Source organism: Ceratosolen solmsi, unplaced genomic scaffold (assembly GCF_000503995.2).
Source record: "Ceratosolen solmsi marchali unplaced genomic scaffold, CerSol_1.0 scaffold76, whole genome shotgun sequence".
NCBI lineage: Eukaryota > Metazoa > Arthropoda > Insecta > Hymenoptera > Agaonidae > Ceratosolen > Ceratosolen solmsi.
The window spans coordinates 2,446-66,999 of NW_011948465.1; the positions used below are offsets into that span (position 1 = coordinate 2,446).

General features: G+C 28.0%; 1 protein-coding gene across 1 annotated transcript; it reads right to left on the minus strand.

Moving 5' to 3' along the window:
• Positions 1 to 3,825: 3,825 nt before the first annotated feature.
• Positions 3,826 to 56,820, minus strand: LOC105366952 (laccase-5). Its single transcript, XM_011505565.1, has 10 exons — positions 56,590 to 56,820; positions 42,954 to 43,323; positions 41,965 to 42,249; positions 39,334 to 39,607; positions 36,830 to 37,034; positions 29,381 to 29,565; positions 20,701 to 20,896; positions 11,954 to 12,166; positions 8,433 to 8,663; positions 3,826 to 4,071 (listed from the first exon to the last, which is right to left on the minus strand). The coding sequence occupies exons 1-10, from the start codon at positions 56,696 to 56,698 to the stop codon at positions 3,902 to 3,904; spliced, it is 2,238 nt and encodes a 745-aa protein (XP_011503867.1). The 5' UTR covers positions 56,699 to 56,820; the 3' UTR covers positions 3,826 to 3,901.
• Between the last annotated feature and the right edge of the window lie 7,734 nt (positions 56,821 to 64,554).

Genomic DNA, 64,554 nt, shown 5'->3' on the forward strand with positions numbered 1-64,554 from the left:
CCAAGGCATGACAAATTCCCATTCCGAAAAAAAAATTTTTTGTGGAATTACACAATCATACGAAACGAATTATTGTCTCTGAACTAGCCCAAATATTTGATCCATTAGGTTTTGTTTCGCCTGTCATAATCAAGGCTAAAATATTCATGCTGGAGCTGTGCCTACACAAGTTCCAATGGAACCAGACGCTGCTACTGCAGCTTTCTGCACAATGGCTAATCATCAGAAAGGATCTCGCCAAATTAACCGAGATCTGAATACCACGTTGGCTAAATATAGGAATGACTTCATCTATAGAGCTACATGGTTTTCCTGACGCATCCCAAATAGCCATTTCAGTAGTCATATACATCTCCGTCCACTACTCAGATCGTATAACGACACCTTAAACGGATCAGTATTCCAACATTGGCTAGCTGCAGCACTGCTCTTATCAAAACTTATGTATTACGTCCTAGCCAAACTAAAGACGGACGTTGGAGCTACATATCTGTGGACAGACTCATGGATGAAACTTATGTAGATAAAATCCCATCCATCAAGATCAATTGATCCTTCGAATCGGATCAATGCATCAGATCAGTGCAATTTTAGAGCAAAGAACTTTATAGAATTTCCTAACTGTAATAATAATGAAACTGTAATTAATTTATAATTACAAATTTTAATAATATGTAATTATGTAAGAATTGGGCTTTTAATATCCTAAATCACTATGTTACGGATTACAACAGTTTTAAACGGAATACAAAGTGGGAGAGGTATGAACGCGCGAAGCATTGTTTGGTAAACATTGGCCAACGGACTCAACGAATGCTTCTAACCGAAAAACTCGAACATACAACTATAATTCCGAGAAATAATAACAAATGAACCCGACAAAGCTATGCCCTATTGACGTCACGACAAATAGCGGCATAGTAACAGCCACCGATGTGTATGATGTACGAGAATGGGAAAGGAGCTGCACGTGTCACGATTGCCCTGCTAGTACCAATCATGCACTCTTCACAGCGGGCTCGCTAGCCAACCTTGCCATCGCCATTGAGAGGCCATGGCAAGCATCAAGCAACCTGAGGAACTAATAGCGATGCCACAACTATACTGGCACCCACGCCTCCGTAAGCAACGCAGACGCTTATTCCTTACTACTTCTTCTAGTTAACAAGCCCCCATCACGACAGGACCGCCACTACTGTACACTCACGGTTTATGCCCGCATGTAAGTGACGCCGACGCTCGTTCTTACCTTTACCTCTACACCGCGGGTACGCTCGTATTGAGCACACGAACGTGCACCAATATCACCACTACCTTTGAGCTCACGGACACAAGCTGTGACGTCACACGGACGTTCTCCTACCACTTCGTACACTACTACTCACCCTTCGCCGACTGCCAAGACGGTACTAACTTGCTACCTCTACTACCACGAGTTCCCCACTACAATTACTCAACCCAAATGAAGAAAGGGAATCACGCTCCAGGCTATCAAGAATACGCGTACAGACTTATCGCCACCAACATTAATGAAGAAACACTCATCTATTCATTCTATCATACACTCATTCCAATATTCATAGATTATTAACTATTCATTATTTATTATATTCAATAAAAGGAAAGACTACTAACATTAAAGGCAGTATTGAATAATTGCATTGCTCCTTCCACTTGCCAGCAAGCCTCCACCCACCACCATAAGGAGGTTTTTAGTCTGATCCCAGACACACTATTTCATAAAAATATTACATATATAATTAAGCTTTTAATATAAATTGTTATTAGTGTATTTTTCCTAAATAATGTTTAAGATTATATGAAGAAAGTGATACAAATTAAGCAAATATCTAACAAACTATATTTTATTTTAAATAAATAATATATTTATTTATAATTCTTTTATTGTTTGAAAAGTTAGAAAATGGTCGATATCTGTATGTTTAGATTTCGAGTTATCCGGTGACCGAAGGACCAGGATTGTTGGATTAGACTATGACCATCAATTCACTGGTGGGAGAAAGTGAGGATAAGTCCTTCTATTCAGTAATTAACAGATCTATTTTTCATGCTGTTTGTTGGGTTTATTTTCAATTGCACTATAATGATTCTCAGATGATAATGAAAGTTGTTGTAATCCTTGTAGTTCTTTGGTGATTTCCACTTGGTGGTAGCATGCACTACATGTCGAATATGTCATTACCTCTTGACGTAGTGCGATTGGTGGTAGGTAGACCACACAAAAGTGAGAGGTCGTAAATCTCTCTATTTCTTATTGTAGTGCAACTTGATGGTTTTGTGTGGAGTGTAAGAGTGTGTGGGTGCACTGCAAAACAAGGTTGCGCAATGGTGCGGAAACAGTTTCTATGGTGATCGTGTTAGTGATTACTTATGAATGCCTTGTATGTTTTTGGACTTACTCGTCGAAGTGGGAGACTGAGAGTGTGCTTTATCCAGAAGCGTGAGATTCCCTGAATTTGTAGGAGTGGAGGGTGTTGCGATGCTCCTTCAGCATTTTCTCCTTGCAGGTGTGGTTGTTGAATGCTTGTACAATTGATACCGTATACTCTCTGTCGTAGTTCAAATAATAATAGCTCGTTGAATAGGCTCACAAAACGGATCGCATGTTCACTCCGTGGCGACTTTGCTAATAGAGAGCACCTGTTTCTGATGGTGATTCTGTTAAGACAGACAGTGGTCGGTGTTATGGCGTACTCGAACTGCTAATGTTTCGATAACTTTAATTTAAGCAGGATTCAATTCTAATAGAAAAGTGTAAACTCTGGCTTGTCTCAATGATGTGGTTGATCCTTGATGATGACGATGTCCTGGTTTCTGCTAATAGTATAAGGATTAGCAGAAATATGCTTACACGCCTACGTAGGACATCTGGCCTCAAATGTATACAATGAAAGTGGCTTCTGCTAATGTTGCCAAGATTAGCCGTAATATGCTCACAGTCCTGTACAGAACGTGTGGCCTTGGCGTGTATACAATAAAGTGACTTCTTCTAATGTTGCCAGAATTAGCAGTAATAAACTCATAGACCTATGTAGAACGCATGCACATATCTTGAGACTATGCTTGTTGTGACAGTGTAGTTTATCGTCATGCAGTTAGCACCCTTGACTGCTTGTACGTGTGGCTGAATAACCTAATGACTTATAACTGTTGACCGTTTTAAACCAAAGTGTCAGAATATTCGAGAATTCTCGGACTCAAATATTTATAGAAATTCGAGACTTAGAGGGATTAACAATTCCTAGGACCAACGGTCTTGGAAAGCGCTCTAATCCTAACCAGTATATATAAGATACAAATGTGAGGTTCTTTCAAACTAATCAATAAATTCACAATTTTAGTTGTATAAAAAATATTTATTTCTTTGACAAATACTTATTTTTAGTTTATATTTATGTTATTCAGTTTATTATACAATTGTTTATGTACTTATTTTCAATAAAAAAGGTGTATTTAATAAATTCTTGATTAGAACATTATCCTTTACAAAAATCGAAAAATTATCAGACTGCTTTTGTCAGTAGTCACAAAAATGAATATATACTACATAAAATTATTTACCAATTTTAAAATCTTATTTACAAATGTTCACATCTACAAAACTTGTTGGTTCATGACTCGTTTAACTATTTCAGTTTACAATATGTTTTTAGAATGGCAGTCGAGTAATGGTGAATAGTTATCGAAATATCTGATTAAAAAACAAATATTAGGAGAACTATAATCACCTTCAATAACAAATATTTTAAAGAAACGCTTTAAGCACAAATTATAGATTTGTATTTTACAAGATTGTTATATACATTTTGAATCGTGCAGTCTCTTTATATATGATATAATGAAAACGTAATTCTTTAAATAAACGAATAAATAAGTATATTCAATGAAATGTGTCGCTTGACATTGGTGAAGTTATTGGTGGTAGATGATCACCACATGTCGGAAAATTTGATGGAATTGGTGGCAAATCAGCATGTGTTCCAACGTGTAAAATAAGGTTCATACCAATGACAATATGGAATAAGAAATGACAATGAAATAGCCAGTAACCTAATGAAAAAATTATATTCATGAAAATTAAAAGTGATATAAACGTTCATACATTATTAATTATTGCAGCGATCATATAGTATATATTATTAAAAAATATGGAACAAAAATTTCTGAATAATATCCTTTTTTTCATTTTGTTATATTAATAGATATATATATATATATATATATATATATATATGTGTGTGTGTGTGTGTGTTAAAATAAAAATGCTTTTATTACAAATACTGTTCGAAAATGGTATTATTTCCTGGCTCGAAATGCCAATGTTTCAATAGTATTAATAATTTGCCGTCCACCCAAGCATTTGCTTGGGTGGAAGTCGAGTGGAAGGGTTGCAGAAATATGTAGTATGTGCAAACTTCGTTAACATATGGTTTATTAATAGTTACATTATTAACATTAGTACATTAACATTATTAATAATAAGCACCATTCACTTCTCACAGAAGAGTGTAGGCTCTGTCTTGTCTCAATAGTATAGTTGCTACTTAATGGTGGCGATATCGTGGTCTTTGCTAATGTTGTAAGGATTAGCAGAAATATGTTCACACTTCAGTATAGGACGTGTGGCCTCAAAGTGTATGTATGTTCACACTCCTATATAGTTCGTATGGCCTCAAAGTATATATGCTCACATTCCTGTATAGGACGTGTGGTATCAAAGTGCAATTCGCGTATACTCCTATATAGAACGTGTGGCCTTGAAAGTGTAAAGAAATAACTTGAGACTATGCTTGTTGTAGCCGTATAGTTTCTCATAATGCAGTCATCATCCTTGACTTCTTGTAAGTTGTAGCACACTTGATAATTTAAACGTGTATTCCTTGGGATGGCTTCATTATGCAAATGTAACTGAGCAACTGGTGTATGGCAGAAAGCACTGGCTGAATAGTGTAGTTGAATGACTATTAAGTGTTTGACTGAATAATTCACAATATGCGACTGGACGTAGCCTACTGCCCTTAAATATTCGCGCCGCTTTGCTGGCAACAAAGCATCGTTGTTGCTATACTGGAATATTACATGAGGCGCAGAACGAAAACTCTAGAAGTTTCGAAAGCTCTAAGATAAAACAAGGCTTAAGAAATTTTTGGAGAATTCCAAACCACTTTACTACGGGAAGACCATATAAACATTGTAAGGCATTTGAAACCAAACGATAACAAGTATTAGAAAATTGTCGTCCCGAGTATTTACAGAAACATGCCGAGAGCCAACTATCATGGAATTGCTTCAATCCCGAAAAAATGCTAATTTTTATATATGAATTCTTCATTCTAGAATATATTTTATTTAAATTTATACTCGAATATATTAGGCAATTGTATTATACCAAGAATATTATTAAATTAAAATTGTATTAAACATTTAAATTATTTTAAACATGTACTTTTATTTATTGTGACAATAAATTGTAGGTTATTGTAAATTTTAATTTTTATATATTTAATTATTTATTCCGTTTTATATCTATTGTTCGGGATTGAACTACCCAACAATATAAAATTTATTGTTCATTATAATATGATTCCATTACATTACATTTATGTTTATAATGCATAATATTTGAATTATTCTATACGAAAATTCTCGATGAAATTTACGCCTCGTGCTATATCCGCATAGCAACAAAGGAAGATTCTCGAATCTACTAAAGCTTGCTTTCTGAAAATTCACCAGAGTCTCCAAGAATTACAACGCTAAATATATGCAATCATATATAAGGAGCAACAGACGACGAAGACAATTAGTCTTGTTGAGTAAGTAAGTCAAAGTGAAATTAGTGCAAGTCATAACAGTGAAAAGTTCTGCACGTCTACAGGAATCCGTGCAAGGTATACTCATTTATTTACATTATTTATTATCTATTGCTGGCCAGCTATCGGTGCATATTCCGCAACATGACTATAGTCAGACCACATTAAGGGTGACGACATAGACTGGCATCTCCAGCTGTATCACATGCTATTATTCTTGCGGGTCAACACCAACACTCTTGTGCAACTTGATTCTTGTCAGACCGCTGAAGAGGGAGCCTGTTCGAGAATGCGAGAACATTTTTCCTTTTTTGTCAGTGCAATAAAGCATCTGGCAAATAACATTATAAAATTTATATTTGGATGTCAAAACTTCGCTTGCTAAAAATTATCAAGCACTAGTGTCATAAAACATCTGGAAAAACAATACCGTAAACACGAGAAAACCTATAGTTTAGACATCTGCATTTTCGTTCCGCTCTGTAACTACTTCAAGCATTACTGCAAGCGGACCTTCCTACCCTTCCCGCTGTCTACAAGTTGCAATGCTGTCACCAGATGTGTCAGCGATGCCCCCCCTTTCCACTGCCGACATGCTGTCGCATGCGGCAGCAGCAATGAGGCATCTGCTCATCATGAAGACCCAGAGACGACTAGGCCCTTAATTAACTCCGAAGCCAAAAAAGGCGCTGCCCTCACACCATAAGGGAGGAGTCTCTGATTGGACAGAAAATAAGGGAAGGGGTTCAAGTAAAATTCATGGTCAGCAAATGTATTTATGGGGCGCAATTTTCAATACTTATTCACCCTTGATACTTAACTCTCTTAATACTTATCACTCGTGATATTTAACTGCCTTGATATTTACTCTTGATAGTTTCTTTAGTAGTATTTTCGTGATATTACTCCTTTTTTGAAGTGTCTATCCCTTATTTGATATCTCTCTTTTAGTAATACTCTCTCAATATATTAAACCTTTGAGATATTTCATACTCAGTTAAGTGTAGTGAAAGTCTATTTAGTGCTATATCGGGAACGACTTACACTTTTTCGGATTGTCCATAAACACTGTTGCTGGAAGTAGTTACTGCTCCGGAAGAACTACGACATAAACCCGTATGTCCACTAACGCAGTTACTTGTTCCAAGGGAGCTACGACAATCCGCCTATCAGAGTCCGAAGACGAGTCAACGATTAGTCTTTGTAAGTAGTATCTACTACAATAATTACATATATATTGAGATTCAGAGTATTACATCGACAAGCACTAAGGACGAGGAAGCTCCTCTTAAAACGACAGTGCGGAATAAATTCCAGTACGCGTCGTCAAGTTCGCGCTCGCAAAAGGGGCGTCCCTTTTTTGCAACCCTCACCTTAGTTCAAGTTCGGAAACTTATGAAATTAAGCAACACACAACGCAAATGTCGACGAATCCAGTTCGCGCCACTCTGCGGTATCTTTCAATCATAAAGCTGCATTCATAACCTCCACCACACACGTGCTCGTTCTAAAGGCGCTAGTGTCGATGAACGAAACTTCGCGCCATCCGCCATTCGTATTCAACAATCAAGCTGCATAGATTATTGTACAGTTGTCTCCGCAACACATCACTTAAATCCAAGAATTTAGTTCTACAAGTAATAATAGTAATACTAGTCAACCTTGTCATTAATAAATAACAGAATAAATAGCATACTTCAGCCATATATTTATTGTATTATTTTAATATCCCTTCCACTTGTGACCTTTCATTGCTACCACACAACACCCCTGGTCTCTGAGTTGTCAACGGCATCAATTTGTATCCTTCGAACCGGCCTTGGTAAAACAAGCCGGAATGGCGAATACATTTTGTACAAATACAATAATGGAACAATAATAATTATTCTCCTTTAATATGGCTTTCACCTAGATATTAATTTCCTTGTAAATATTATTTGAGAGCAAAGAATTGTTATTTGATTATCTATGTTCCATTGACCTTTATGTTACCTTTCGATTCCATCACTATCAACTAATTGTTCTTGGTTTATTTTCTTCGTTAGCAACAATATTATCATTGTACATTATTGTTGTTTTAACGTTATTTGGAATTACTATTATTACTTTAATTGCTATATTACATACTTCTTTATTACACAGCTTTGTTTCACGTGGATAAAATGTAGAATATACAAAATATGTATATATAAAAATACTGTGGCATTATTAATCTAATTTCTTATAAGCACAATTGAAGAAAACTCACTGAGATGTATCTTAGTAAAGAAAATGAAAAATCAACGGAGAAAATAAGTTTGAGCTATGACTATGATAGTTAAAGCTAAAAGTTCGGTGTCCGTATAAAAATTTAAAGTTATGAAATAAAGTTAAATAATTAAAGTTGTGTATAAAAATAATAGTTATTAAGAAATAATATAGACCATTAAATTCTATAGAAACGTATGTATTTATTTAATAAAGGATTATATACGAATTTTTATGTAACTACAATTTTATTATTCATAAATGTATAGAATTCTTTAATACTTTTAATTAGTACTATATATTAACAATATAACAACCAATTCATAATTAATTATAATATATTGAACATACCCGGATTATCTGCTCTGAAACGAAAAACGACGTATCCATTATTTGGAACAGCAATTGTATCTTTAGACGGTGGAAGATTAAACTCTCGGTGAAGTAAGCCCCGTCTATCAAGGTCGAGAGCATGCTTTAAATTAATTTTTTTTACATTTTTATCTGGAGAGCGACCAATGCCAATTACTTTAAAAGCATATCCATGCAAGTGAAAAGGGTGAGATAAATTTGGTTGTTGCACTATAAGAAAAAAATTATGTTATATTTGTATAAGCAATTATAAATTTAAAATAATTTTAACGTTATTACAGAAATAATAAATTCCTTCTTTAATAAATTTAAGATACTTTATTATACATGTTTCATCATATTGAAGCACAAACCACTTTATATCCATAAACTTTATTCAAACAATGTTTTACCAAAAAATCCTTATACATTAAAAATCAATTTCTATATTGTATCATTTTTCTTTGTCAAATAGTAAATTTTTATTCATTAAGGATTATTAAAATACATGTTTAACTAATAAATATAATATATATTTTGGAACATACTCTAATTCCTTTCATTAATCGGTATAGTTATTATAACAAAATTTCAGTTATATGTAAATTAATGTATTTCTTTTATGTTTTATTGATAAATATTATTTCTTACAAAATACTTATTTAAAAAATTATTATGTTCACCCAAATAAAGTTATTCTCATTTGTTAAACAAACCAATTTCTAAATAAAAAGTTTTTTCTATGCAAAAAATGTATACTTTTCAATAAATAGTCGACATTTTTATTTTTAATATATATCTCTATAAATAACTCTATATAGATTGTTTTTTTATTAAAGAACTTTAATGGACTGGCATGCAATTTTGTAAACTTGATGCATAAATCATATCATGCGTTGTATTTAATTTTATAAACTTGTATATTTTTAAAAAAAGCTCAACAATTTTCTCCATATCAATGCTTAATTAATGAACTATAATCATTAGTTTAAATTATTGTATGCTCATTTATTTTTAAAAATTACGATATATAATTATTAATTTTAAGTATCTTAAAAATAATAAAAAATTATACTTTTATACATGCTTTTTAGTCTACTTTGTTACATAGTAAAATTCAAATAATACTTATTTTTGTAATTTATTCCTTTTATATATTTTTAAAAATTTCCTAAAATTTATCCTTTGTCTACTTATTATTTATATTCAATACCACTATATATAAATATATTTTATTATTCTTTCTAAAAACGACACAATCTAAAACTACTAACTATTAGACACATTCAAGACCCATTTGTAATAATATAATTAACAATTAGTGCCAGTGTATTTCAATAAAGGATTTTATTATCAATTGTAATTTGGAGTATCATCTTAATTTCAAATAAATCATCACATTATCATAATTATAATTTACTTAAATTAGCAATTACTTATATATTAGAGAATTAATAATTTAATCAAAAATATATTATAGAGCAGATGTTATATAAAAATTTACTAATCATAGTAAATAAGGGAAATAGTAAAAAAGCTAAAACATCGATAATTGTGAAATAATAAAATTAATATTTGTGTGTTTAGAATTAATTCCACTAATCCGGCTCGAAGAACCAAATGTGTAGAATTAACTAAGAAAACCACTAGATGTTGTGTGGGAGAATCTGTGGGCAAGTGGAGGGATTAATGCACTGATTCAATAATTAATACATATAATTCTTATTGTTGTTTATTCCATTTACTTTTCAATTTACTTCCAATTTAGGCATTATTAAGCTTGACGAGGTTATAAATGAACCTCTATGCTTCTCAATAATGATATGTCATTGTGGTATACTTCTATTGGAGAACCAGAGGGCGGTGAAATTCCTAATCCACTGGATGTAACAGGTGAGATAATGATTTACTATGAAAAGAGATAGGTTATAAAACTATTGTTACTTTTTGAATACTGTCACTTGAGAGGTTATGACTGTTAACACTACAATTCTTGTCTGTTTCGTGGTCCTGGCACGTGAGGCAGCTGCCTCTAATAATAAGCCGTGTGAGTGAACACGAGCTTAAGATAGAGGTTAGAGGAAATGCGCTCCACTGAATGGCGCGAATTGCTGGTCTTGCGTAGTGAGCATGCGCGGGAAACTTCTGGACACTAACGGTTTGTTGGTTTTTTTCTTGTTTCTCTTCACAGGCGTGAAAGTGAAGCTTCCTTGCACGAACTGCTTGCACTTGAACTTTCCTTGTCTCTCTTTACTGAGATGGCGGGTATCTCATTCCTTGGGCTTTATTTGTTTGGCGAGATTATGTACCTATGGTCGTGAATCACAGAAATGAAAGCTATTTCTACAAGATTCAGCTGTAGTTGACTTTTTCCCTGTTCCTCCTTCTCGGGAATAGTCGTGACTTTTCGTTAGAATAAGTATCGATTCATTTCAACTGTCCTTCTTAAATAATTAACTGATCCGGTTCAATAGAGACCCCTTCTTCTTTCTTGTGTCCAATCAGAGCGCGACTTTGGCAGCATGATTTATCATAATAATATTCTTGTAATGCAATCAGCACTCTTGACTGCTTAACTATGGCGCACTTAAATGGTTATAATTGATTGTGGCTTCACTGTTGGCTTAGTAGTTTATTGTTACTATGTACAGTAATGGTTGATTGAGAAACTTACAGTGAGCCTACAAGCGTGTTGAATACACGTACGAAACTGAAGACTTAGTCGTTCCGTAGCAGCTCTGTTGAGATATATCGACTATTCCATGGTGGTGCTGCTAAGGCAAACCGTGATCTGTGCCATGGTGTCTTCACTGAGAAAATTTCACTAAGAGAGCGAGCTTGACACGTGCACCTCTTAAATATGCGCACGGAAGATTACTTAGCTGGCAACAATTCATAGGTATTTTTAAATATTCATAAGTTTTTAAAAAATGCTCCAATCCCAAACAATATATATATTTCTGCTGAATCTGTAATAAAGATTACACATCTTGATGGCAATCTATTATATTAAAACAAATTTACCAAAACACAGCTTTCCTTTAGTAACAATAAAACATAATAAAAATAATAGAAACAGAACATATTTGTATTCATTTCTTAATTCAAATTGAATATCTCTCTTTTTTATTTTGTTCTGTCGTTACTACACATCTCTGATTTTTGGTAAATTTGCTTCTAATTTAATGTGTTTCCATTGTGCTGCGTAATCTTCATTCCATATTCCAAAATTACTTGTATCATTTAGTATAAATTACGAGCTATATTATTTAATCTTTTACTACAATATACTTGTCTGCTTTGATTTAGTCTCATTAATGAAACCCAAAACTTAATATAAAGTAAAAACGCACTGCCAGGAGTTATTTGAGTAAAATACTATGTGTTTTACTACTTAAATATATACTGTTGTATTATTATTACTTACACCAATATTCATATGTATTAGATAAATCGTAAAATTAATTAAATAGTAAAAAAAATAGATGTACAACAAAATATATCAAATAATTTTTATTTACCTTCATCAACAAGGACTACTTCGACAATCGCATTGTGTGGAATATCAACTTTATGTGTACACATACAATTGACGCCACAATCAGCAGGCCTATTATCACCATTACAAAATTGTTCGGGTGGAATATCATCAATCTGCGATAATGGCGGTGATGGTGGAAATGTAAATGAAATTTCATCAACAAGTGATATTACATGATCTCCAGTGGGTGCCACTAAATAAAAAATTTTTAATAAAGTTAATATAGAATCTAATTACAAACATTTAAATCATAACTAAAATATTAAAAATATTATTGATTTTTTTTCATGACGAAGAATTAATTTAAACTTTATATATTATAAATCTATTTAAAAACTATTGTTCCTATTTATATAAAAACTATATGCACGTAAATATCATTAACTAATATAATATTCAATATTTTGATTAGAAATTTATTAATTGATAATATTTAAACTAAATAAAGATTTATAAAAAATTATAATTTCTTTTTTTTTAATTTAAATCTATTTAGAAATAATATCTTATCTTTTTCACGTTATTATTATTTATGAATGTAATAACCTTATTAAATAACTAACCAAAACGCATATGAAAAATGAATCAACTACTAAATGAATTATCCAAAATCTTGCTGCGCATAATTTATATCAAAATTTCAAATGAAAATCTCAAAAATATCCATAAATAATACTACAGACAAAATATTTAATAGAGAAAACTAAAAAAGAGACGTCTTAATGCAGTTTAAAAATTTTATAAGGCTAAAATAAAAAATAAGAAAATCAATATTTAAATGTTAAGTAATTTCTTCTCTTACATTTACATCAATAAGGTTTGAAAAATCATTATTACTGATATATTAATACATAATTTTTATGTGTCGTAATTTCTATTTATTCGACAGTTCTTTTGTATTTGCCGCCCGCCCTAGCGGATGCTTGGGAAGGACTTAAGTGGAAAGGCTGTAGAGATATACAGTGTGTGCATACTTCGTTAAATATGGTTTATTATGATTTATTTACAATTACATTATTGATGTGTTGGGTTTACTTCTTATAAGAGAGGGTGTCGATACTATGTTCACTCACAGCGATGCAGTTGTACTGACCTGATGCTGTGATGAATAGTTCACTATCACGAGAGGCTCCGTGATGATGATAATGATACTGTTGCTGATCTTGTAAGGATTAGCAATGGATTATGCATACTCTGTGGCAAGGAGTGTGTCGACACTTTATTCCTTGTAGTTTAATATTTTCTTGAAAGAGAGGAGATGGTTCAACAGTTTCACTGCCTCTTAACGTTAAGTAATATGAACAGGAGAATGATGCCTCTTCCTTCTATGATAACCTCGCTAAGACAGAGCGCTTTCTCGAAGCGTGCTTGCTTTAAATATCCACGCAACAGCCTAGTTAGTGCTGATAACAATGGATGCGATTGTGATACTAGAAAGATGTCTAACGGCACTTGGACTTTTTCCAGATGTCTAACGACATTTGAATTTTTCCCAGATTCTAACGCTTAGGAAATTCTCGACGCCTAAATACTCGAGAGATTCTCGGAATCTCGAAGACTATAATACACTTTAATTATCTAAAATTCATTTTCTCAACTTTCTAAATTAGTCCATGCTATTGAAAATTCGACCCAATTTCGCAAATATCTATTACATATTAAATATTATTGAATCTACATTACATTAAAAACATTTTCAGAATATTTGTATTACGTGAGTATGTAAAAATAATATTTACTCTTATAACATAATAATATATTATTTATTTAGCATAATTTCTGTATTATCAATCTTAAATTTATAATAAGATATATTTTATTTATTATTATGTGAAGTATTCTATATAATAAAGCTTAACAAAAGCTTGAATATATAGCATAAAACAATTTTGCGTATTCAATGAAAAAATTGAAAATGAAAAGTTCGAGAGTGAAAAGAAAATCTCTTGAATTATATTCATTAGGAAATTTTAACAGCTATTATGAAAAGGGAATTATCAAACGGACATAAAAGTCTAAGAAAGTCTCGTCAAGTTGCTGAAGCCTAAAAAAGATCAGTATATCTGGAACATCTCGTCAACAGTCACTTCATTGCCTTACGTACTACAGACGTAGTAATTGTTTGAATGTAATGAACGACCCTTGCGACTTACCATCAAACTCGGCTAGCTTGTTTACTAGACTATATTTTGAGGTTTAAATTATTTGAAAACAATTGAATGAAAAATATTTCTTAGAATCCCTCACAACCCGAAAATCGGCACGTGCGACCTCCAGCAATCTGCGCCGCACGTGTGCCTTCTATGCCACCAACAAGCATGCATTGTTGTCAAGTACGACAAATGTTGCTGCTTGCATAGGCCAAGCGAAGATGCTTAACCAAAATTCACCTCCACCTCGATGAGTCCCGGAGAGGGGCAAATCTACCACTTTACGCATTGACGCCAGCGATACTTCTTCGATATTCTCATTGTTTAAGCCTAATTTCTTATGAAGTGGGAAAAGGGCGTGCACATTCATCATGCCGCCGAAAAGCGGCACGCCCTGATTGGAAAACTAATACCAGAAGCTCCTTGAGCGGGGACTCATGGCAAGAGGCTTAAAGATGGGAACAAGGCAGCGAAAAGTCGCTGTCCGCAGAAAGAATTTAAGAAAACGGCTCGCGTGGCAGTCAAGGGCTAACGAAAGAAAAATCAAGTAACAGAGGACAATTATTTATGGAAGCCAAGTCTGACGATCACTCAACGCAGTAATACCTGTTAATAAACTAGAGACAAGTATACTACGAAGACCCACTGACTAGCCCAAGACTACTGCGTCCCTGTGAGTATAAAAATCACCCTGTACGTATTTGCATTGCCGCGTGCCCTGATGACCAACTCACCCTTGGACCTGAACACAGCTAAGATATCGTTGTGAGTACACAAATCCGCGTTATCTACATAATTTTGCCAGCCGACGGCAAAACCGGCACAACACAACCAGTAAAATTATCTCACACTCTCTGACAAGAAGTGTGCAGCAATTATTTACCAGTGTAATTTTCAATTCAACTTCAATTAAACGATTTCAAGAGCATCTTGTGTACTGACACCTCCTATATAAGAAACAGTTAATGAAATCGTAATTTCACATTAAACTCAAGAAGATTCTACAACACCTATATGTAAATATTGTATTAAATTATATAATAAATGTATAATTAACTCTCACGACTTTTGTACACCCCTTCCACCTAACTCCTTCCCGAGCGTCTGCTAGGGCGGGCGGCAAATTAAGCTATTGAAGCATTGGCAGTTCGAGCCAAGAATTACATCACTACATTTTCGAATATAATTCAATGTCTGTTTTACTGGATTTATATTTATTTATTCAATATATCGTTAGGCATGCTGTGTTCTGGCCTAGAAGTAATTGCTCATAGGCTTAGGTTTGTTTGACCGTTTTTATTACAATTAATTGACCTCTTTTTTTATTAAGGTCTTGACAATGGAGTTTTCTTTGTCGAGTAAGTTTTCATCCTCAGCTGGGCAAACGTTTCTGACTGCCATGTATCTAATTTCAGTATCAACATAATCATTTATTATTTCTGTTTAGATTGTATATAGGACCCGTTGTTATAGATGGTTTCTGTGTTCAATATTCCTTTTAGATCATGAGTCTGAATTGTCAGTTTTCTGAATCTGTATTAAATGTCCTCAACACTTTCTTTATGAAACTTGTTAATAATGAGCTTAAATTGCCCTTAAACTTATGCATTTTTGTTTTGTTTGTAGTTATGATTACATTTAAAGAATTTAATGAAGTAGTTATAAGACTGTTAATTTTGTTCTTATTTCATTTAAAATATCATCCGGTGGGATGCCTGTGTACCTGATTTTTTCGGTCTTATATAGTCATTTACTTCTGATGATATATTGCTCTCAAGTTATAGTTTCAGTTGGTTTATCAAATTCAGATTTATCCCTTATTGAAATATTATATGAATGTTTATCCGATAATCTTCATTCTGAGGATAATGTGATTCGTCTATTATATTCATCCTTTGCAATAACTTAAAATATTGTTTGTAATTTCAGATTCTTCGGGAGATATAGGTATTCAGATATTTTCGGGGAGTTTATCATTTCTATTATTAACACTTCAGGAGAAACATTTGTTATGACATCGACTATTGATATATTCGGTGGAACTTGTTTAGTATGTGCATTACCTTCACACTTTATGTAATTTTTTACTAATTGTCTGCATCGATGATGATAGCTATGCGTGAAGCTCAGCCCTTAAATATTATCGTGGTAGTTTTTAGGCGCCGGTAGCGATCCGGTGACTGTTGCTATGCCGATATTTGTCCTGACGTCAATAGGGCATAGCCTCGAAGGTTCATTGGTATTAATTTTCGGAATTATAATCGTATATTCAAGTTTTCAGCGTAGAAATATTTCTCGAGTCATTGGCTAGTGTTTATAAACAACTGTTCGCGCGCTCATATCTCTCCCACACTAGTATTCCGCTTTTCAACCGTTTCAATCCGTAACACCAATTATAAAATTAAGAAACCAGTTTTAATTGATTAATAAATTTATTTATATTTATCGCTATCAATAACTACACTATAACTACCATTTAAAACTTTTTTATTTAAAACTACCATTTAAAACTTCAAGTCTGGTATTTGCATATAATCTCATGATTTTTACAAACAATGGAAAAAAAGCATTAAGTATAATGTTAACTGAATAACAGTTACATATTGGGAATATAGCAATAACTAGAGTAGTAATAAAGCCTCTTTTGCATTATCGATTCTATCGTATCATTGAAACGACAATAATGTAGAATCCAAGACTGGAGAGTAAGAGAGGGAACGAAATATATAGGAAATAATCCGATTAAGATTCTACTAGTATTCCGTAATAAACAAAGCATCTTAGCTAGACCAGTTAATAACTTAATAGGTTAGTAAAAATCTAAATATTCGTTATTCATCGAAAAAGTTACATCTACAACATACCGCAACTACCTAATATAATAATTAATATTAATAATTAATAACTAATAATTAATAACTAATAATATAACTAATGACTTAATAACTACTTAATAAGCTAATAAATAGCATAATTCAACTTATATTAAACCTAAGAAAAATAAATTCTTAACTCACTATTATAAATAGTACAAGATTTTCGTATACATTTCTGTTCAAAAAATTAATTCCACTAATCCGACTCGTCAGCCAATGCACTGTTTCAATAAGTAATAGATTTAATTTTTACTGCTGTTTATTCCATTTATTTCACATTATTTCCAAGTTTGGATAATTAACCGTGATGAGATTACAAATGACCTTTATATTTCTTAATAATCATGTGGCGTTGAAATATACTTTTATTGGAGAATTGGAAGATGATCAATTCCTTATTCTCTGCATGCAACTGGTGATATTATGATTTACTGTGAAAAGAAATGGGTTATAATCTATTGAATATTATCACTTTGGAGGTTATGATCGTTGTAGTGCTCTGACCGAACACTACAATCTTGTCATGTTTCAACTCAACACGTCTTGCAGTTGCCTCTGAATAATGAGCTGTGTAAGTGCCTAAAATAGAGGTCGTGCGGAGCTGTGCGCCACCAGTGTGGCGTCAACAATTGATCGTTGCGGAAATGTACGCTACCAATGTGGCGCGAATCGCTGATCGTTGGAGGAAATGAAAAGCGACTGTGTGACGTCAACAGCTGGTCTTGCTTTTAGTGCATGCATGGGAAGCTTCTGTAGTCGGACTATCAGCTGTCCGTTTTCAGAATAAGCCGAGAGATGAAGAATCAGCACTAGCGGTAAGGACTTACTTGCAGTGTAGTGTGATGCTCTCAGTCCCTCTTCATTGGTTTGATGTGAAGTTCCCTTCCACGAATTGCAGCTCTTAAGTTCTTTCTTGTCTCCAGCTGAGATTGCAAGAATTTCAAAATCTATGCTATCTAAAGCTTGATGAGATCAATGTTGACTGTATATTGAATCACAGTAATAGAAAGACAGTTACAGTTCTTAACTTGTTTCTTGTCTCCAGCTGAAATTACAAGAATCTCAGAACCTATGCTATCTAAAGCTTGATGAGATCACTTTAACTGTATATTGATTCACAGTCGTAGAAAGAACTTTTACTTGACTCAGCTGAACGACTTTGTCTCTGGTCCTCCTCCGTGAGAGTAAGTCATGACTTATCCTTTCAATCAGGAGAAGAATAAGAATAGGACATTACATTGCCCTTTTTAGTTCACTGACCCAGTTCCACTTGGGACCCCTTCTCCTTTCAGTAATCCAATCAGAGGGTCACCTTGGGCAGCACGATAGATTATGCACGCCTTCATTTCCACTTCCTTCTAGGCTCATTCCCGAATATGCTATTCGGGAAAGTGTCGGAAAGTGGGGAGCTTTTACTATTGGTCGCCTCTTCTTGGTCGCCTCTCCCTTCTCTGAGACTTGGCTAGATGAAGGGTCCTCTTGGTGGTGGTCGATCTTCCAATGCGATCGACTAGATGCGGCGTAGTTAAGAACAATGCAAGCATTATCTTAAAAGACCGAATGCGCACGTGCGGGGTTTTGGGTTGCAGTGAAATTTAGGAAATGTTTGTACTCGATAGTTTGCGTATATTCGATACTCTTTCAGAATCTGTTTTCTCGGCAGTAAACAACAAATTAGTTTAATTGCTCCGGAAAAGCATGGGCACTTTTTTAGATAAGCAAGAATAAATAAGCTAACTATTCACTGGAGTTTTCCAGATGCATTGACCGTCTCGAGTGTCCAGCGACCGTGAGAAATCGTGGCAAGAAACTTTTCTCGCAATCTCGAATAATTTCAATTATTTATATAATTACATAATAATTGTAAAATCGACGCATTGAAACAATTGCAATACCATTAAGTGTTCAACTAAATAATATAAAAAATTGATGTATTTATAAATCTTACATGTTAAAAATATTACAATAACTTCGTTAAAACTATTTCTAAGTTATGATCATTTATAATTATAGTATACATAAAATATTTATACATTAAACTTTCATATTTCTATTAATCTTTTTTATAATTACTATATAAATGTTTTTTATTTAATTAATATTCTAAGTAAACCACTTGAATAGATTTTCTGAAAAAATTATTTTAAATTCACCTTTTATATCGATGTAAAAAAATAAAAAAATATTAATTATATAAAAATGCATATATAATTGAAAACTTTTAATAAAAATCTAGAACAAACATAGTAAAAAGTCTTAACTTTTAATTGAGTACAAATTATTGATTGATCATATGAACAATTCATAAAAGTGAAATTTCATAAAAAAAGGTTGTAAATCTTTTTTAAATATATGCACTATTTATCTTCATTTTTATAATATGAACTTTTCAATTTACATATAAATTATTATATAAATAATGTGGAAGTGCCTATAGAATAAATATAGTCTACTAACGCATTAAGAAAATATTTATGCAAGTATATAATTTAAAAATTGACTAAAAAAAATAAAAAAATATTAAATAAGAAAGCCAACACATTTTGAAAACATTCTATACGGTGTAAAATATATATTGTTCGCAGACATAATTTTTTTATTTATTTATTTATTTAATGAGGAATTCGAATATTAATCGAATATTAATTAGTTGAATAATTCGTTTACAAAAATAATATATTAAAAACATTCTATAAAATATGAAATGTTTAGTATCCTAATATTTAGATACAACGTCAGGAACTTAAAGTACATATAAATAAATTTCTGTTGTTCGAATTAGAAGCTTTGTAAAATATATTTGATTTTAAACAAAAATTTTCACTGTTATCTTATCTTTAACTTATTTCTTTTAATCTTTCATAAAACAAATATTTTACTGATCTTAAAAACAAATTTAGTTAGAATTTATAAATTAAAAATGTAAGTAAAGTAGATTCTACTGTTCGAGATTGCGAGAACTTCATGTGAGTATTAGAGATTTGGGAAAATGCAAGTCGTTAGACATTTAGAAATAGTCGTTACGCCCAAAAATTAAAATCTAACGATACACAATCGCATACACTGTTGTCTAATCTAACCATACTGTCGTTTGGATAATTAAAGCAAGGGAGCTTGAATCAGGCGTCCCTCTTAGTGGAGACGCCATGAGATAGACTACTCTCTCTAATTCAAGACGCAAAAGCTAGAGGCGCTCCAAGTAGAGACACCAAAGCCAGAGGCGCTCTGATTGGTGACGACCACAAAGAACACGTGCTCTCTTAAGGGAGACGCCGCAGAAGATGGACTGTCTTAACAGAAGCCATGAAAGAGGTGCTCTCTTACAAAGGACGCCGGGAGCACACTTTTCTCCGACCAGTAAACTGATCCACTCAGTCTAATTCTAAACATCTACCCTTTCATATTTTTCGTTAATTTTTTTTTTTTATTATTCAAATACCAAAATTTAAAATACAATATTAAGTATCTTATTATCAGAAGAACTTTAATAAATTATATGTATATATTGTATTTAAGAATATGAAGAATATTTTATATTGAAAGTAAGAACAAATTTGTGAATTTACTTTACAAATTAAATAAATTAACTATGTGATGTGAACTAGATGTAATAATTAATTTCTTATATTTAAATAATTAAAAATATTATTTTTAATGCTTTAAAAATAAATTTTTTATAATTTATTTAATTCAAATCTCACCAAGATATCGATTGTATGTATTTGGTTGAAAGACTTCTTCTGGACGATAAAATAAAAATCGGAAGGGAAGAAATATTTTTACATCTGGACGTTCTTGAAGTAAACCTTCATCTATTGAACGTGCATTTTTCAGTTGACTAACACAAACAGCATCATTGCGAGGTTGATTACAAATAGCATCAAGTGGATTGAGGACCTTATTAAAAAAATAGCAATATATAAATTAAAATATAATATATAAATGTTATACGATAATACTTATAATGAAATATAAAATTTTGCAAAATAAATTTTAAAACAATATTTATATAAAAATAATTATTTCTTTGATTTGTATTATCAATTATTTTTCTATTAATGTTTATACTTAGTCAATTTGAAAAATCAAGAAAAATACAATAATTATTGTTTAACAAAGCACAGTTTTTATATGGTCAAATAATGACACTAAGAAAAAGAAAAAGAACACATTTTTTAAATAGAAGAAAAAATGAGACTTTCATTTGAGGGAATCAATAGGCAGTCATCTGAAATAAAACAGCTAATCTGTAACTTAAATCAAATTAAATAAATCTGTACAAAGTGTATCCGCTAATCCAGCACATTTTACCCAGACTGGTTCGAAGGATACAAAATTGTTTATGCTGTTGACAACTCAGAGACCACGAGATGTTATGTGGTAGCGATGTTCGGTCAAGTGAAAAGGATAGTGTAATAAATCTAGTTGTTACTCTGTTTAATTCGTTAATTTCCAGATACAGTCCATGTGTATGGGCACGTGCTTTCATCAGTGGCGGACTCGAACTTCGAAATAGGTTAGGTCGGCAAGGTATGGCGTAAATGCCGCGAAAACTTATCGACACGCTCTACGTGCATATGGGACACGTGCTTCTTCTTAAGTTCAAACAGTAGAATTAATTATTAGTGCACAGAACATTAGCCCTTGTCGCTTAATGTACTGTAGTAGGAGTATCTGCGCTCTCTTCAGCGGTCTGACAATAATCAAGTTGCAGAGGCCTGACCAATAATCCCAATGTACTGTATTAGCGAGGCCTACATGGCAGTATCGGCACTTTCTGACTGTCTGATAATAATCAAGTTGCAAATTCCTGACGATAGTGCCACTATAGTGTACTATAGCGGGAGTTACCAGATAGTATCGGCGCCCTCTTCAGCGATCTGATAAGAATCAAGTTGCAAAGGCCCGACGGATAATGTCGGCGCAGAGCCATAAAATAATATAATACAAATAGATTGCTGGAGATGCCAATTTACGTCGTCGCTCTCAAAGCGGTCTGACTATAGTCACGTTGCGGAGGGCGCACGGATAGCTGGCCAGTAATAGAGAATAAATAATGTAAATAATTGTATATACCTTGCATGGATTCCTATAGACGTGTAGAACTTTTCACTGTTATGACTTGCACTGATTCACTTGACTTGCTCAACAAGACTAAATTTCTTCGTCGTCTCTTGCACCTTATATATTATTGCGTACATTCAGCGTTGTAATCATTGGAAGCTCTAGTAAATTCTCGGAAGGCAAGCTTTAGTAGATTCAAGAATCTTCTTTTATTGCAATGCGGATATAGCACGAAGCTTAAATTTCATCGAAAATTTTCGTATCGAATAATTCAAATATTACGATTTAATAATAAATATAAATGTAATCTAATCACAATGGTCAATGTTCGATTTTAAAGGCTTAGTTTATGGCTCGAACTACCAATTCAATAGTTCAGTGAATTAGTCTCACGTCAGGATAACTTTAAAGGGAATAATAAGTGAAAAGGCTGAAAAATATTATGTATTTTAGTAAAACAATGTTTATTATTTGTTAATAATTATAATAATATTGCAATGTTGTGGAGAGAGAAGATTATTCTATTGCAGTAATGAGGGTGTGTCCTTGTATTCTTTATTATCGTAGAATCTGTGGATATGACTATATATCTTGAAGTTGAGGTTATGCTGATGTTTTAAAAATCAGCAGGTGTGATCAATCATGCTCATGAGGTAGCATGAGAAGATGGTGTTTTAATCAAGTATGTTTGATATACGGAATACTATACTTGATATGGTGTAAGATGTCTAATGGAACTTGTTGAGTAATCAATTATGCTTTAATTATTTATGGGGGCAGTAAAAAGACTAGTCACACACAAGAGTAATTAATGATAAGTCTTCGTGCTCTTGAAGGACTTAATGAAATGTATTTGTAGTCGATTATTCAATATATTGTTGTCTGGTCTTGACAATGTGCTTGACGAATTGCGTCGCTTGAGTCGACTCTTATGGACCTGTACGGGTTCGAAGCGTTGGTTCGAGAGAGAGACTGTACGTTTGCCCGATCTATTCTTGCGGGCCTGTACGGGGTCGAAGCGTCGATTCGAGAGAGAAGCCGTAAGTTTGCCCGACTATTCTTGCGCGTGATGTGACTAGCTTATTAATTAATATAAAAAAGTACCTTGTGAGCTGCAGACAAGGTGTGTAAATTACTGCGTAATTGATGTCCCATTTGATTACTATTCCAATTGGCTTCACTGTAAATCACTACTAAATCTGCAGATTTCCTTTTAATAATGCACACGTATATTATTTACTACGCTGCCGAATTTATGGCCACGTATCATCGTCACAGTATATACTAAAACACTGAGCGGCAATTACAGTTAAGTGAGTGCAAAGTAGGATTACAATGAGCGTATGAGCCTTTTGAATACGCGCGCGAACCGAAGGCTTGATCTTTCCGTGACGGCTCTTTTGAAAATACCGACCGTTCCATGGCGGTCCTGTTGCGGGCAGATCGAGACCCGTGTGTCATGGCTTCTACTGGTAGATGGTTAGATCGTTTCATTATGGTCGGTCACTGCGGTCGGATCACGGCAAGATGTTAGCCGCAAGTGCAGTTGAGCGAGGGTGGTTAGCAAGCGGGCCGATCAGCGAGAGAGCCGTTCAGCGAGAGCGACGTTCAGAAAGAGCAATGTTCAGCAAGAGAAGGAGGCGCGCCGCGTGCTTTCCTTATATATCCACGCGGTGGCTCACTTAGCTGGCAACAAAGCATCGTCGTTGTTGCACTGAATTCTTACACGAAGCGTAAAAAGAAAAATCTAGAACTTTCGAGAATTCGACGAAACAAAAAGTAGGGCGTAATACAGATAGAAAACTTCGTTATTAGATCCTCGATATTAAATTTCATGTCGTAAAACTTGCTCGGACTTGCCGAGTTTTGTTTATAAACATTCGCCCAAGTGCGCGTCCCGGTCCGAGCGCACATGCCGTGCGTCGTACAGCGCATATGACCCACTTTTTCTTAAATTCGTGGAAACTGCATCAATATCGAACAGTCAATATGTGTATTGTTTTATTATTATAATTTTACATTTATAATTTAAATATTTATAATTTATAATTTAATTATTATTATATGTTTACTTATGTAATAATAGAAAATGCTACTTTTATTTGTAATACTTTTATAATATAGTAATTTTATTTTTACCATTATGAATAAATAAAATTTATGTACTATACAGCACATAAAAAATCTTATCAAAAAATATATGAAATAAATAAAAATGAAATGTAAGTTTGAATTATAAATTTAAAAAATGCTAGTCTACAAAAAAATAAAATTTCAAACAAATTTTTAAAATATTATATTATATTATATTCAAAACATCCATATAATTTAAAGTACTCAAGAAAGATGTTCAATAATAAAATAAAAATATTAATCAAAGAAATGGAATCTATCAAAATAAACTAATACTGTACTATAATTTTTTAACGTTATATTGTATAATAACAATAATTAAACCTATGAGAAATATAATAATGTATCACGTATGCCAGATAATAGAATAGATTTATTATCTCTGTACAAGTTTATTAATATATCGCTATACATATTGCTACATACTTCTTACACACACTCTGGACTATTAAGTTTATTTTAATTTCTTCTTAAGAGTATTTTAATTTATTAGGATTATATATGATTTTTGTTTTAACCATGCTCCTGTTGTAGCGTAAAGCAATTTTTTTTCATCTGCTCGTATTAATTACACAGTATAATGAAATTTATCATCGTCGATTATGTTTCACAAACGCCATCCCGATAAAATTAATGAACCCTTTCCATTTCCACTCAAACACCGAAAAAGTTTCCTAAATATCTTCGCCACTTCTAGACCGAATATGTAGATATTATATATCTTATAAAAATCTAAAATTATATTATAGAATTTAATTGCAAATCAGAATTAATCAAAAATATATCTTAAATATTATTTCATATATTGTCTCTGACAGATATTAAAAATTTGACAAAATATCTCTAGAGAAATATTATAATTTAAAATCTATCATAATTGCTACTTTGAGGTTTCTTTTTGAATCTTGTCCAATTAAAGTGAACGTGCAAAAAAATTGAAAGCTTTTTGACATATTTACTATTTGTCATACTTAATATCCTTGTATCAATAAATATCAGAAATTTTTAACATGCATTCATTTATAGATTTGGAAAATATATCATTCATCTACAAACCTCCTTAATTACTTATTCAAATAATTTACTAATATATTGTAAACCTAATTTTCTTTTCATTTGTATAATCTTAAATCTTATTGTCTATAAAATAGAATAAAATAAGTGAAAAATAACATCAGATGCATAAAATAATTTCTTAATAATATTAACTTTATTTCTATAACATTTTCTATTAAAGGATACTGTTTAAAAGTGTCTGATTTTCTGGCTCAAACTGCCAATGTTCGATAACTTATTATAATTTACCGCCCTATAATTTACCCTAGTAGATACTTGGGAAGGAGTTTAGTGCAAAGGCTTTACATTTATACAGTGAGCGCTTTTTCGTTTAATATGATTTATTAAAGTTTATTTATAATAACGTTATTGTTGTATTGAAATTATGTGATAGAAGAGTATATACTATGGTTAATCACAATTATTCAGTTGCTTAAAATGATTCTGTAGTGAATAGTTTACCTGCCCAAGATGTTCCTAGAGGATGTTGATTTTGTAAGAAACAGCAACAAATTATGCATACTCTTATTAGTGAGTATGGTTGTACTATATTAATAATTGCATCATGCTAATTTTGTGTGGATTAGCAATTATTTATGGCTTAGACTTGGTTTACTCACAGAGAAACAGTAGCCTTGACCTGTTCTGTGTTGAACCTTCCACCATGCCGATGTATTGAATATGTAGATGAATTGTTTTACCATCCCGAATACTCTGTGTGCATGATTAATTACACCATTTCGGATGAATTAGCTGTGGTTGTAGTCTGGCACTTTCTTGATTTGAAGGGGGTAGTACCAATTCCTTTATCTTGCACACAGGAGAATAGACACGTCTTCCTTCCTCGGTATCCTTACCTTGTGTAAGTACCTTAAGAGCGTATGGCTAATAGCTTGCTAGCTGGAAACAATGCATAGCTGTTGCTATGCAGAAAATATTGCAGGGCGTTCGAGTCTAACGCTTTAGAAGTTTCGAGAATTCCGGGAAACTAAAGCTTTAGAAGATAGGAGAATTCCAACCGACGTTGCTATGCGGAGACCAGATAAACATTATAGGACGCTCGAAGATAAAAGTCCTAGACAAGGGAGAGATGACCAATAGTAAAAGCTCCCCCCTTTCCGACACTTTCCCGATTAGCATATTCAAGACTAAATCCAGAAGGAAGTGAGAATGAAGGCGTGCATGATCCATCATACTGCCAAAAGTCAAACTCTGATTGAATACAGGAAATAAGAAGGGGTCCCAAGTGGAACCGGGTCAGTGAACTATTTACGAAGGACAATGCAATGTACCACCGCTTATTCTCTTCACAGATAAGTCACGACTTATTCTCACGAAAAGTCACAAGGAGGAGGAATAGAAAACAGTTGAATCTTGTATCACCACTTTCTACTTCTGTGGTTTAATACCCAGTTACACTTAGTCTCGTCAAGCACATATTACTCAAGGCTGAGATTTTCGTCCTATCAGTAAGAGGAGACAAAAGGAAAGTTCATAAGTAAGCAGTTAGCGCATGGAACTTCACCTTCACGCCCGTGAGAGAAAACAAGGGATAATACTACTGGCTCAAGTAAGTCGGCATTAGTATTAATTCCTCGCTTCACGAGCCATTCAGATACAGGACCTACAAGCATTTAGTGTCCAGAAGTTTCCCGCGCATGCCCACGTCACAAGACCAACAACTCGCCTCATTCAGTAGCGCGCATTATTCTAACCTCCATCTCAGATACATGTTCACTCACACAGCCTATCATTAGAGACAACAGCAACACGTGTCAAAAGCACCAAACTAACAAGAGTTATAGTGTTCATTCAGAGCACAACAGTGATCATAACCTCTCAAGTGGTAATACACTGAATTATTATCATCACCATTGAAATAAAATTGAAATTAAACGGAATAAACAGCAGAAAGAATTATATGTGTTAATTATTTGAATCAGTGCATTAACTCTTCCACTTGTCCACGCATTCTCCCACACAACATCTAGTGGTTTCTTAGTTAATTCTACACGTTTGTTTGACGAGCCGGATTAGTGGAATTAATTTTTATACATAGTGAACTATATTCTTTCTCTCGTATGCACTTTGTTCGGATTTCGAGTCACCTAGTGGTCGAGAAACCAAAATGATTGGATTAGACTATACTCACGATTTTACTGGTGGCAAAGTGTGAATAAATGATAGGTTAATGCTTCAATTCAGTAATCAACACAATTGGATTTCGTGGTATTTATGAAGTTTGAAGTATAAATATATATATATATACAGTACGTTGGTATGACAATCGTTGGATTGCACAAACAAGTTAGATTCTTGGTTGTTGTGCGAATCGTTGAATTAGAGCTTCTTGTTGGTTTTTTTCTTACGTGGAATTAACATGCACTACAAGTAGAGGTCGGCGGTTGTAACTTCCAGATCCACTTATTGTAATGCACTTGGTGGAGGTTGCTATACAGAGAAGCGCAAGGGCGTAAATCCTTGATACTCCTTATGTAGGGCCACGTACGGTACCTTAGGTATGACTCTCTTCTTAATGATAATATAGAAATTAAATACCTCGATGTGTTTTGGCTGTATTGTGGTACACGTCAAGACGCAGTAAACGTTGTCTCCTCAATCAGTGCCGTACAAGGCTGACGCATTTGCGCTTTCAATATACAGCTTTTCTTTCAATTAAAGTTACAGCAATTCATTATCTTACCCAAATTCTGTGATGAGTGCGCAGAATTTACGCTTTTTGTTTCGTAATCACTTTGGAATGCAATCAGCACTCTTGACTGCTTGAATTATGGCGCCCTTAAAAAGTTGTTAAATATATTTGCTTCACTGTCTGTCTTCACTAACTTATTGTTGTAGAGACTGGCTGAATTATGTGCGTATATTTAGTAAAACTGATTGACTGGTATAAGACGGTGTTCAGTTGCTGTGTAGAGTAATAACTCATAACTAAATGATTTAGAAATTTAGAGTGAGCCTACGAGCCTGTTGAATACATGTACAAAACTGAAAGCTTAGTCGTTCCGCGGCGGCTTTGCTGAGATATATCGACTATTCCAAAGCGGTCCTGCTAAGGCAGACCGTGTTCCGTGCCATGGCGTCTTCACTGAGAGAATTTCACCAAGAGATCTAGGCTTGTCGCGTGCGACCTTTAAATATGTGCACGGCACATTACTTATCTGACAACAATGCATACGTGTTGCTATGCCAAAAGTCTTGCATGACGTCAGAGTCCAAGCTCTAGAACGTTCGGAAATTGTAGGAAAACAAGGCTCTACAAATTTTGTAGAATTCAAATGACGTTGCTATGCGGAAACTAGATAAACATTACAGAAAGTTCGCAAGCAAAGGCTTTAAAATGATCGAGAAATTCCGGAGTAAATGTTTACGATTTCGCGAGCTAGAACGATGACAAATTTCGGAGTATTAAATTTCTTGTAAAGTGCTCCAATCCTAAACACAGTCTTTACTTTTATTATTCTTTCGAAATAGTTTTCCCAACAATTCACTGTTTTTTATTTTCCCTTCTCTCATTTTTCATTCTGCATTATTCTATTTCTAAATAATTAACAGCCATATAACAGTTACAATATTAGGGTTAATATTGATTTTTTCCTTTTATTATTATCTTTTTAATACTCATTATTTATAGCCATATTTATTTTTCTTCATTTCGAGGCAGAGTAAAATGCTACCTTTTCTCTCCCCCCTCCTATCACCATAAAATTCACCAATGACACTTAAATAGGTCTTATAAACAATACTATATTATAATGTGATATTAATACTATTTAAAAATCCAAGCAAAGTATTCTAATTGCACCTAATTGAGTTAATAAAGTAATACAACTTTTTCAAAATGATGAAAAATTTTCTGTAATTGCAATATTAATTTATTCAAGGTTAGTTGATTAAATAAGAAAAGTTTTATAAAATACTTAATCAATTTTTACATAAAAAAAGAATAAAAAGTAAATATAAAAAAATATATGACGAATCGTCAGTTAAAAATGGATCAAAGATTCAATTAGAAAATTCAAGAAAATAATTTAAAAAATTTTTCAAATAAATTTATAAGATTGAATTCTGTAAATATAGTTAATGTTAATAATATATTTATGTACTTACAACACCTTGTGGAAGACCAAAATCGTAAGTTGGTGCTTGTGTAGATGGTTGATAAGGTCCACGCGCATAACGCAGTATTGCAAGTTGTTGTGATCGTTTTATACCACATTCTCCAAGCCCACGCAGTTGAATCCAGTAAGCTCCAATAGGTTGATCGGCAGTAATAACAAAGTCATATCTTTCACCTGTAAAGGAAGTATATAATTGGATTGTCTCCATTAAAAAATGTAATAAATAGTATTATTGCAATTTTTTATGATCATAATAAAAACAATGATAAATATAAATGATTATTTATACAAGAATAAAAACAGACATAATATTAAATTATGGTAACGAAACGTAGAAAAGAGATAGACATATATACACAGCTTAAAAACATTAATCTCCTACTTAATTAACAATTTTAAATCCTTTATCAAGCAATAAAAATATTTAAATCACGATAGTTCCATAGAAACATTCTGTTCGAGATTGCGAGAATATTTCCCAAGTCGTTAAACATCTTGCAAATCCAAAAGCATTAAGTAGTCGTTCGACTCTTGAAAATGCCTGCTCATAAAATACCTGGCATTGATATCATGAAACATCTGACAAAACAAGTCATAAAACATCTGGAGTTTTCTTGAGACGGTCGGTACACCCAAACGTTAAGAGCTACGGGCAAGCATTCGCCCCTCCTCCTTTTTTAAGTCTGCTATATGGCCGCCAGAGTCGTCTATGGCAATGAAATCAGAAGCTCCTCTTGGCTCGAGGGCCACGAAAAGAATGAGCTTCTTGATTGAAGGCTAGGCCAGGCGCTGCTCTCGCCGATGAATCGGCAAGCTCTCCGGTTGGATACAAAAAAATGGAGAGGATCCCAAGTGACACCAGGGTAAGTGAACTATTTAAGAGAGACAAACAGAATATTTAAACTATTCCGTGGCGATCCTCAAGGAAGAAGGAAGAAAGAAAAGGGAAGTCCCCTCAGCTCAGTCCGAAACCATGTCTTTGTTTGTAATCTCATTAACTCACGGCGCCAAAGCCACCATTTTATACTCAAGGTCTCTCCAAGAGCCAGGTCACCAAGCATCTTCAAGGATCAAGGACGTTTAAAACGTTTAGAAGCCTATCTTCGCGCCATTCAGCGTCCACCATGCCGATCCAACTGAAACTCGCTCGTGCTCACGAAGAAAAGGGAAGAAAAGCTATCTTAACTGAGTCCGAAGAAAGTTTTCGTTAGTAAACTTCTTAATATAAGGTGCTTTACCACCAATTCACACACGGTCTCTTCAGTAGCCAGATTCCAGAGCATTATTATCCTACTATTTCCGCAGCCTGTGCCAAAAGCGATTTTCGCTCGCACCCAACACGCATGAAGCCTGCATTGCGCCATTCAGCATCATACCATGTCGATCCTAACCTGTAATTACAGCACGTGCATCAAGAGCAAACATAACTTATTTAGAGGAATTGTCACTTGTATCAGAGCACATCAAAAAGGCAAGGATCAAAATTCGTGCTCATCATTCACGATTTATATATTCAAGGTTACTATCGTGCAAAAGGGCATGAAGCACAAGCGTTCGTGCTCATCATCTACGACTCTCATATTCAAGATAAATCTCGCTTATACCCAAACGCACGAAGCAAATTTACCACGTGGCACTCGAACAAGTAGTAATAGCTTTACAACCTCTCCTTTCTCAGAATGACCTACTATCAGGGGCACCACGTTACGAGAAAACTCACAACCTCCTACTTCCAACAAAGTGCACACTAACGCTACGTGCTAACTGCTACAGAGCTGCAAGAGTTCATCTATTGACTTCATAAACAACAGCAATAAAACCAGATTTGTTAAATATTGTATCAATGTACTAACCGTTTCACTTGCCCACATATTTTACCCACATAACATTTCATGGTTCTTTAATTAATTCTAAACAATTTGATCCTTCTACCCGGATTTCCAGACCTTGGCGAAACAAGCCGGATCATTGGATACATTATGTACACATTCCATAGAGAAAGTAAGAATATACTGTGACTTGTGTACATATTTTAAATAGATTACTGTTTTAAAAGTTAAAAGAAGAATTACTATCTAGCTTACAAAAAATATTCCAATTACTTTAAATAGCTTAAAAACTTTGTATCTCTGATCTCAATGTATCTGTTCGGGATTGAAGCAGTTGCAAGCGAAATCCAAAAGTGAGAGTGGTATAAGCTCCCGGACATGTACGTTTATAAATACAATTTAGCGAATTCGGGAAATTTCGCTTCGCTGAAAACTCGAATATACGATTATAATTCCGAATAGCAGTAACGATGAACCTTCCAAGGCTATATCCTACTGACGCCACGACAAAGAAATCGGTATAGCAACAGAACCAGTACGCTACCGGCGTCACAAGCTCCTACGAGAATATTTAAGAGCAGCGCTTGACGCGCACCTCCCTTGTGCTAGTACTATCGCGCAGTCTCTACGACGGGCTCACTATTCTACCTTCAAGCATTACTACTACAGGCATCACTCACTGTAGCTATCGACGTATGTAAGCATTAGCAGTTCAACAAACCAATAGTAATGCCACACTAATAAAATCCGTTAAACTTAAACGCAAACTTATATTCAAGAAGTGCCAGTGCAAACATAAATTAAAAGTGAAATTAATGAAACTACAACTACAACTGTACGAGATTGAAGGCATTGTCGGCATCGCCGACCTTTTAGATCTCAGATTTCTGTAAACACTTGGACGAGAATTTTTCATATACTTGTTATGTTTTGGTTTCAAATGGCCCGTAATATTTATATGGTCTTTATACAAAATACAACTCGTCATTCCGACTTATTTTATCAAGTCTCGGTTCAACGAATACAATTTGATGCCGTTGGCAACTCAGAGGCCACGGGTGTTGTGTGATAGCGATGAAAGGTCACAAGTGGAAGGGATATTATAATAATACAATATAAATGTGGCTGAAGTATTTACTTTTTATTCTGTTATTTATTGTTGACAAGGTTGACTATTATTACTATTATTAATTATAGATTAACTCTTGTATTGAAGTAATCTGTTGCGGGGACAAATGTACAGTAATCTATGCAGCTTGATTGTTGAATACGAATGGCGAATGGCGCGAAGTTTCGTTCGTCGACACTAGCGCTGTTTGAATGAGCACGTGTGTGGTTGAGGTTATGAATGCAGCGTAATGACTGAAAGATACCGCAGAGTGGCGCGAAACTGGATTCGTCGACACTTGCGTTGTGTGTTGCTTAATTTCATAAGTTTCCGAACTTGAACTAAGGTGAGGGTTGCAAAAAAGGGACGCCCCTTTTGCGGGTGCGAACTTGACGATGCGTACTAGAATTTATTACGCACTGTCATTCTAGGAGGAGCTTCTTTGCCCTTAGTTGCTTGTCAATGTAATACTCTGAATCTAAATATATATGTAATTATTGTAGTAATAATACTACTTACGAAGACTGATCGTTGAATCGTCTCCGGACTCTGATATGCGGATTGTCGTCGCTCCCTTTGAACATGTAACGACGGTTTCTTGAACTGCGTTAGTGAACATACGGGTTTATGTCGTCGTTCTTCTGGGACTTGTAACTACTGTTGATTGAACGTGTTAATGGACAATCAAAAGAAGTGGTAGTCGTCGCTCCTTTTGAACATGTAACGACGGTTTCTTGAACTGCGTTAATGGACATACGATGTATGTCGTTGTTCCTCCAGGACTTGTAGCTACTGTTCCAGTGACAGTGTTAATGGACTTTGACTAAACTTAACTGAGTATGAAATATATCAAGGGTATTGAAGGAGTACTACTAAAAGAGAAATATCAAGAGTATACTACTGTACGGATTACAGTATTTTTAAGCTGAATACAAAGTGGGAGAGGTATGAGCGCGCGAACATTTGTTTGTAAAGACTGACCAACAAACTTGAGAATGCTTCTATACCGATAAAACTCGAATATACGACTATAATTCCGAAAGGTAATAACAATGATCCCTACAAGGCTATGCCCTATTGACATCACGACAAATATCGGCATAGCAACAGCCACCGATGCGCTATCGGAGCCCCTAGTTCGTACGAGAATATTTACGGAGCTGCACGTGCCGCGATTCCTTCTTCTAGTAACAAGAACCCATTACGACAGGATCGCCACTCTATACTCGCGGTTCCCGCCGACACATGTAAGCAACGTCGACGCTCGTTCTTACTATCACCACACGGTTCCCGCCAACACATGTAAACAACGCCGACGCTCGTTCTTACTATCACCACGCGGTTCCCGCCAACACATGTAAGCAACGCCGACGCTCGTTCTTGCATATTACCTCACATCGTGGTTCACTCCCACATCAAGCACACGGACGTGCACCGATACCACCACTACCTTGAGCTCACGAACACAAACAGTAACGTCACACGGACGTTCTCCCACCACTCCGTATACTACAGCTCACCCCTCGCCGGCTGCCAAGACGGCACTAACTTGCTGCCCCTACCACCACGAGTCTTCCACTACAACTACTCAACCAAAAGGAAGAAGGGGAATCACCCTCCAGGCTATCAAGAATACACGTACAGACTTATCGTCACCATTACTGAAGAAACACTCATCTATTCATTCTATCATACACTCATTCCGATATTCAAAGATTATTAACTATTCATTATTTATTATATTTAATAAGAGAAAAGACTAGAAACATAAAAGGCAGTATTGAATAAATGCATTGCCCCTTCCACTTGCCAGAAACACCTCCACCCAACGTCCAACGGAGGTTTTCAGCCTGATCCGAGATAACTACTAAGAAAGAAATATCAAGAGTATGTCAAGAGAGTAATATCAAGAGTGATGAGTATTGAAAATTGCGCTCCTTAAATACATATGCTGACCATGAATTTGACTTGAACCCCTTCCTTTATTTTTCGTCCAATCAGAGACTCCTTTAAAGCGGGAAAGGGAAGGAAGGTTCGCTTGCAGTAATGTTTGAAGTTGTTACCGAACGGAACGAAAATACAGATGTCTAACTATGGGTTTTTCTCGTATTTATTGTATTGTTTTTCCAGATATTTTATGACACTAGTGCTTGATAATTTCGAGCAAGAAAGTTTTGAAATCTAAATACAAATTTTACGATGTTACTTGCCAGATGTTTTATTGCATTGACAAAAAAAGGAAAAGGTCTCGCATTCTCGAACAGTCTTCGAGTAATAACATCGCCCGGAAGTTTCTATCGTTATTACGCCCTACTTTTTCTTTTGTCGAATTCTCGAAACTTCTAGATTTTTCTTTCTACGCCTCATGTAAGATTCCAGTGCAGCAACCACGATGCTTTGTTGCCAGCTAAGTGAGCCGCCGCGTAGATATATAAGGCAAGCACACGGCGTGCCTCACTGCTTTGTTAAACATCTCTTGCCGATCCACCCTTGCTGAACTGCGCTTGCGGCTAACATCTTGCCGTGACCCGACCGCAGTGAACCGATCTAACCATTTACCAGTAGAAGCCATGGCACACGGATTTCGATCTGCCCTCAGCAGGACCGCCATGGAACGGTTGGTATTTTCAGCAGAGCCGCCACAAAACGATCAAGCCTTCGGCTTCGTCCGCGTATCCAAAAGCCTTATAAGCTCATTGTAATTCTACCTCGCACTCACTTAACTGTAATTACCGTTCAGTGTTTTCATATATTGTGACGATGACACGTGGCCATAAATTCGGCAACCAATTTAAAAATTATACGTGAATTATCAAAAGGAAATCAGCAAGATTAGGTAGTGATTTACAATGAATACTGTTGTAATCGTAATCAAAAGGGACACATCAGCTACGCAGTAAATCAAAACACCTTGTCGGCAGTTTACAAGGTACATCTCTTATATTATCAATTGAGCTAGTCACACACACGCAAATAGTATGCTCTCTCGAACTAACACTTAGAACACCGTACAGTCCCTCAAACAGTCGACACAGGTGACGCAATACGTCAATTACGCTGTCAAGGCCAGACAACAATTTATCGAATAATCGACTATAAATACATTTTTATCAAGTCCTTCAAAGCTCGAAAGCTTGTCATTCATGACTCTTACGTGTGACTAGTCTTTCCTACTGTTCCCATTATAACTAAAGACACAATTGATTACGCACCAATTTCCATCAAAACTTCTCACACTCTATCAAGTATAGTTATTCCATCTATCAAGCATACTTGATTCAAATACCATCTTTTCATGCTGCCTCATGAGCATGATCGACTACACAGGCTGACATTTACAACATCAGCATAACCTCAACTTTCAAGATACATAGTAATATCCATAGATTCTATAATAATCAAGAACACAAGGAAACACACTCATTACTACAATAAAATAATCTTCTCTCTCAACAACAGTGCAATATTATTATAATATTTAACAAATAATAAACATTGTTTTTACTAAAAATACCTAATATATAATATTTTTCAGCCCTTCCACTTATTATTTCCTTTTAAGTTATTATGATGAGAGTTTAATCCACTGAACTATTGAATTGACATTTCGTGCCATAAACTAAACACTTAAAATAGAACAACAACATGTACCAACGTATCGCAACCTAGATACAATAGCGGCTGCCCGCGCCTACGTAAGCAGCAACCGCAACACGCACGTTCCTCAACACCTCCACAACACCAACCCACAGGTCCAACAACACCTCCACCCAACATCAACAGGAGGTTTTGAGTCTGATCCCAGACAGTATCTTTATGTAGTGAAATAAAATCTAAAATACATGTATATAATAAATTTATGTTCTTAAATGAACATATATTTCAAAAGTAAAAAATAAGTATTTTACCTTTATAAGGAGGGTATAAGTTTTTTATTTAATTTTATATTTTCATGAATGTATGTATAAACTATGAATTCTTTTTGTCGGCTATTATTTTGTAGTTAATAAAATTTTGTACCTATATTTTACTTCCTTATTGTTTCTTTTTTCATAATATTCTAAGAAATAAATTTAATAAAGGAAAATTAAAAATTAATAAAAGATTTGTTGTTGAATATAACAAAAGTAATTAAAAAGAATTCACAAATAAATTCTCTGAAAATATCTGTATGTTAAAAAAGTTAAGGAGTAAACTGTTAACAAAATATTCTAATTCAAACAAACATTATAATAAAAGAATGAAATATTATAGTTACCGTAAAAAAATTGTAAATCAGTGAATTTAATAATGTCTGTTTTACAATTGATAAAATCGTATGTATGTAATTATTACTAGAAAAAAAACTTATTGAATAATATTTCATAGACTATATGAGAACTTTCTTTATATTCTAGCAAAACTAATATAAACTAATTATAGCATTATTAAATATTATTATATATTTCAGCAAAACTGTATGGTAATATAACATTATAAATTTGTATATATTTTTATTTACCTGAAAATGAAATTATAGTATTGACATTTACAGGTTGAACTGGTTCGCCATCTGTTGCAATTAATATAAGTTGATGATCCTGAAAAGTTATCTGAGCTGGACAAACTGAACCAAAGGAATTTATCATACGAAATCGATAACGTCGTCCAGGTGTAATTGTAAATACTTCAAATGGTGTATTAGTCATAAAACCAGTATTAGGATCCTATAACCAAATTATTTTATTTTTGGTGTATAATTAAATTTAAAGCACAATTATAAAATGGCTTATTAAAAAAGATGTTTATCATAACTAAAAGCAATAATTTCTTAAATATTAAAGTCTATATAGTTTATATCAATTACATAATTATGTAAACTGCCAAAATTTGAAACGTAAGAATTCCAAACTAAATAATAAATCATTTTTGCTCTAAAAAAAGTATAAAAAATGATATATATAATATATTTATAAAATAACATTGTTATTTTACATGTAAATATTACATAATTATTACTTTTACTTAGTATGACTTTGCCACAAAAATAAAATTAAATAATTAACATAAATTCTAAACTTTAATACATGTTCATATAAATAAATGAAATGATAACTCTTATACTTAAATAGTTACTAATTTACTATTTTCAAATACAGAAAAATTATACAAATAAATTACTTAAAAAAAAGTAAAGTAAAATTGCATATAAGGCAATTGTATGCAATGTTATTAAGAGAGAGAGAGAGAGAGAGAGAGAGAGAGAGAGAGAGTGAGAGACTGTGTGTATTTATATAGTAATTAATTCAAAATTACGTCTTATTAAGATAATTATCCAGTTTATTTCTTCTTTACTCAAAATTATATTAACACAAGTTAATATTTTTTATTAGAACAAATATCTATCCTATAAAAAATAGATAACATTAGAGATAAAAAGCAATTTCTTTTTCATACTGAATTAAAAAAAGATAAAAAAAGTCAGATCCTTTTGACTATATAAGCAAATGTGCCACTGCTAAAAATATGCATGTAAATATTATTTACGAATATATGTAGATATACTACTTATATTTAGCATATGTACACATGTATATGATGCACTCAACCAATATCTCTTTTTAACTTAATAAATTCGTCAATAGAGAAAATACTTTGTCTTATCTTCTTTTATCTTATTTTTTAGTACTATTGTTAACTCTCTCTCTCTCTCTCTCTCTCTCTCTCTCTCTCTCCCTTCTTTATACTTATATCTCCTTTCGACATTGTCAATTTTAACGCTATTGTATTAGTACCACCATAAGCATAAGAAAGCTTCCAAGACCTATAAAAAGATATGCATGAGGAAAATCGATCTCTATTGATGATCTAATCTAATGAATCTTGCTTTCAACTTTCTGACTAAAATAATTGTAGACTTTGTATGAGATTACCCCCTTTATCAGTTTGTCGAAATATAAGTATTGATAAGGTTCCTAGAACTTTAAATAATTATTCTATTATTCATTTCTATACAAATTGTAAATGTTAAGTAGATTTCTTCTTATATTGAATACCTGTTTATCTCCATATATATACAAAAATCCATTGTGTACCCTCTCTATAGTTACTATATCATGGTATACTTGTAGCTGTCGACCCGCCACGACTTTGAATTAAAAATTAAAATATTAAAATAATAGAAATTTCTATGTAAATATAAAAATTCTAGGTAGGCTTCTACATAAATTTTGTATCTTGGTCTCTCTATGAATTATGACTTTCTAAATATTCACTATATAATAATCTGTATTTTTACATAACTACTTTTATTTGGGAATATCCGGGAAAGTTATTTAATATTTCTAGAACTGCTATTAGTGACAGAAACTATAATGCTTATAAATGATCAAATTAAATTTATGATAAACCCCCCACTGTTAATACTTGACTTTTAACAATTTAAGATTACTTTAGAAAATGAATCAAAGTTGTTCATTTATGGAAAACTATAAACATTTACACATAGTAAACATATATGATAAAATCACAAAAACAAACAATCTTGTAATACAAATTAATACCTTTTCTTCATCAATATAAAATTATATGTTAAAGAGAAATGAAAACCACCGATTGAATTCTATCTAAAATTATTAAAGGATAATAGCGAGTAAAAGAAAACAAACGCTAGTTAATAAAAATAAAAGAGTCGTCATGAATAATTATTGCGAAATCATTTATAATCTAGGTTGTTATTAAAATCTTCAAACTATGAATAATTATTAAAAATTATTATCATTTTTATATACAAATTGAAATTATATTGTAGGTATTGATTTAATTTTTAATATTAATCAACATCTAATTTATAAAATAATTAATTTATATTAAAAATTCTCAAACATATATTAGAAATAAAAAAATACTTTTTATAAATCCATAAGATGTATAAATTATAAAAAGTAAAAGCAATTAAAAATTTGACCAATAATATTTTTATTGTTTTATTTTAGATACTCTACAAACTTCATATTTAAATCATACCCTAAATTGCCCTTTGCCGTTAATTAGTACAGTTTCAGGATCTTGTCCTGTATTGACGGCTAAACGTCCAGGAAATCTTTCGGCTGCATCTTCATGCATCCAATCACTGATCAGAATTACATGAGTAGTTAAGTCATAATCATAAAGATTACTATTTGGATCCTTAGTAGGTGGTTGACGTACGACGATACTACCATATAAGCCATCCATTTTTTGCAAACCTGTGTGTGCATGCCAAAAATGTGTACCCGCATTTCCAGCAATCCATTGATATCTACAAATATAATTGTATTTATATTTCTATCTTATTAATGTAAAATATTTTAATCGCTGAAAAGATTAATTTTTTAAGTTCTATTTGAAATGATAATAAATATTGAGTCATTTTAATTTTAATTTAGTAACACAAAAGATAAATTCATATTCACATATATATACGATTGTATAAAAAGTACCTATTATTTTATAATTGATTTATTCATGTTTTATTTTCAAATATGAATGTTTGAAAAAACATTGTTAAAACAAACAAGTGTACCAAAGCTCCATTAATTAAATTTTCCTTTATACAAAAACAAATTAATTGAACAAATAAAAGATATTACTAAAAATATAAATTTTATTTTTTAAATAAAAAACTGTTCTTATAACAATGAAAATTTATCAAACTTGTTTTATTTTAAAAATATTCTCAATACCTGAATAATATTAATTCATATAAATCATTCAGTAATTGTTTTCAGCTTTTAAGTATTTTAGAATTTAAGTATTTCAGCTAATTATATTCAAGTTTTATAATTTTTTATTTTTAACTTTTTAAATAATTTTAAGTTTAGCAGTTCAACAATTAAAAATCAAAAGATTTTTTTTTGTTTAATTTCTACCTGATTGAGTTAAATTAATGTAAAAGAAAATGACGATTTGTAATATATTATTATATTTCCTTTTAATGAATTATTGTTTTAATTTTAACAACTTGACTTAGCAGATTACAATATGGGATAATTAAATTCTCAATTTAAAATATAATATTTCAATTAATAAACTACACACTAACTCAAAAGTTGTTGAAAAAATTAAAGATTAAAAGAGAGCATACAAGTAATATATAAACTTTTATACAATTAATTATATTAATCAAGATTCTTTATAATCTTTTCTTTATAATCTATAATCGGATACAATAATATTTTTAAATATTTTAATAATGATGATCAGCTTTGTAGTTTACTGATCTAATTTGTTCTATCTTTTGTCCACATTATTTATTGAATGAATAATTCTATATATCGATTAATTATTTTATAACATACATTATAAATTTATTGTCAATCACTATTCTTGCAAAATTCATAATTTTCTAATGTAAGAATATTAATTGGTAGAGATCTTTAAATTAATTAAAAAATCCAGTTTACTATAACATTTCAGATTTTTATATTGTTCACTGTTTATTGTTTAATATATATTTATCTATGTCAATTTCATTATCTAATACATTAATCATCTATAAACATTTTTCACTATATTAGTTATTTTTTATAATAGTTAATTATTTTATAACAAACCGGTAATACATAGAGCTTTTTTTTTAATTAAATTATAAAAATTTATTTCTAAATTGAAATGAGTTATTAGTTTGTAAACAATTATTAATATTTACATAATTTTTAATATTTTTCTGGCATGTCATAAAAAAACATAATAAGACATTCTATAATTAATAAAATTTTTATTATCTATTATTTATTATATATGCATTTAGTATCTATTTATAATAATTATTAATTCTTAAAGCCGGTAAATTTTTATTATTTTAACATAGAATATATGTATAATAAAAATGAATTATTGAAAAGTGAATAAATATAAATATCGATTACAAATTATTGTAAACAAACATTGTATTTATTTTGATTTGTAATATTCACATGCTACAAGTTTTATGTTTAAAAAAGAAAATTAATATATTTTAAATTTTAATATTTAATGTTGTGTAATAATAAGTATATAAAATAAGCAAGAAATACGATATAGTCTGTTTATTCAGGATTGAATAATTGTCACCAAATGCCGAAAAGTAATTTTTGAATCGCATACATTATCTTATATTGCATATAAATTAATATTGCAATTACAGAAAATTTTTCTACATTTTGAAAAAGTTGTATTACTTTATTAACTCAATTAGGTGCAATTTGTATACTTTGCCTGGATTTTTAAATAGTATTAATATCAACTTATAATATAGTATTATTAGTAGACTTAACCTATTTAAGTATCGTTGGTGAATTTGATGGCGATAGTAGGGGAGAGAGAAAAGGTAGCATTTAACTGTGCCTCGAAATGAATAAAAATGAATGGCTGCAAATAATGAGTATTGAAAAAATAATAATGAAAGGAAAAAATCAATATTAACCCTAACGTTGTAACTGTTACCCTAATATTGAAATAATCACTAATTATTTACCGTTGCTTGTTTCAATTGTATTAAAATATTTAAATGTTGATATAAATATATCATAATATATATTTTTTAATTTATATTTTATTATATTATATAAATATTTCAATATTTAATAAGCTTTTTTATAATTGAATATTAAATAATACTTTAATATTAATTTTTACCTAAATGTAGTTCCTTGTTGAATAGGACATTGAGTTACAAAAGGTACCCCATCATAATATTGTGATTCTTTCTGCCAAATACCATGCCAATGAATAGTTACTTCCATACCTTCCATATGATTTTCAACATCTATGACAATTTTATCGCCTTCGCAAGCTTGAATGCTTGGACCAGGTATCATCCTATTAGCAGTTAAAATTCCTCGTTCGACGCCATCAGCTAATACGCATTGACAATGACTCCATACAGTATTAGTTGCATTTGGTGTACATACTTGGCAAGCGCTATTGATAAAATTAATTATTTATTATTATTGTTTATTAAGTATTAATAACTTAAGACTTTTTTACATGCATTTGCATTAGATAGTTCTATCCTTCTACAAATATTAAGTAAAAATAATTTATTCTTTTCGACAAATGAAATTAACAAATACTTGAATAAATTAACTTGACGATAACTATATACTATATATTTTACATGAAATGTGAAATAATGTACATATTTTTAATGTAAATTATGTCAAATAACTGTATAAAATAATAATGTAAATTAATTGTGTAAAATAGTTATGTATAAAAAATAATTAAATAGAAGAAAAATTAAATACTATGGTATAATAAATACTGTGGCTCTTATTGAATATTTATCAATTTTTATGTATACAGCTATATTATTTATGATAAAAACTGGAAATATAAATTAAATTATACACATACAAATTTATATAATGAATTAATTTTTTTAATTTTTTCTTTTTGCACAATTTATATATACAAAAAATATTTTATAATATAATATAGCATAAATATTTCATATAAATGTTGATAAATAAATATTTTTAGTACAATAATCTACAAATATAATTAATTATATATAAAATTGAAAAACTCAATCTTAAAAAATCATAATATAAATAAATACATTCATGACAATGTACTTCCTATATTTTGTAATTAATGTATAAAGAAATATAAAATATACTCACGCTCCAAGTACTGTATAATATTCAAGAGTAAAATGATAATAACATATTCTAGGTGAATCTCCTTCTCGACATGCTCGAGCGCATTCATCAGGTGCTGACAAAGATGGATTTTTACGTAATTCAGCTGTAGCTCGTTCACTATAATCTAGTGGACGCGTTCTTGGAGGGGGCACTGTTATAGCTCGACCACCCAGATTATCAACACCACCAAAACCGCTTTGAAATATATTTTTACCAGGATTCGTTCGTATAATACCGTGAGCAGAGGAGAAAAGTCTAGATGATTCATCTTCTGGAAAAACATTTTCTGTTTTTATTGCAGAACTCCAAAAAGAGGATGCAGTTGACTGATCATCTATATTGGCCGAATCTTAAATGAGAAACAATAATATTGATTATTTCTAGAATCTATTATTAAATTCAAGTGAGATATTTTAATAATTTATTTGAAAATTTAATTAAACTAATATATTTGAATAATTCGATTGATATATTAAAAAATAAAATTTTGTATTTCAATTATTTATTTTAATCGACTTTTTACTACATTATAAAACACAATATACATTTAAAATAAAAAATAAAATTTTACTCTTATTTCTAGTATAAAATTTATAAGTAAATATAGATACTATATATTTCAAAATTCTATTTATATTAACTCTTAAAAATCATGCTATTTGTTGATTTTTAATCATCTTCAGAATATAGGAAATAAAGAAACGCTGAACACATTTCATATTTTTGAACTTTATATATGTTGGCTGCCTAATAATAAATATAATTTCTTAATCTTCTAATTCATACATATTTGTTTGTATAATAATATTATCACCTTAAAGAATTTAGACAAAAAAATAAGTAAAACTTTTTCTACCATATATTTAAAAAATCACAATGTGTTCAATAATATTTTATAAGTTATATTTTTAATTCTTTTATTAATTAGAATTTGGAGTTTTTAAAATTTTTTTACAGTAAATAATCTTTTAAATATATTTATAGTAGAAACTTATAATTTAAAATTAGGAAATAAAGTAGATGCATTTGATAATTAAAATAAAGCATCTTGTTTAATGCATAACAAACAATATTTATGTGACAAATATATTAATTCACTATATTATTATTTAACATTATTTATAATTTATTTAAAATGTTCATATTAAATCTGTATAAAATAATTGCATGTTAAAAAATTATGTTGGATAACAAAACCGTTCACTCATACAGTTTCCGCAATCATTTCTAAAATACATACATAAATTCAAGTCTAGTGTGTAAGTTAATTGATATTTTAAAAGGTCAAGGTACTATATACACCAGAAATGTATAAACAAAATTTTTAAACTGTAAAGTCTTTTTTCTTATTCCCTTATTTAACATTCTAAAAACAATCACTTTGTTATTTTATATATTATCATTAAGTAAGGCTTAATTTTAAAAACATTAAAATTTTTAAATAGTATTATTTATTGTAAAACTTAAACATAATAATAATCATACATAATAAGTTTAATTAATACGTAATTAATTAAAATTTATAGAAATTACTTACAATCAGTTGTAATGCAATTTAAAACATCTACATTTTTATTCAATACCGAGATGAATTATTAGATGAATTACTTTTTTCCATTCATTATTTATAGTTATATAAATTTTAATATTTCCAAGGTAGAATATATTATTTTTATAATTAATTTTAAATAAAAATATATTTACTGTTTTTTTTTTAATACATTCTCAAAATTAATAAACAATTAAAAATGTCATTAATACGCATTTATATTATTGATAATTGATCTTAGAATCTTAAATTTGTATACATAACTTCATATTACAAAATTTTATTATAGTTATATAAATTATTAATTTTATATTAGAATTAGGTAAAATTTTTCAATTTTACAAAAAATGAAATATTTTGTATTAGGAATTTGCATAGATACTATAGTTTCCATAAAATAGGGTAAATGGATCTATGAAATGCTATTAAGTATGAACAAGTTAAAAATTTTCAGTTGTTTAAATCAAATATTTAAGTAAAATATTTTTTCAGAACTTTTTATGTAAAAATTGTATACTTTGTAATTTATTTTATGTTCTTTTAAAATACATAATTTAAATTTTAGTTAAATAATGTAGTATTAAAAATTAATAATATCATTATAAATAATATACACAGATCAATTTAAAATAATATTCTTTATGAAATGAAAATAAAAAAATGTATTTCTTCATTTACAAATTTATTTTTATTATTTTTTTCTTATCTATAATTTGTTTACTATTTGATAATGTTTTAAAATTTATTTATTAATTATAATTATTGAATAACATTTTTATATTTGTAGTTATTTAGTAATTAATTATTTACGATCATCACTAAATCTAACACAAAATTTTTAGGCAAGCGCAAGGCCACAAAGTGAACGGCACTCGTTCTAATATTGGCGAATGGAGACTGTTACACAGAGACCACCCTAGTTTAGAAAGGTTTGTTACCGAACCACCAACAAGCGGTCACTGTACTCGTTAGTGAATTCAGATACTTTTACTCATAAATTACATCCGGGACCAGCAAGCATGGAGAACGTATTAGCATTGCAATAACTTTAAAAGCAATTTTAATCAATTTAAAAGAATTAAATATATTAAAAATATATAGAATATGGAAAAATAATGATATTTTTCACATTTTTATTTATTGATCTAATACACGTAAAACAGACATTTTAATTTTATGTTATTTTATTTTATTTTAAATTTTATGATATTAATGAAAATATATCAAAATATATTTAAAATATATTTACTATTAAAAGTATTAAAATTATTTCTATATTCATAATTTACTTTTATTATTGCATAATTATACATTATATGTTATATAGATATAAATATAAAATTATGTTTTAAATGAAATGGGTTCTATTTTAACAGATTTGCTTTATAATCAAAATTTGTAAAAAAAAATATATATTATAATAACATAAACCCAATCTATTTTATTCGCTATAACTGATTTGACGACATAATTAATAAAATTATTGATATTATAATCATATGAAAGATCTTAACATTTTAACAAATTTACATTTAGATCCATAAATCGTTTTATATGTAAAATGAATTTTGAGTTATTAATATTTTATCTTTTCATTATTTAGATAAAATTACCTGCCTTAAAATGAAAATTTGTTTCAATTACATTATGTATTATTATATTCAGTTTTTTCAATAAATTATGTTTAAAAGCTGTATTATATTTAATATAATACTTCTATTTAATTTAACATTTATATTCATATGTATATTGCCAATTTTTTAAAATAAAATTCTTGAATATTTCTTAAATAAATAATTTCTTTGTAACTACACTATTTAATATTAATAAGTTTTACATTATATAGAAAAAACTCATGTACGAAGTTATATTATAGTAATGATCCATAATTAAAATGTATATTACCTATTTTTATGAAATGAAAGTATGTTTTTAAATTAAATATATGTAATTATCTATTTATAAAAAATTGTAAACAATTTAATTATAAATTAAAAAAACATGAGCATTATATACAAGATATTTAATTTGCTTTATGATTTCACGTTTTTTATTCACTTTCAAGTTAGAGAAACAGAAACATTTTAATCGAATGAAATGTATTATGAAATTTTTTAACAAACTTTTAATAGAAAACTAGCTCCAATAAATTATAATATACAATCATTAAATTTTAAACAAAAAGAGTTTTTAAAAGTTTATATTTAAAACTGCATTTTAAAACAGAGATATAAATCTTTACAAAATGTCCATGCAACTTTCGCTATATCGCTTTCTACATAAATATTTTTCTCTTATTTATCTGTTTGAAACAATGAATAACACAAATATTATTTTATTACATTACAAAATTTGTGTTGCTATCATTATTTATTAATCTCTAAACAATAATTTTATTTAGTAGCATATTTAGTAATATAATTCATGGATTTCAAGCTCTTCTCAAATTATTAATAAAATCAAGTATAAAATATTAATGTTTTAAATATCAGCCTACTGCCCAATAAAATTTTTAAAAGAATATTTTAAGTCTTTAAATACAATCTCTATTGTTTATTTAAGTTCATTACTTAAATAGTACTGAATATATTGTTTAAGAAAATATAAATTCATATTGTCCATAAAAATTGAAGTTTCATTTATTATACTTAAATGAATAAGTTTTATTAAACATTTATGAAAAAGTAAAAAAGTTTTAGGAAAAAGTTTTATTAAAAAGTTTTATTATTGAGAAATTCTTGTAAATGTTTATTATTTAATGAAAATATCTTGTTTATCTAGAAAATCTAAATACCTAAAACATATATTGAAATTGACATAGCAGGAAACATGAACTAGATTCAATAGCATTCGACGATTAAATGTTTAGCTTTTATAATTTTCTCTACTATAAACGTTTTAATTAACTTTACTTAAATAATTTAATATAAAACGGATTTATTTCCATTTTCTATAAGTTTTATTGTATCATAATTCTTTATGATTCATATATCATGTCTGTACAAAAATAAAAGTAATATATAAACAGCCATATGTCTGATTATTCTTTGACAAATTTCAGCTAATTATTAAGACAATTTGCCTAATTGATGAATAACTTTTTTTCGAATCATGGTAGGCATAAGTTGTGTATTATATGAATCAAGTAAATAAATTAAGACTTAATAAATTTCACATGATAAAATTTTATTTCATAAATTAAAAAAATTAATAAATTAAATAAATAAAATTAAATAATAAAGTATTTCTTATGTTACTCTCTAAATAATATAAATCTAATAGAATAATAAATATAATAAAGTAAATAATAAAACAAGCATCTTACATGATTGTTTATTATTATTATTATTTATATTTATATCCATTTAGTAGCTTTGTCCTTATATACTATAAGCATGCATTATATCACACGACGTAAACTCTATATAGGAGATATAGGCATAATATATAAACATTTATGAATACTATATCTCATAAATATAATCTAACTTTTTATTATCATAATTAAAATCAATACAATTCCTAATGTTTTTCCTTCTCTTCCCTCCCTTCCTCATTCCCACTGTTTTAAAGATTAATAGATTGACGGAATGGTAGGAGATAACACTGGATAACTCCATGATATTTTATATATTTGCAAATTACTAGTGCATAAGCTTCATTTTCATCTTATACATTTCTCACTTATATTTCTTTCAAAGACTACATCTTTTATGATTAAATACATTTTTGCATGTATAAATATTTTAAGAAATTGTTAAAGACTATTTTTCAATTTATTACGTAGTACCCAAATTTTAGCATAAAATTTAAATAAAACAATTTCTTTTATTGCCTGTATTTGTATTATTTTTATTTTGCATTGTACTGAACGTAGAATTTTATTTTATTTTCATAATTCAATTTGTACATTTATTTAAAATTATGAATGTTGTAATTGTAATTTGTAATTATATTATTACTATATTTCCTGTAAATATAATGGCCTTATAATATGTTAATATATACATGATAGATTGTCCGTTAACAATTAAGAAAGTATAATACTTTTTTTATTTTGATAAGAAGTTTTAATATTTTTGAAAAATATTTATTACTTTTATATGAAGCTATATAAACTCATTTCTATCTGTTTATTCGTGCTCATTTTTATTTTTTCTCAAGGTATCATTTGATTAATTTTATTTTATTTTATATTTAATGCCATATCATTTTAATTGGAAATACGAGACGTTTAAATATTATATATAAAATATATTGGCATTTTAATCAAAAAAAATTTATATAATATTATAAGTTGTAGTGAATTGAAATTATTATGAGATTTTTAAAAATTTAAAAAAATGAAAAATAATGTAACTAATTAAACAAAAACTGATTTCAAATAATTGTTATATTATATAACTAAATGATTTATTATTGCATTAAAAAATTATTGCATTCATTATAAATTAAATATTTTATATATAGTATAGTATAGTACAGTATTAACTATAATATGGTATTTTCTTTCTTCATAACCAGATACAGATAAATAGCTGTATTCAGAAAATAGTAAGAGTACTACTGAATAAAAAATCATATAGATTCAAAAGAATAAATTAACATTGATATAATGTACTGAAATATCAAATAAATGAAAATTATTTTATTTATTCAATAACATACATAAATCAATTGTATGCAATTTTTAAATGCATATATTTAAATAATTATTAAATTTGAAAACCAATAAAATAATGAAATTAAAATAAATCTAATTGATAAATCATATTACCATTTAAAATTAATATAAAAAAGAAATAACGTAAACAAATTAATGATTCATTATATTTTTATTGGTATCTTAGTTACAACAATAAAAAGTTTACATTTACATATTAATGAGTTATAATTTTATCAAATATAAAGACTTTCAATATGCACGATAAAGACAACAAAGTTATTATTATTTCTAATTACTGCAAATAAAGTAAAAAAAACGAACATAAAGAAACAAAAGATGTGCAACATGTGAACAAATAGAATTAAAAGTATCACAATTCATCAGCACTAGATTGACAAGTTAGAGGTGCTTCTGAAAATTATGAGTTAAAATTCCATTCTGGTCTATTGCCTTTTAAAAAAATTATTAATATGATAAATAAAAATAATAACAATAAAATCATAATTAATATATACAAACATAAGTATACATACTTACTATTATCTTAAATTTTCATCGTGAGTCAAAAGTGAAATTCAAATTAAAATAAAAAAAAAATATTTTTCTTTACAGAAAAAATTTTCATAATTTGTAAGCTTTTACATTATTTTTAATTTTGCAATCTTCACATAAATACCGTAATTGCAGATTCTAAATTTAACATTTTATTATAAACAAAATTAAACTTTTTTTAAAGTCTAATAAATTTTATTAAACTAATTTAGTATTTTTCAAACTTATCGCGAATATAAAAATTATTTTAATTATTTATCTTTATTAGAATGAAAAAATAATAAAAATTACAAATTTTTGTTTATTTTTAATATTGAAAATTCTAAAGAATTAAATGTAACTGGTTGACTGTATCAATGTAAAAAATTATTACCTAAATTGCATTCTGAAGTGAATGGAAGGCTCAAAACGACTAGTGCCATTCGCTTTAAACCCCGTTACGGATATCTATATATGAAACGATTGTGAGTGCAACGGACTTACCAATACCTTTCTCTCTTCTTTTTAACCTTTCTATTCTCAATTTTTTCTCGTTCTCATGCATTTAATAAATTATATGTGTTTCTTAAAATAGTAAAAAAATTTTATTTCATTTAGCTTGAATTTGATTAAACATCCATGTAATTCTATAATATTTGCGAAGGGGATTTGTTAAATGTAATACTAAGATTAAAATATCATTGAAATGAAAAAAGTAAAAAGTATACAGTAGTACAGTAGTAATAAAGTAATAAAACATTTCAATAATTAAAAGTATAAATATAATATCAATTGTTTAAAATATTTAATCTCAATAAATTTTTTTAATTAATTCTATATTCAATCGCTAATGATACAGAATTGTTTTATATTAAAAAAACGTAGTAAACATTTGTAATTAAACTAATTACAGATACTTAAATATTCCATACTGTAATCATATATACAGATTCAATATATTTCTATAGAACCTTGCTTACAATAAGTACTACACTTTCCACCATAAATTTTATATTTATATTATAATGAGAAATTTGATGTAATGAGAAATTATATTTTTTATATTTTTAACCAGTACTTTAATTAGTTGTTTCCCTAATATTCTTTCTGCTTTTGTTAAAAGTGAAGTTTCAACTTTTAAAGTACCTCGTTAAAATAATAAAATGTTGATACATGAACTTTTTTTAAAACTAGTTACTTAATATATTCTTTATAAGTAGATACATGATTAATTCTGATTGTAACTAATTGATCCTGCATTATTAATAAATAAAAGGATTATTATGTACTTGTATCCCTTTTTAATATATTGATATACTAATTATAACTATTGATAGTTAAATATTTAATTGCCAAAGATTTAAAATTGATATTTTACGTATTGTTGAATTACATCTATATACTTCAGTCTTCAATTTTTCTCAATAATAATATATATAATTTATTTTTATAATTTTATTAATATTTTTACTTTCATTTACTTTATTACATTGTATATTCCCAAAAATAAATTTAATTAATAAATTAATAAATCCTTAATCTTTTGATATTTTAGATTAAAAGTCACTATAAAAAATCATCTTCATAAATTGAAAAAATTTTATATTAATTTTTTTCGTTACTTTCATTCCAGCATTTTGTAGCACCTTATTAATTCATGTGTTCTTAATAGTATCATCATTCTCTTTGAATTTTATAATTTAGATATATTTTAATAGAAACTTCGAACTGCTTCTATATCATAACAGTAATATTAATTTGCATAAGTTTAAAAGATTTCGTCTTAATTTATTAGAGTTGGATGAATGATTGAATATGTAATCATATTCTGATAATTAAAATTAATATAATTATAATCAAAGTTTCGATTTAAGTTGTATAACTGTTATATTTAATTATATTTCTTTGAATCAAACTAAATACTAATTATAAGTTATAAAATTTACGCTATAAATTGATAAATTATTTCCAATTTCTATTTAAGGTAGGAATCATCCTATATTCTTACTAAGAAAATGTACGAAAATCGGAAATTAAAATTAGTTTTTCTCAATATCTTATTAAATAATTGTTATAAATATATATAATAGCTATCTCATTCTTTTTTAAAAAATTCTTTTTTAAAAAATTCTTTTTTTAATTTCAAATTTATTATTTTTTTTTTTTATTTTTTAATTTATACGTTACTAAATAAAATTATTCTTCTATCCAATTTTTACAACAGATCAAATAACCCATATAAATTAATTCTTCATAAGCTTTAAACAAACATTTAAAATATTTTCTAACAGTTTTCAAACAATTGCAACAACGTTTCTTAATCAATTTGCCATTTTTTAAATCAATAATATTAATATTTATTCAGTTTCATTCTCGCAAATAATTCTTGTAACATTAATTATTATATAATTGTGCACTCAATATTTTAGTTTAAAATAAATTTAATGAAAATGTATATTTTAGAATTAATTTATTTTTATTTTTTTCTTATTTTTATAAACCCCTTGACAAGTCAAATTATTTAAATTTATATAGTATTTTGGATTATATTTTAATATTTTCATTTGCTTGTTATCTCTATTTAGTTTTTGCTTTTAGGCTATTTTTTAAAATTTTTAAATTGTCAGCTCTTGTGAAACTTTAAAATTCTCATTAATCACACTATTATTGACAAATCTTTCCAGTTTCAGCCTTTATAAAACAAATTGCTTATTCTGTTAAGAAATTTGGTTGTTACTCTTTAAGCGTATTTTTTTAATTGAAAAATATTAAATTTTATAATATATTAGTTTGTAAAATTAATTACTTAATTCTTTTAATATGATTTTAAATCAATAAATAAGATATTTATTGATTTATAAATTCTAAATTTATATTACTTAAAATTTAAATTACTTATTTATTGTTTATAATTTTAATACAAACTTATTTTGCTTTTATTGCTTAATTAATTAATTAATATCATTAAAATAATTTCGTATATTTTATATATTATATATATATATATATATTACCATCTTCTTTAAAAATCATTATCTTTATATGACAGAGCAATGTTTATTAATTAATTTTTTTTTTTTTTTTTGCAAAAATTAAACATTTATTTATAATTTAAATATTTAGTTACAAATATATAAATGAATAATTTATTTATTTTTAATTTTTTATAATATTAATAAAATAATTAATTATTTTATTATACACATTTTATGTATTCTACAATTTTTTTTCAAATTTTTATTTATTTTATATCATTATATATTAACATATTTAGTAATATAATTTTAATTATTTTTCTTTTAATTTTGAAATTGATCAATATTACAGAAGACTAAACAAAATATTGTTTTCCATGTCTTTTTATATAAAATGTACAACAATTATCTCGCAATAATATCTAATTTTTGGAGCCGTTTTTCCTTCAGCAAGAAAATACTTCAATAAATTTTTTTTGCTTATTTTACGTTCAATATGATCATTATATTGTTATTTAAACTATTTATCTCTATCATAAATCTTAATTTCACTTAATAGTAGAGAATTTAAATAAAAATTTATTATTCTGCCTTATTATATTTTTATTTCATCTTCAAATTTGTCTATTAATTTTAGGTTTTACAAAATTATTTTTGTTTTAGTTATTCTTTAAAATAATTGAAATAATTGAAGCTAATTAATTCAAATAGTAATTTTTATAAAATATCAGTTTCATTTAATTACTAGTATAGATCAGTAGGCACTTAAAGTTTATATAGGTTTGGTTATATTTACGATTATGATTGCGAGGTTTAACAATTCATTTTAACTATTTAATCAAGTTATTTTTATGTTCATAAGCTAGGGCTTATATCGATAAAGTGGAAATTTTGCTATTTTTTGAAATTTTGTTTACAATTTGTATAAAATTAAAAAAAAATTTTCTTATTTAAACTATGATTTAATTACAAGATAATGTTGATTATTATAATAATGTTTTATTTCTAACCTAAATTATTATTAAGATTAAGCCTTAAATGATTAAATTTATTAAATTTAATGTTTTAATAATTTTTGTTTCGTTATGTTGGTTCATTAATAATTCATAATATTTACATACTGTATTTAAATAATATTTAAATTAATTTCAAAAAATAAGTTATAAGTATTATTTTCACAATGTTAATCACGTTTAATCGCGTAGTTATATACAATTTTATATAAATATTTTTGTGTTCCCTGGTATATCCGACTTAACAATCAGCTACTATCAAAATTAGTATATATACCTAAATTATACTAATTATATATTCATTATTTTTTAATATGCATATTATCGTTAGTTTTATTCCAGATACAAAAATGAATGTTATTATTTATTTGCATTAATATAATTAATAAAAATTTTATTTTAGTTTTTCTTTTATAATTGTCTTGTATTTAATCATTTTTATTATTTACTTTACCATTAAAAAACTTGATATATATACATTTTTGTTTGTTATTACAATATCTTATCTCAAAAATAATCTAAGACAAAACCAAAATAAATTAGGTCATAAGATCTTTTATATTTGAACTAAAAATAATATTCAAAGCGATATTTTTTATTTAATCAAGAATTTATCATTACGTCGCAGTAATAATGTAAGAATCACCTTCAATTGTAAGTATGTAAGTCAAATTTTAAATCCTAGCAATGTTATTATGAAATTTGGTTTTCTTTAAAATTATAAACTGAATGTGCGAAATTGTTTTAATTCTATGTAGTTTTTATATTAAGTATTTCCTTATGTAATAAATTACAGATATATTGAAGTAATTTTGGTAAAGTGTAAAATTATAATATTTGAACCCACCCATATCAGTTCCACTGTTAACATAAAATGCAATCAAAAACTTAAAAAAAAATTAAAAGTCACACTACTTAATATGTAATTTTTTAATGTATCGTTGGCATGGAATACATTAGTAATACAAGGATATATTAACGCTTTATAATTAATTACAACTTATATAAATTGTTATTTATAGATGAAGATTATTATTATTATTATTAATCAACAATAACTATACTCACATCAAACAAATTGGTAACAAATTCGCTATTCAGATATAACTAATAATATTTCATACCGAAAGACTAAAATTTCTTATTGAGTTCCTCTTCATTTTCAAAAATTATTCACTAATTAATATTTTAATTATCCAGCATTACTTTTAAAAATCAGAAACAAAAACATTATTTACAAAAGAAAATCTAATATTTAATGTGTAATAATTCACAAATAATTATGTATATACACGTAAAAAGAGCTAATAACACTATTTACTAGATTTACTAGATACTTAGATTAGATTCTTAAATTACTTAAAAAATTTTCTTTAAATAAATCTCTAATTTATTTCTAACGGCATTATATATATATATATATATATATATATATATATATATATATATAGAATATTATGTAAATAAAATTTTTTAAAGTACTTCTAATAATAAAATAATGAGCTCATTCAAATAAAAAAAATTTTGAAATCTTGTATTTAATTTCTATTTTATGATTTAAATAAATAATTAACAGTACAAAACAATTAATATATAAAATATTTTTAACATAATAAGATATTTCTATAATACGAATCCTTTTTCAGATGAATAAAATATTTAAATACAGTAACAACAATACGACAAATTTTTAAATATTAATACATTGAATTATATAACTGTATACTGGCGATAATTATCCATATTCTCAAAATATAAAATATAAATTAGACAGAAATCTATCATGTCTTCAGAATAAATTACATGGACCCCACAAGCGTTCAATCTTTGCACTATACTTTTCAAGTTTATACTACAAAAAATTTTAAAAAGTATTTTACCCCTTAGATTATGATTAAATAAATCATAAAACTATGATTACATCGAAATAATTGTGATAATAATGAATAAAATTAAAATATTTACTTAACCATTATATTCTATTTTATAATTAACTATAATAAATAATATCTGATAAAATCATAAATGATTAAATAGCTAGTGGTTTTACATCCAATCATTAAAACATTAATAAACTATTCAATTCAATCATTATAATATATTACACACATCAATAATAATAAGTACATAAATTTACGCAAAATTGCGTAAGTTTAAGTCAATCATCGTTATTATGACGAAACAATAAAATTCATACATTTATTAACTTATGAACAAAATATTATAAAGGTTAATATTAGAAATTGTCATTTATTTTTAAACTTATATAAAATACATAATTTCGATCTAAAAGACAAATCTTTTTTTCAGTATTTGTATAGTATTTTTTATTGATCCTTTTCTTTCAATTATTAAAGTAATATAGTTCTATACACAAAAAATATAATAAATTTTTTAGAAAGTCAAACATGTTTTATCCAAGATACCTTTATAATTACTTTAATAAACATTAATTAAAATATTGAATTTTTCCACATATTTTAAAAAATATTAAAATACAAAAAATTTATAATTAAAAAAAATTTGTAATTATAAAATAAATAAGAATTTAAGTTTGTTAATTGTCTTTTCATAGTACAATTTTTTTATTTTGAAATAATAGTTATTATATTTTTATTAAATGTAATTAAAACAATCAAATTTAAATTTTCTTAAATATAGAATCTGTAAAATATTAATTCACTGATAGCGAATTAATAATTATAATATAGAGAATTATAATTAATAATTATAAAAAAAATTCTTTCTAATTCATTTTGAAAATATTTTTTAATTTTTTCAAGTATAAACTTAATATAAATCTAATATTGTATAATATAAAAAAGGTACTTAAACATAGAATTATTATGCATGAAAAAATTTATATTGATAAAATAATTACCCTTATTTCTATTACTGCTAGCTGTTGTAGAATAAGCAGCTTCGTGTACATGTATTGAAGTTATTAAATAATACATAAAAAATGAATTTACATTTCTGAAGACTTTCATATTGTCAACAAAACTTGAGACCGTAATTAAAATATAAATTTCTTAAATCACTAACACGAACTCGATCGATAACTGATTCAATTTATATCTATAAATTTACACAAAATGAGAAACAGTGTAGAACTTGGTAAACATTTCACAATGAAGAAGTAGTTGAAGATCACAATTCAAAATTATTTTGAAGTAAAAATTGTTAATGATTTTTTTACAATACTTCAAGCATTGATTCTCAATCAATTGATATCAACCCGAATTCTATACTTACTCACTCAAGAGTGCAACACACGTATTTAATATCTAATGCTCCACCTTTTCAATGTACTATTGGCTCTAAGCCCAATTTCTTACCCAATAGTACCTCTTTACCTCCTTTCCAGATACCTTGGCGGCCAAGAGTAGTGGGTAAGAGAATAGCAATAGTATCGAATGTACACCTTTAATATGCCGTTACCGACTCTCTTTCGCTTTTTTCCCGTTCTCCTTCTCAGTTACTTTCTCTTTCTCCCTCCACCCTGTTACACAGACCCAAGTAAAAAACTGTTCACTTCCCCTCTCCTGGCTCACTCACGGTCACTCTCTTTAGCTCTCTCTCTCTCTCTCTCTCTCTCTCTCTCTCTCTTATATATATATAATCTATTATATCTATAATATATATATATATATATGATTACATAAATTTCCACTAGAAAAAGATAATACAATAAAGATGAATATAAGAAAGAAAGTATTATTTGCTGTAAATAAATTAAAATATACGTCAAATTTAACAAAGATTTTATAAATATAAATTAATTGTAAATCAAATTCTTTTACTTATTAAAAAAACCTATTATTTCATATCAACTATTGATTTTATGTACGAAATATTTTTTAATTCTAAAATTAAAGGTTTTGTGAAAAAATGTGAAAAAATATGAAAATCAGAATAATTGATAATAAAAATGAAAAAATTTAAATACACTTTATGGAAGCATTGTAATAAAATTTCGTTATAAAACTATACTGAATCTAATCTAAATAATATTGATTAAAACTAAAAAAAAATTAAATATTAAGAAATATTTTCATTGTAAATATAAAAATTGAAACAAAATATCTTTGTATTTTTCAAAAATATATATCCCTTAGAATGTCTATAATATTTTAAATGTAAGTATAAGTAGTTTGATGTCAATATCTAATATTAAAAAGCAGCTTTTTAAACTTTTTATTCTTAAATTTTGCATATTATTGGATACGAATTTCGTTAAAATAATAGTAATTAAATTATAAAAAAAATAATATAATTTTTTAGAAATTTTTTTTAGAAATTTATTCATGCTTTAAAACATAATCATGACTGAATTATTATAAATAGAAAATGAACTTCTACTATAAATTATATTAATTACTTTCGTAATAAATACTTATAAATAGTACATAAATTAAAGAAAAGATAAGTGTAAAAAAATAAAATATAATAATAAATAAATAAAAATGAAATATATAAAAAAATTATAATAAAACCAATTATAGCGCATGTGCTCAGATCTTCACTGATTCACTTTTAAGTTTTTAATCCACTTATGATAGAGAAAGATCTTACAAAAAAAATTTGGTATAGGAATTATCTCATTATCAAACAGATTATCTCATCTTTTAGAGAATCAAAAAACATTAAAATTAAATACATTTCAATATAGGCATTAAGGATTGTATATAAAATATTATAATTAAAATTTTTATTTAATCATAATTATTTATTTAGTTTATATCTATAAATTTTCTCAGCATAAAATTTATAATAAAATATTGATTACAGCCTATACTAATTAAAACAGTAAAATAAGTTACAATATTGGAAAATAGTATTTTAACATCAAATTTAATTTCTTTATATTTAGATAATAAGAACCTTTACTTTTTCTACAGAATCTAAAACAATATCAAAGTTACAATAGAATCATAGGTCATTGTAAAAAAAATATGTTTAAATACGAAAGTTTAAAAAAAACACTTGGGATTTTATAAACACATAACATCTGTCTGTATCGTATTTTCTAAAAGAAGTAATGCTATATTAAAAAACTTTTCTTTTTTTTTAATATCTAAATAAATGATAATTTCAATAAAAAAATTCGATATATTCTAAGTATACCATTTCATATATTTTCAAAAATCGTCCCCAATATTTAATATGGTTGATCGTAATTATAATTAATATTTATAATATATCGTATTTATAATTAATTGAATATGGTAAGAGATATAAGATTAATAATTTATTGATTAATCCCTTATAATTATTATTTATTACACTTATTTATTCTATATAAATAATTTAAAATTTATAAATAGTTCAATTCCATGTAAATAGATGTAAGATAATTATTTCAATTATTTTAGTTAAATATTTAGTGATATACTTGGGGTTATCTACGCTGTTTCCGAATTCAACTCTTGATTATGGGTCTCTTCTTCAACATCTCATTTCTTTAACCGTTCTCACTTGATGTTCAATTACAAGTCTATGGATAGCATATATTCTTTACCTTTATTATTTTTATGTAGATATGCTAGGGAATGCTTTAATCATTAAATTTGCTAAAAATAATTCAAAACTAAAACTAATAATTAAAATGTTTCTATTTTTTATTATGTATACAATGAATATATTTATGAGCTCCAACTGGAATTAAATTAGTTTATACAAATTATATATCGCATTTTTATAAATTTACAATACAAAGAAAAAATGACTCCAATATATTAAAACACTGAAAATGATGCAAATATATGTTGTATGAACTTTCTGTAACACTAATGAAAATAAAATTATTCACAAAATACAATAAATTGTTTGCATCAAATGTTCTTAAAACTATACCCTACATACAATTGAGAATAATTCAAGTTGTGAATGAAAATATTGAAAAGAAACCATTTAAGATTATTTCATTACAAAAATATTAAATTCAAATTAATTGATTAAGTAAATGTACTACCATTCATTATTGAGAACGAACTATAAATTTTTTTATTTGATTAAGAAAGAACAAATTTAACTCTATAACTTTTTAATGAAATTAATAAATAAATTAAATAATAATAATATAATAATAATAATATAAGAATAATAATATAATATAATTTTTTATATTTATATATAACTTTGATTAAAGTTATAATAATCAAGAATAGTTGAATAATATTTATTACATTTTTACATTGAGTTTAGTTTATATCGGTGAAATATTAGTGATAAATAACTACTTCTGCATCAAAAATCAATCACTAAGTAACCAATATGTAGATAAAATTATGAATTCAATATATATAAATATTTGTTACCTATTTTAACAAAACTAAACATGATTTTATTTATATATAAAATAAATATCAACTTAAATGAATTATGAAGATTAAAATATGGAGAAGTATATACAAACAAGGAAAATATATATAAGACAACTATAAAACATAAATGTCTTGATAAAAAAATAATGCTTTATTTCAATTGTAATTCTAGTATATTATCAATAACCTAATTTTAAAATTATAAATTAAAAATTAAAAATTAAATACTATCTTTATAAATAAAATAAGGATCCGACTTTTCGATGAACATTTTATTTATTTTCTTATTTTTATCATTTTATATTCTATTTTAATAAAACTAATACTATGTTTACGAAATGAACTTACAGATGAATTTGTATTTGAATACATATTTAAGTATTTGTATTTGTATTATAGCGTGTATGTAAATCTAGAAGAGAAGATCATACATTAATAGTAGTTTGGTCTTTTCCCAAACATACGTAACACAATTCCTTATAAATAACTTAACAATTGGGAATAAAGAAAAAGAAAATATTATCTACAATCATTGCATCCCATTGTATGAATGAAAGAACTACATAAAAAATATAAAAGTTAATTGCTGCTGAGCCGATAGCTATGAACTCTTAGCACTATAAATGAGAGCAACCATTTTAATTCTATAAAATAAGTATACGTTACTTTCACTCAACAACATGGTAATAACCAACATTTTTGTACCACTTTATGTAAGTGTTTCTTACTTTGGCATGAATATTTTAACTCATTTTTAGCTTTAAATAAATAAATATAAATAATTAAATTTAAAACTATAGGCTTATATTCATATGTAAATTTAAATTTATAATTTATAAATGTAAATTCAAATTAAGAATTGTTAATAAAAATAAATATTGAAAAAAAACTACTAATTCTCTAATCAAATAACTTAAGGAGAAAAGGATTTTTGAGGATAATCTGCTGTGATGTTTTGAATTACTAGATTGAAAAAGAAGTGAAATAAGCACTAAAAGCTTGGTTAAAATTATTTATAAAAAAAACAAAATAATTATTTGTCAAATTAGAAAAATGTAACGATACAAGTCATATTAAGTTCATAGTGAGTAAAATATCCAGGCAAATCGTAGATAATAGAAGTCACCCCGACGATCAAAGTTATACAATTCAACAATGATATAATCTCTCTTAAATAACTATTTTAAAAAATACAAGTAAAATTGTATATATTATATATCGTGAGAATAGAATGTATATCAAATACAGTAAACAAAAAATTAATCATAACAACAAATTATAGATTTGAAGTATATTTAACAAAAAATATTTTAGAATCCAAAACACTTCAGGAAGTATGAGTTTAAGAAAATTGAAAATACAAATAATAATAGTAATGATGTTGAATTATAATAAAAATAAATTATAATAAATTGAATTAAAATAAAAAATTGGAAAAAAATTCATTCATAACAATAATCTATTGTTGTTCTATGAACTATTTCAAAAACAAAACGAATTAAAGTGAAGTTTCGAAAAATAACAATAAATTATTTAAAAATATTTTGATAATTATTAATTTAGAGATTTTAATGTTATTAAATTTATTATAAATTTATTATATGTGTAATCGTTATTATTATTTCGCTTCAGAGTAAGAGATTAGACTTCTTCATTTAATTGAAAAATGATCTAAACGTCAAATTTCATCTTTAAATTTAAAATGATATTTAAGAGTTTCTACATACCTTTAGAAAGTAATAGCAATAAAAATAAAAATAAAAGTTAAGCATAATGTAAACATGACATTTATTTACATAAAGCACAAACGTGAATAATAAAAATAAATATAGGGGACTATTATTATTATTAACTAAAGAAAAATATGAAGAATTACTGTTCACAAACTCATTCACAAATAAAATGGAATGTTGTTAGACTTGTGTAAAAAAACTTAAGAAATAATATTTTGAAAGACCTATACTTTAACCTTACAAATATAATGTAACAAAGCAGATTTCTGGCCTAATTTACAAAAAATAAATAAAAATTAAAATTATTAAATACTATTACATTTCTAGAAAATTGAATTGAAAATAAATAAGTACCTGAATTAAACTTTGAGAGATTATGAGCAAATAGAGCAAAATTACATAATTTTCTTAAAAACCTTCTAATGATATCTATTTATATATATGTTCTGTATAAACATATATATGCATGTTAATAACTGTTTTTCTGCATGAGTATAAATGAAAATTGATCAAAAGCAAGTTTAAAAGCATATCAACAGAGGATACTACAAAATTTAGTCCTAAAACTCATCTTTTAAATTTGGATGTATGAAATTTTCTGTTATAAATTAGAATTTATTAATTATAAGAACCAGTATACTTTAATAATCAAACAGCGTGAATAAAAAAATTGCTATGTAAAGCTAAAAAATCGTAAATAAAATTACAAAATAATGATTTATTATAAAATTGAGTTTTAGTCCTACATCTTAATATAAACATCAATATTGAATTTTTTGAAAATCAGATTGATTTAATGTCTATTAATATAAAATATTTGTTATGATACTTGATAAAAATATTTGCAAAAGACTAAGAACTACAATAGGGGGCTCTAGTAACGATATATAGAAAATTTATACTTCCAATGGTAATTTATTCATACATTAAATAACGTAAAAAAAAATCGAAAAGAACACAGTAAAGGTATTTTTATATTAAAAACAAATTCATGAAAGTAATTAAGATATGTATAATAATTTCAGTTAATGCACTCTTAGATATTATAGACAAGCTACCATATACACTAAAATTCAAAATACAGTATTATAAAAATATTTATAATACTAAAATTTAAACAACCTTATTTATCAAATTGCTTTATAAAAAGTTTATTTCGATATAATTCAAGGAGAATTATAAGGTATTACAACAAAATAAATTAATTTTAAGCTGTACGAAGTTAAAGAGAAGAGAGCAAGTGGCAAATCTATAAAATTAGAAAATATCTCAAAATACTTAACGAAAAATAGTATATGTTACACTATGCATTATAATTTACACAAAAAATAATTAAAATTTTTTATTTATATAATTTTAACCCTTATGTTTCACAATTTTTAATAGTACGAAGTAGATAAATTTTTTTATTCCATCTATATCATGGATAAGAGATCTTAAAAAATTAAATCTATAATAATATAAAATTAGCAATCCAATGATTTATACCATTTTATGTTTTTACTATTTACAGTTTGTAAAAATTTGAATTCAAATAAATGCTCTATAATAATATAATTAAATCATAGAATAAATAGAAAAGAATGAATACATATGATAATATAATGTAAAGAAATTTTGTAAACATATATCATATCTATTAGCTAATTTAAGACTGTAGATACATTATCACATTGTAGTAACAAACATCTGTTTATGATGGAAAAAGTTGCATAATAAGAAAATAAGCTCGGAAATGAATAAGAAGAAAATGCATGACCAAAGCCAGTTTTGAAAAGTAACAGACCAAGTAGTTGAATGAATTTGCCGTTTTATGTACTCTTAAATGAGTACATAAAATGAGTATAATAATAATGAGAATAATACTCTTAATGAGTTCATATACATAGATATGAAAATACTGTTGAAAATATTAATCAATAAAAAATTATTCGCTTACATAATTATCGTATATTATAAATTATATTATCTCCTACAATTCCACATTATAGAAAATGATAGTCAGAAACTATATTTCCCGTCAATCCGTAATAAAAATTTTTCAATTTTATTTAAAAAATATATATATAACTAAAAATAAAATTGTAAAGAAGATTTATATAAAACATAGATGTTTACATGAATGGTTAATGTGTTAAATATCTGTTTGTAATGGATTACTCATTCAATAGATAATCTTTATTAAAATAAAATATTTTTTTTTGATTTTTTAATAATATAATTATAATTATTAAATAATATTATTGTTTATTACAAAAATAGGCTGAAAATAAATTTTAAAAGGAAAAATTTTGTAAAGTAACTAGGATTATATATGATTGGACTATTATTTACGAAATAGAATGTTTTATTAAATAGTTTATAATTAATTTGAAATCAATTTATAATTGAAATGTCTTATCATAGCCAACTACGTGAAGTACTAGTTTATAAAAATTCTATTCTTTTAATTTTTTAATATTCTACATCTTTATGTAAAACTGTGCAATCTGTTTATGTCAAACGTTAAATCTGTCTATATTATAGTATATTTACTATTAAATATTGTATCATGTATAGTTTTACTTATATTGTAAGAAATAATAAGCTTTGATAAGCATATATATTGGTTTTCCGAAATAATACAATAAGTGAATTTAATTTAATAATAAATCATTTATTGATTACTTATTCACATAATTGAAAAAATTAATAATCAATTTATGGACCCTATATTCATGTTTAATTTTTTAAGAAAAAATAAGTTGAATTATTCTATCAGAAATTGATCATTGATTTTTTGGAATT

Excerpts from the sequence above, each read along its gene's own strand:
- LOC105366952 (XM_011505565.1), bottom strand. The coding sequence starts at position 56,698 with ATGAAAGTCTTCAGAAATGTAAATTCATTTTTTATGTATTATTTAATA. Across the intron at positions 39,608-41,964 it reads CAACAAGGAACTACATTTAG|ATATCAATGGATTGCTGGAA; the intron begins GTAAAAATTAAT and ends TTATATTTGTAG. Across the intron at positions 29,566-36,829 it reads TACTATAATTTCATTTTCAG|GTGAAAGATATGACTTTGTT; the intron begins GTAAATAAAAAT and ends CTTCCTTTACAG.